This window comes from Schistocerca serialis, chromosome 2 (assembly GCF_023864345.2).
Source record: "Schistocerca serialis cubense isolate TAMUIC-IGC-003099 chromosome 2, iqSchSeri2.2, whole genome shotgun sequence".
NCBI classification, from domain to species: Eukaryota; Metazoa; Arthropoda; class Insecta; order Orthoptera; family Acrididae; genus Schistocerca; species Schistocerca serialis.
Genome location: NC_064639.1, coordinates 502,433,518 through 502,505,606, shown reverse-complemented (window position 1 = coordinate 502,505,606; position 72,089 = coordinate 502,433,518). Strand labels below are relative to the sequence as shown.

General features: G+C 43.2%; 1 protein-coding gene across 1 annotated transcript; it reads left to right on the top strand.

The window, feature by feature from the left end:
* The first annotated feature begins 39,459 nt into the window (after positions 1 to 39,459).
* On the top strand, positions 39,460 to 65,488 carry LOC126457456 (uncharacterized). The gene is made up of 3 exons (XM_050093746.1): positions 39,460 to 39,619; positions 55,580 to 55,738; positions 64,897 to 65,488. The coding sequence occupies exons 1-3, from the start codon at positions 39,572 to 39,574 to the stop codon at positions 65,098 to 65,100; spliced, it is 411 nt and encodes a 136-aa protein (XP_049949703.1). The 5' UTR covers positions 39,460 to 39,571; the 3' UTR covers positions 65,101 to 65,488.
* Positions 65,489 to 72,089: the final 6,601 nt, after the last annotated feature.

The window sequence follows — 72,089 nt, the reverse complement described above, 5'->3', positions numbered from 1 at the left end:
GCGGATAAGATGTCTGCCATCTCGAGTGCTAGTGATACCAGGCCGTTGGGATCCAGCATGGCGTTCCGTATTACCCTCCTGAACCCACCGATTTGATATTCTGCTAACAGTCATTGGATCTCGACCAACGCGGGCAGCAATGTCGCGATACGATTAACCGCAATCGCGATAGGCTACAATCCGACCTTTATCAAAGTCGGAAACGTGATGGTACGCATTTCTCCTTCTTACACGAGGCATCACAATAACGTTTCACCAGGCAACGCCGGTCAACTGCTGTTTGTGTATGAGAAATCGGTTGGAAACGTTACTCATGACACCGCGTTGTAGGTGTCGTCACCGGCGCCAACCTTGTGTGAATGCTCTGAAAAGCTAATGATTTGCGTATCACAGCGTCTTCTTCCTGTCGGTTAAATTTCGCGTCTGTAGCACTGATCTTCGTGGTGTAGCAATTTTAATGGCCAGTAGTAATATATATATATATATATATATATATATATATATATATATATATATATATATATATATATATCCGACGTCGAGGAAAGTACTCTACTGGTCCTATGTTAACTACTTTACGGAAACACGAACATTTTTTTTTTCATTTTATAAGTAAATGAGAGAACACACTTGCAAAATTTTTTAATTAGTTCAGAATGTCTGTGACATTTAGAGGAATTATGTGGTGTGCTGAGGGCTGTTGTAACAAAGGAAAGTACGCAAATGAGGAACAGTATATCTCCAGAGGAGAGTCTAAATTACTTTAAGGTAAATGAAATGCTTATTTTCTATATACATTTATTTTTAAGGTAAGTTTAAAGTAATTTGTTCCGGTGTATAATACTGAAATACAATGAACCAACTTTTTAATATTTACGCTACCCAGAGAATAAATCAGTGACCACTGATGAATCAGATAATGGAGGAGGAACTGTGGCATCACGATTTGACTTACTTGGATGGACTGCATACAATATATACAATTACTGGTATGTATGAAGTGATTTGAAAATCACAGTTTTCTAGTGAACTGTAAGACTTGCTGCACTTCCTCAAAACTGAAATTACTTCAAATTTAGCGCCCCTCTTGAAATGCTGTGGCACACATTTCGAATCATCTAATAATGATAGTAGAAAATGCTTATCACTGTCGTCTGCTTCAGTCTTTGATGAATTTATGTTCTTGATGTTTGCTGTAAGTACTGAAATAGTGTCTCCTCTTCTTTCATCCTTTGTCTCTTAGGAGGGTTGGAGGCAACTCCATCCTGTGCATCGGATCATTCGCTCCACCAGTATGAGCAACAACTTCTTCCGACTCTGCTGGTTTAATGGCAATTACAGCTGATAGGAAAGTCAGCATATCAAAACATACATTATTTTTGTTTGATTCTGCAGCAAAACCAGTTTTTGAGGCTTTCCTTTTGTTGAGTTCTGTTGTGTAACAGTAGCGAGTGTTCTTCCACTTGTTGTGAAACTGTGTGACTGCAATAAGACAAATGTCCAAATGTCTCGCACTTCAGGTCCCTAGCTATAGGCCGTAAATTTACAGAGCAGCATTATTCCATCAAATGTGGTACTTCCACTATATCCACGATCGTGTGAGGCACTTCTTAGGAAATGTGGAAAGACCTACAAACCATATGCATGCCACCTGCATAGCTAGAAGACTGGATTAACATAGCAGGAAAGTTTAAAATGCACGTTGATTTTCTGAACTGCCTTTGTGCAATTAACGGGAAGCATTTAAGAGGAGTCAAAACTGAACACAGTGGCTTTTCATAACACAGGTACAAACACTATTTTTCAGTGGTGTTACTAGTAGCTTGTGACGCTATTACTTTCCATTCACAGAATATGGAAAAAGGGAAGATTCATAAATTTATAAAAATAGTGACTTTCATAAAAGAACGAAAAATAATTTAAATCTGCCAAAGCCTCGACCTTTGTCTAATTCAGGTAAGCCATTTTGCTTTGTCGGCGATGAAGCATTTGCTCGTTTAGCCAACATGCAACGTCCGTACAGTGAAAAATATTTGACAGAGAATGGGAAAGTTGATAATTACACGTTATCGAGGGCGCCGCGCTACATAGAGTGCACGTTTGGGATCCTATCCAACAAATGGCCGATACTTCAGCCCCTTTATATGCGAAGGAGATTTTGCATACAGTAATAATTCGAGCACCTTGCCTTCTGAACAGCTATGTTCGCAAATGAGATGGATTGAAGCTGGATGAAACTTTAGAAATAACTGGTTTAGAAGACGTAAAGGGCGCCACGCCTGTAAGAACCCATGCGCTATGCCGCGAATGTGCGAGACAAGATCGCAGATTGTTCTTTTAACACTGAACATCCTGTTCTTTGGCAAATGAACAAGATTTAAAACGTATTTTAATAAGTAACAAACAAAACAACACATGTTACATTCGTTTTTCTCCAATACAGTTTTATTTTCGAAGCCCGGAACAAACCTTTTACATATTTCTTTCCAAGCGTTGCGTTTTTCCATCTTAGCTGTGATACTTCTTCCCTAAATCCCAAATTACAAGATGACATTGTAATTCGGTGATAAAAAGTTCCAGGTCTGAAGTCATTTTTGCAGCAAAAAAGAAAATCCTTGAAGAGGGCACAGCCAACGAACGACAAATACAGCACAACGAGGCGAGGCAGCAAGTGTTTACTCCCGCCCTCTGCAGCCGCGCGGCCAGATCGCCACGTGTGAAAGGCTCAAACGTCGCGGGTTGCGCCGTCAAATCGCCAGTGTGTAAGGCCTATCCCTTTTTACCATTTTCACTCCCAGTCTTGAAGGGATTGGGCGGACCGCTGAGAGATTTGGGCTGTGTTGGGCCAGTGTTTACATTTTCTTTCATTTATTTCCTTAATTTGATCAGCTTCTTATTCCAATTTACTTCTAGCTCACTTCTAATTACACTCAATTACAATCTGTCTTGTCTTTTTTATTTTGTTTACAGTTTTCTTATTCTTGTTAACTACAGCTAATTAGAATTTGTTTTGTTTCTTGACCTATATGTTTATAGAACTAACTTACATCTAATATTATGTCTATTTCACATTTCTCTGATTTTTACGTTGTTGCGTTGTTATGTCTACGATAAACAATACATTTTTGTTGATTCTACTTTATTGTGTTGTTGTGGCTATGATATATAAAATGGTTCAAATGGCTCTGAGCACTATGGGACTTCACATCTATGGTCATCAGTCCCCTAGAACTGAGAACTACTTTGTCCGCAGCTCGTGGTCGTGCGGTAGCGTTCTCGCTTCCCACGCCCGGGTTCCCGGGTTCGATTCCCGGCGGGGTCAGGGATTTTCTCTGCCTCGTGACGACTGGGTGTTGTGTGCTGTCCTTAGGTTAGTTAGGTTTAAGTAGTTCTAAGTTCTAGGGGACTGATGACCATAGATGTTAAGTCCCATAATGTTCAGAGCCATTTGAACCATTTTTTTTGAGAACTACTTAAACCTAACTAACCTAAGGACAGCACACAACACCCAGTCGTCACGAGGCAGTGTGATATATAATATATTGTCTTGTAGTATGGTGGAGTGGCGGTACTTCTTTTTCTCTTTTTGTTTGTTTAGGTTTTATTGTTTGTGTCTTTGTTCTTGGCAGGTATTTGGTTAAGCTTTTTATCGACAGGATTTAGGACTTGGAGGGGTGGGTGTTGTATGTATCATTGTGAGTACATCTTTGTTGTTTTCTTCGTTGGTAAGTTCTTCGTATTCTGTTGGGATGTTGTGTCCTGTAGTTATCGGGGGGGGGGGGGGGGGGTGTATTTGAATTTGGGCTTTGCGGTTTGTATCGGGGTTGTGTTGATAATAGGTGTGTCATGTCTGCTCTGTCTGTTAGTATTTGTCTGCCATATTTCGCTCTTAGTTTGGGAAGCCTAGTCTGTAGTGGCGTTATGTTGGCTGCCAGAGTAGTATAGTTTTAGTATACTTCTGATTGTCCGCCCGGTTAGCCGTGCCGTCCAACGCACGGCTTTCCAGGTGGGAAGGAGCGCCTGGTCCCCGGCACAAATCCTCCCGGCGGATTTGTGTGGAGGTCCGGTGAACCGGCGAGTCTGTGAATGGTTTTTAGGCGGTTCTCCATCTGCCTCGGCGAATGCGGGCTGGTTCCCTTATTCCGCCTCAGTTACACTATGTCGGCGATTGCTGCGCAAACAAGTTCTCCACGCACGCGTACACCATCATTACTCTACCACGCAAACATAGGGGCTACACTCGTCTGGTGTGAGACGTTCCCTGGGGGGTCCACCGGGGGCCGAACCGCACAATAACCCTGAAAGAGTGATTCGGTGTGGGGCGGCGGAGGAGTGAAGTGGACTGCGGTAGTCGTCGTGGGGTTGTGGACCACTGCGGCTGCGGCGGGGACGGAGCCTCTCCGTCGGCGGGGACGGGGCCTCTCCGTCGTTTCTCGGTCCCAGGTTAACATACAAAACATGCACACAATACTTCTGATTAGTCGTCGTTCAGTCCTATATAGACTTCCTATGTTCGGCTTGTGCATACCTGCGAGGAGGGCAGGGGCGTATTCCATTATCGGGTGGATGAATATTCTCTTTGTGTGTACTTGCTGTGTTATTATTGCATCGATGGAACTTTTCCTGGACTCTCCTGATAAGATTGTCTTTTTCTGGTTTTGTCTATTAATTAGGTTACATGGGAGTTGAAATTTAGGTACTTATCAATATGAACACCAAGGTATTTAATTTCTTCTGATAGGAAGAGTTGTTTATCCTATAGGCAGAATCTGATGTTTTGTTTTTGTTTTTACGTTTTGTATCTGTGTGTTTTGTCAGTATTTGGTTTGATTCTCCACTTCTCCATGCATTCTGTGTCTCGATTTGGTAGTAGTAGTTACTCCCGAGCACCAGTAGGCAGTATCGTATGTGTATAGTTGTACGTTTTCATTGCATAGGGTTGCTTTGGGGACAACTGTGCTGCATAGTGAATACAGAAGTGGAGAGATTATTCCTCCCTGCGCAACACCTGCTTGGGCGGGGGGGGGGGGGGGGGGGGAGGGGGAGAGAGAGAGAAGGGGATGGATAGTGCCCCGTTAACGAGGACCGCACATAGTCTGTTGGCTAATGGTTTTTTGATTAGTCGAACTGTCTTATGACAACTGCGTGTTAAATGAAGAACGCGTCTCTGCCACGCGGGCAAGTCGCGCGATCAAACCGTCAGTGTGTGAGCGGCCTTATACTTGGCAATGGTAAGTAAAGTAATTTAGTAGGTTCTGAAGTCCATCCCATTTTCATCGGTGCGGACATGAACAGCACAGATGTGAAATTGGGTGCTAACACGCAGTGACGAACAGAGGTTAAGACACTGCACTCATGTTCGCGCGGGGCGATGTACAAATCGCAGTCCGGTGACTCAGAATAAGGTTTTGCGTGGTTTCTCTACATCATTATACGCGAATATGAACTGTCTGTCCCCCTGTTCCTAGTCAAAATGATATAATGATCAGTCTTAAGTATTTTCTTATGGGGAGCCGCTAAACATTAAACTTCCTTTCTTTACCGTACACAAACAAGAGTAGGACACGATACTTACGAGCTTTGCCGTAATCAAACAAATGATAGCTTTATCCAGTTCGGAGGACGAGCTTGAATATCAACATCAGTCACTACAAAATCAACGCCACCAAAAAAAAAAAAAAAAAAAAAAAAAAAAAAAAAAAAAAAAAAAAAAAACCGGGCCATGCAGAACATCTATAATCTTTGAAGTATCGGCATTCATATTACAATCAGTCTCCAAATCAATAACAGTCTTGTAAACAGTTGGACGCCAACGAGACACGATGCATACGACGGCGAGACATGTCGGTGAACGAGTAACAGCGTCTGAGCGCAAAAGTCACAGATAACGGACTTAGAATAATTTCAAATGTTCTGATGACGTTATCGCGTTCGCGAGCCAGCCAATGTCCGTAAGGCAGAATCGACGCGACGAATAGCAACTGTAACTCACTCTTGAGCAGCTTGATAAACATCAATCAATCGGTCATTGTGCGCTCTGTCGCTCACGTAGGACACGGCCATACTCAGCATGTATCATGTTGTTCCCCACTCTAGAGCTAACGACCTCATCCAGTGGCCAGTATTTATTCAACTGGTTTCCAACATATAAATTAAATGGAATGGTGACCAGGCGCCACATAAGGAGAGGAATGGTCAGTCGTATACAGGGCCGGTTTAACTCGTGTGGAGGCCCGAGAACGGAAAAATTGTGTGGGCCCTGCTGACTTCATGTAGGCCCAATACATATGTGTGAAATTGCAGTAGGAAATTTATGGAAGGACAAATATTTCTACGACATCAACCATGCCATGCATTAGATGATATTCATAATGGAACTTTCTAAATACACAGAAATACACACGAAGTAACCATATTATATAAATTCAATAAATAAGAAAAACTAGTACCTAACAAATTTCTTTTCCTACCTTTGGTCGTAGCAAAGTTGTCTATCACATCGGGGATGTCAAGAGAACTGGTCACTTCATGTTCAACTGCTAGCGAGAGGGTAAATCCGTTCTTCTCGCAGTGTATCCAGTGTATCACGTAATTCGTTCTCGATATGGGTTAGTTGGGAGAATCCATTCTCAGCTTTACAACTCGCGATTAGTGTCGAGCGGAAAATCTGGGAAGCAATCATCACATGTGGAAAAACATCACCAACGTCATTTTCAATTATTAATTCACATAATTCGACTGGTGAAATGTTGGCAACCTTTTCGTTGAGAGAAAACTTAAAATATTCACTAACATGAAGCACTTCAGAACGCAAACTTTCTGCATCGCTATCACCTTGGTATTTTTCACAATGTTTTTCACGTTTCCATGAAGATTTCTGTAGTTTCCCGCCTCATTTGTCTGCTAAAAGTCGGAAAAGATCGACTTCTCCGCAATACTTTTTTCTCGCTTTTTTGGTTGTGCTTGTAGTTCGTCAACAACCGTAATAAGTATCACACGAAATTTATCACGTTCACTCAGCTCTTCTAATTTTTTTCCATCCTTACGTCGCTCAATATTTGATACGCGTGTTCACTCAAAACTCCTAGCTGGGAATTCATATTCTTCAAAATTTTCGCCAACATTGATCAAAAACAGAGTCAACGATTCCAATGCTTGACACCCGCTAATTCAGTCCAGTCCAGGATTTTGCAAATATTTGTTGGTTCTGTCGATTCGACACAACACGTCGCTCTATAAAACAAGTAATATAGCTTTTTCAAGTTTTTTTAACATGTTCCGAAGCGATTTTGCCTCATTTCCTGTCTCTGCCTTTTTAGTTCTTTGTTGCTATTTCTTCGAATGACACGTAAACGCCATCGAAATTATCTCGAACAGCTGATACTGCTTCTCACATCTGGTATCGGACAATGTCTTAAGTAGTCCATTATTCTTCACAAGAACGTGCCATCGACGAGTAGAAGCTACAAAAAAGCCATTTAGCCCTTGCAAAACTTGAACAAGTCAATTGACTCTGAGGATTCTTATGCACTGTTTCGGGCCACGAGGTTAGTCTTTAATCTTTGCACTTAACTCCGTATATTTACCAGTCGTGTTAGTTCCACTGTCGTAGGACTGCGAATTTTTAGACAGCCAGTTGAGATTGTGATTAGAATGGAGTCCACCTGGAGCCCCCCCCTCCCCCCCCCCCCCCGTCCAACAGCGCGGATGGGGAAAACCTACTGGTTAAAACCGACGCCGATATATTAGTTCTGAATAACCGGAATTTTTCGGTATTAGTTTGATCTCGGTTACAACAGGTGTTTTTTTACTAATAACTGGGTAGAAAACCGAAATATCAATTAGCCACAGCAGCAGGGCTTTGAAGTACTGCGTGATGTAAGAAAATTGGAAAAGCGGTTAGCGCTCTTTTAATAGCAATGCCAACAGATACGAGCGACAAATACAAGGCAAAAGAATTGGTACAGCACAGCTGAGATAAAAATGTACTCGCTACTATGTGGTGTAGCCTACTGGACGATGGTACGCGTGTATACGGAGCGTGTAAGACTTGCCCTATCTGCTGTATTTGATAGTTTCACGCTGTCGTCATTGGTCATTAGTTGTATAGACAGAATGGCAACATCCCTAGGCTGGAAGTATTTTACGATGTGCGGTACCAATCAAATACTATGCTCCAGTTCCTTTAAGAGATTAAGAACGGGAGAACCACAAAGAACTTGCGACATCATATAAGGAGAAAACTTATAATTCAACAATTCATTCATATTTTACAATAAAAAGAGAAAATAGCTGATCTGTCGCCTGTGTTCATGCAATGTTTCTGCTTGTAAGCCATTAGGATGGACAAATTAACACGAAGCACTGGCTATTTCTTATGCCCAAATAGTGGTATAATCCTCAATTACAAAACTATTTTTGAGCAGAGTTACAAAAAATTAGAACCAATTAGAGAATACTGGTGAACTTTGGTAGTATTCAGCCACTTACCACTTGTCGAGAAAAGCAGCGACGGATTAAGTTTTCAATTTAGTTTAGTATTTTGATACTACGTATCTTCAAATTGAGGGAGACAAAATTTTTCCCCTAGCCTACAGCCCTCATAAGCCCCCCCCCCTCCCCCTCCTTCCACCCCTGGTGAGTGCCCTTAACACTGCATTCGCGGCAAGCCACATAAACAGCACATTACATGCAAAGTACTCGGGGGATAGGGCCTCACTGTACGTTGCCACAGACAACGAATATAAAGATCTTCTGACCTTCCTCAAAGATCGGAAGATCGAACATTACACGTACAGAACGCTGGACGAGAGAACCCAGCAGTACGTGATCAGAGGAGTGGATCCCAGTACCCCCAACGAGACAGTACATGCGGCCCTTTGTTATCTGGGATTCGACTGTAAAAGTGCCTCCCGGATGACAGGGTTCCGTACACACGCACCGTTACCACACTACATGGTTGAGTTAGCCGACTCGGCTGATTCCCGCGCCATCCTGCAGATAAAGAGCTTTCTGCAGATGGACGTACGTGTAGAACTTTACGAACCACCCAACGTCCCCCAACAATGCAACAACTGCCAGCGGTTCGGCCACTCGGCCCTCCGCTGCGACCTGGCAACTCGCTGCCGCGGATGCGCTGGCACCCACAGATCCAACACTTGCACACAAATACAACCAAACCAGCGACGCTGTGCCAACTGCGGTGGGCCCCATGCGGCAAACTTCAGACAGTGCAACTTATACAAACAGGCGCTGAAGCGAAAACAAGACAAAAATAGGGTACTGTACGACATACCACGTCCAAGGCCAGCGCCGAACCCAGTAAGGAATGGCGTAACGTTTGCCACGGTTGCACGCCCTGGCGGAACGGAACAGGCTGCGGAACCTCAGCGCCCTACACACACACGTGAAACAACCACTGCAAAAGCCACACAACAGCCACAGGCAACACCTGAAACCCAACAAGCATCGGTACCAACACCTATGCCCCCAAACAACACGACCCCACTCTCGGAAATCACGTGCTGCGAAGAAACGCACCATATACAGGAAAACACACCCACACAAGAACCCCCCGAACCCCAAGCCCAGAGGCGGAATAGACGTACACGCAAACACAGGGCGGGGAGCACGAAATCACCACAACAGGCCACACAGCAACGACAGAACAGCAACACACAGGAAAACAGTCAACAAGACACCGAGACTGTAACTCACACTACCATCCCCCTCACCAAAGAAGTAACACAGGCGCCACAACCTCTGTCACAAAGCACAAATGCCGCTCCTAACAACACACCAATACCCGCACAAGCGGCCGCTAACTCCACAACAGCACCTCCGGCTGCCACACCCAACACACCACCTGGGGGAATACTGGAAACACTATTCCCCCGACACACGACCGTTCAAATCCTTACCAAGGTGCTGACGGCCGTCACTACACTCATCACCCAGCTCATGAGCGCCGAACCCGGGCAATACTGGGCTGTCATACATACTGCCATCACAACACTCTTTCACACTCTTACATGAATAATATACCACACCCGGCCCATAACGCAGACCCGCATACACTATCACAGATCCTGTTCTGGAATGCAGACTCGATCCACAACAAAAGGGCAGAATTTGCCGCGTTCATGGAGCGCAAGGGAATCCTTGTCGCGCTACTGAGCGAGACTAAACTTAAACCGCACAAACAATTAAACTTTCCTGGCTATTGTGTCTATCGTACCGACCGACCGGGCGACGCCGTGGCAGGTAGAACTGCAATCGTCATACACAAAGACATTGAGCACACAAACATAGAGCTCCCTAAACTGGAAAAAATCGAGGCTACGGCCGTCAGAGTCAAGTTCAACGGAGCCTACATCACACTGATATCGGTATACAACAGCCCTGTAGGCATCTCAACACGCGATATCAGCACATTACTCAACATTTCACCGCGAGTAATAGTCGCTGGAGATCTGAACGCAAAACACCCAGAATGGAATTCACGCATACGAAATCCCAACGGCAAAAAACTGTATGAACATTCGCTAGGCAGAAACTACATTATACTAGCGCCGACTGAACCGACGCACATTCCCTATCAGAGGGGACACAGGCCAGACGTGATAGACATGGCCCTCATCAAGGGCATTACAGCGACACTCAACGTTGCCGTTGAAAACGATCTGTCCTCAAACCACCAACCTGTAATACTATACATTGAGGAAACACTGCAGCACACGGAACAACGCAAGATGTTGGACTACGGGCGTGCGAATTGGACATTGTTCAAGCAAACGCTTGATAGCCACATCCCACCTATACACGAAATTAACGAAACAGGACAAATTGACGAGGCAGTAGAAACCCTCACTAACGCCGTCCGGGACGCAATGGCAGGCACCATACCTGATCGCACCTCACAACAACGCAGTGCGGCCCTGCCCCAGGAAATCCTGGGCCTAATCTCAATGAGGAATCGCTTCAGGAGACAATGGCAGCGCACCAGGCGCCCGTACTTCAAACGGCACATTAACAGACTACAGGGCATCATACACGATAAAATACAAAGACATAGAACACAGCAGTGGAATCAAAAACTCGAAGGGCTGGACACCACATGACCTGGCGTGTGGCAGCTAGCCCGACACTTCACCAGGGAGAAAATATACACCCCAATGCTTCAAGGGCCTGACGGACCTGCATACTCAGCGGAAGAGAAAGCAGAACTAATGGCTCGAACACTCGCAGCGTCATTCACGCCGAACCTGGTACCAGATCCAGTGTTCACACTTGCTACTGACCAAGAGGTTACACGCATTCTAGCCCAACCATCGCGCGACGACATTCGACATGCTAGCACAGCCGAAGTCTCCTGGGCTATAATGCATTCCGCTGCTAGGAAAGCCCCTGGTCATGATGGCATTCAAAACCGTGTCCTCCAGGAGTTCACGGATAAAGCAACTGAGTACCTAACACACATAACGACTGCCATACTAAAACACCAACACTTCCCCGCCTTTTGGAAGACGGCCAAGGTCCTGATGTTCAGGAAGCCGGGGAAAGACAAAATTACCGACCCATCAGCCTTCTGAGCTCGCTCAGTAAGGTTGTTGAGAAGGTGATTCTCAAACGCATCACTAGGCACTGCATAACAAATGACATCCTGAGACCGGAGCAATTCGGCTTCAGGAATCACCACTCCACAACACAACAACTCCTACGGGTCGTTGAACATATAACACATGGCTTCAACATAAACAAAGCTACAGGGGCAGTGTTCCTGGACATCGAAAAGGCTTTCGACCGTCTATGGCACAACGGCCTCATCCGCAAACTCAGCGACGCGGGATTCCCTGACGGGCTGCTGCGTCTAATACACTCATACCTCACAGACAGGGGTTTCAACACTGACGTGCAGGGAAAACAATCAACACGACACGGTATACACGCGGGAGTACCCCAGGGAAGCATCCTAGGGCCCCTACTGTTTAACCTCTACATAAACGATCTCCCAACCACACACAACACAATGATGGCAATCTACGCGGATGACACAGCCATCCTTGCGCAAGATTGGAAACCATCAAACATTACGTCACGCCTACAGACTGCACTCAGAGTGGCCGAGCCTTGGTTGGAGAAATGGCGTGTTAGAGTAAACGTCAACAAGTGCGAAGCCGTTCTGTTCACTAGAAGACCGAAGCAACTGCGCAAACACCGCTACTGCAGACCAATAACTCTACATGCACGTTCAATACGTTACCGCGAGAAAGTCAAATACCTTGGTGTCTGGCTGGACCGGAAATTACTCTGGGGGGGCCACATACAACACATGACCAACCGAGCTAGCGCGAGGCTCAAACAGCTCTATCCTATGCTCAACAGGCGTAGTACACTGAACAGAAGGGTGTCGAGGTCCATGTACATGACACTTATCCGACCCCTGATGACGTACGCAGCTCCTGTCTGGGGACACGCTGCGCCTACACGCCTGCGCCGTCTGCAGCTCATACAAAACAAAGTACTCAAAATCATAAGCAATGCTCCACGATACACACGCATCGCGGAACTTCACCGGGAATACCGACTTGAGACTCTCACGGAGGTAATCCACAAACTCACCACAAGACTATACAGAAACTCCAGACATTCGCAGAACCCGTTTATTCTGAATCTGGGGAACTACGAACACAACCATAGATGGAAACATAAAAGACCAAAAGACATACTTGTAAGAACATAACATCTATGGCCAAGCATACGCAAACATAACGGCACAGGCGAGCCCCTGTTAATCAGACGCCATTACTGGATATCCAGCTGGAATACACTGCCGAACAACTGGCACCACACAGGGAAGCTGTACCGTACACTGCATACAAACAAGCTCCACACATCCCCCACACAGTGAGATGATCTATGGCCGATCTCCCACTACTGTATAACGATCTTGATTGTTCCAGGAATGCAGCAGCAGCAGCAGCAGCAGCAGCAGCAGCAACTGGGACACATCGCCATCGCTTGTCATGGTAATGATGCATGATACCTATACTAACAAATCCATCCTTGCATGAGCTATCGCAGCTAGTAAGCCACTACTGCTCTTACTACCCATCCCACTGTCGGAGAGGTTTTTTTTCCCACGGCACGAGCCATGGCACTTTTTTCCGTCTGCTCTTCAAATCGCTACCCTCACTCGCGTTTCGTCCACTATCTATCACCTGATGGACCGTGTTAATGCGTAGCCTTACCCAGACGCACGGACAACATCACAGCCCAGCATCCTGTGATCCATTTACTAGACAACTAACATGTTTACGGAGGTGACAGTAGAACTTTTGGTTTGGTCACCACGTTGGTGCGGGCGTGGAGGGGCCCCATCTCTTATACGGCCCTGGTGACTAGCACAGGCGACTTTTCTGTACAGCCGGAGAGCTGTCAGTTATTTTATACATGAGACCAGTCGGTGGATACCCAGCAGGAGGTTCCCCAAGAAGAGCCAACGACCGTTTTCGTCTGTTCGACGTCTTGTGCCCGGCCTGTCGATGAGTCACAACGGCCGGTTTGGCGAGGAGCGACCGTGTCTCGTGTCAGGCAAGTTGTTCGACCGGTTACTCGCGCAAGTCCGCTGGCAAAGTAATGAAGTAGGTGTTCCGGGCGTAGGTCAAGGTGATTACGCCAGTTACGTCCGAAGTTTCTAAAACAAGCCATTACTAACTTTTCCAGGATTTTTGCATGTACTACTACAAAAGGCTCTCCAAACACATTAGGGTACTACCACTCCCCGAATCCTGCTACAACAGCTTATTAGTTCACATACCTTGGAGTTCAAGCCACTGGTGTTACATGGCAGAGCCTCTTCATTCATATGAATGTACTGTCCTGGGACCTTTGCTCCAGTCTATGGATGTACAAGGCGTAAACATACACTGAGTTGACAAAAGTCATGGAAAGTGGTATGTACATACACAGATGGCGGTAGCATCACATAAACAAGGTATAAAAGGACAGTGCATGGGCGGAGCTGCCACTTGCACTCAGGTGATTCAAGTGAAAACGTTTCCGAAGTGGTTATGGCCGCACGACGGAATTAACAGTCTTCGAAAGCAGAATGGTAGTATGAGCTAGAGGCATGGGTCATTCCATCTACATCTACATGGAAACTCTGCAAATCGCATTTAAGTGCCCGGCAGAAGGTTCATCGAACCACCTTCACAATTCTCTATTATTACAATCTCGTACAGAGCACGGAAAGAATGTGTGTGAAATCTTGTGGGACTTAACTGCTAAGGTCATCAGTCCCTAACCTTACACTCTACTTAACCTAAATTATCCTAAGGACGAATACACACACCCATGCCCAAGGGAGGATGCGATCCTCCACCGGGACCAGTCGTACAGTCCGTGACTGCAGCGCCTCGGGCCGCTCGGCTAATCCCGCGCGGCCAGCACGAAAAGAACGAACACCTTTATCTTTCCATATGAGCTCTGATTTCCCTTATTTTATCGTGGTGATCGTTTCTCCCTACGTAGGTCAACAAAATATTTTCGCATTCGGAGGAGAAAGTTGGTGATTGGAATTTCGTGAGAAGATTCCTCCGCAACGAAAAACGCCTTTCTTTTAGTGATGTCCATATCAAACTTTGTATCATTTCTGTGACACTCTCTCCCATATTTCGCGCTAATACAAAACGTGCTGCCTTTCTTTGAACTTTTTCGATGTACTCAGTCAGTCCTATCTGGGAAGGATCCTACACCGCACAACAGTATTCTAAAAGAGGACGGACAAGCGTAGTGTAGGCAGTCTCTTTAGTAGGTCTGTTACATTTTCTAAGTGTCCTCCCAATAAAATGCAGTCTTTGGTTAGCCTTCCCCACAACATTTTCTGTGTGTTCCTTCCAATTTAAATTCCTTGTAACTGTAATACCGAGGTATTTAGTTGAATTTACGACTTTTACATTAGACTGATTTATCGTGTAACCGAAGTTTAACGCGTTCCTTTTAGCACGCATGTGGATGACCTCACACTTTTCGTTATTTAAGGTCAACTGCCACTTTTCGCACCATTCCGATATTTCTTCTAAATCGTTTTGCAGTTTGTTTTGATCTTATGATGACTTTATTAGTCGATAAACGACAGTTCATCTGCAAACAACCGAAGACGGTTGCTCAGATTGTCTCCCAAATCATTTATATAGGCAAGGAACAGCGAAGGGCCTATAACACTAGCTTGAGGAACGCCAGAAATCACTTCTGTTTTACTCGATGACTTTCCGTCAATTACTACGAACTGTGACCTCTTTGACAGGAAATCACAAATCCAGTCACATACTAAGACGATATTCCATAAGCACGCAATTTCGCTACAAGCCGCTTGTGTAGTTCAGTGTCAAAAGCCTTCCGGAAAACCAGAAATACGGAATCGATCTCAAATTCCTTGTCAATAGCACTCAACATTTCATGCGAATGAAGAACTGGTTGTGTTTCAAAGGAGCAATGTTTTCAAAACTCAATTGACTGTTTCGACTTAGGTCTCTCAGTGCTCAGTTAAATTCTTCTCCAATATCGTATCTCCCATCTCATAATCATTTACGTCCTCCGTGCTTTCTGTTATACTGTCGTCAAATTCATCTCGCTTGTATAGACCTCTGTATACTCCTTTCAGCTTTCCCTTCTTTACTTGTGACTGGTTTTCCGTCTGATCTCTTGATATTCATACATCTGATTCTCTTTTCTCCAAAGGCCTCTTTAATTTTCCTGTAGGCGATATGTAACTTTCCCCTAATGAAATAGGCTCCTAAATTCTTACATTTGTCCTCTAACCCTCACCTGACCATAAGGCTTGTTCCTGCTGCCCAAAATGGTTCAAATGGCTCTGGTGAGCACTATGGGACTCAACATCTGCGGTCATCAATCCCCTAGAACTTAGAACTACTTAAACCGAACTAATCTAAGGACATCACACACATCCATGCCCGAGGCAGGATTCGAACCTGCGACCGTAGCGGTCGCGCTGTTCCAGACTGAAGCGCCTAGAACCTCTCGGCCACTGCGGCCGGCCAAGTGGTGAGCGGAATGGCTTCTGCCTCAAGTCGCAGAAGCAGTTAAACGAGCCGTCCGGCGTTCCTGCTGCAACTGAACTTCACTAATTCCCACTGTATCTAACTTCAACTTATCCATTTACATTCCTAAAAATTTTCTGACCTTTCTGCGCGATTAAGCGATCTAACAACCCACGCACCGATCCTTAGAACGGCAGTTTTGTTTCTCATGATGACGACGTCCTCCTGAGTAGTCCGCGTGCGGAGATCTGAACATCAATATTTTGACCAAGAGGATGCCACCATCATTCAACTACACAGCACAGCTACATGTCGTCGGGAAAATTACAGCTGTAGTTTCCCCTTGTTATCAGCTGTTCTCAGTACCAGCACAGTAAGGACGTTTTCGTTGATGTCACAAGGCCAGATTAGTCAATAATCCAGACTGTTGCCTCTGCAACTTCTGAAAAGGCTGCAACCCCTCTTCAGGAAGCACACGTTTGTCTGGCCTCTCAACAGATACCGCACCGTTGTGGTTGCACTTGCGGTGCGGCTATCTGTACCGCCAGGGCACGCAAGCAATCCCACCAACGGCTAGGTTCACGGCTCATGGATGGTGTATGGTGATGTATAAATATCAAATAAGTGCTGCATGTACTCCTCAGTATTTCGTCAACACAAGCAAACAATATTGTATCCCAAGGAACTTCCACCACAAGAGGGAATATAGAACAGTAAACTGATTTAACAATAAAACAACTGTGTATCAAGACGCATACAGCGTATGAAAATGAACCTGTTCGTTCGTAACCGGTAACGGCGCTTTTTATAAATAAATAGAAACAGCAGTAGTGGCTGATTGCCATTTTCTTCTTCGCAAAAATCAAGCTGGAAATGAGGATGTACTGATTCGAATCGGGGAAAAGAAATTACACAACTTGAATATGAGAAGGGATCGGTCGATAGGACACATCTTGAGACATGAAAGCATTGTCAGTTTGATAATGCAAGGAAGTGTGTGTGTGTGTGTGTGTGTGTGTGTGTGTGTGTGCGTGTGCGGATAGGAAGTGAGCAACACTTGTAGAGGGACACCAATGTTTGAATACAGTAAGCAGGTTCAAATGGTTGTAGGTTGCAGTGAGCTTGCGCAGGATACAGTAGCATGGAGAGCTGTATTAAACAAGTCTTCGGACAGAAGCTCACCACCACACCGAAAAACAAGAACAGCGGCACAATAGTAGACATGACGGGCCACAGAGCAGAGAAATCGCTTGCCAATTTAATGTTGGACACTGATAATACATTCCATTGAAAACCATCACCTCATTGTGGAGTACAAAAAATCTACCGCCCCACAAGTGTGCCCCCCCTCCTCATCATACTTGAAAGCCCGTAGAACTTAACATGGGTGTAGGAACGTCGCCACTGGATGCCGGAAGCATGGAAAATGTCGCCTGACTGACGAGTAACAGCAAATGTTGGTACACGCAAATGACGTAGAATGAGTAATTTGTACCAGTTCCGGGTTATCTTCCACAGCAGTGTGTGTGTGTGTGTGTGTGTGTGTGTGTGTGTGTGTGTGTGTTTAATATACCAGAGATGGCATTAGAGAACAGCGAGTCGAAGGCAATCTGGCGGTCAAAGCAGGAACTCTTTCAAGGACAGATGAACACCACCAATACACTTGAAAATTTTCTTGAGTTGAAACTTCCGGGCTGAGAGGCCGTGGTCGATGTATAAAATTTCCACCTAACGTTTCGTCTCCATCTGCGGGAGACATCTTATAAGATCATCCGGCTACTGCCACTGAGGCTCCAGTAGCCGGACGACCTCAGAAGATGTCTCCCGCAGATGGAGACGAAACGTTAGGTGGAAATTTTATATATCGACCACGGTCTCTCAGCCCGGAAGTTTCAACTGAAGACAACACCGGCCGTGAAAGCCTACGTTGCGTGAATGGAAATTTTCGATGGCAAATTGCTTGTGGAGATTAGGCCAGCCGCGAGTGCCATTCGTTGTTAACATATGACGTATCTCTCCCTTCACGATCTTCGCGTACGTTAGGAAATAAACAGCCAAATATTTGTGACAAGGAAAATTATGAATTTCATTGCTGCTTCTTTCACAGGCAGCAATTCTTAGGTTCCCGCCTAACCACACACTCAGAAATCGCCACGTATCGGAAATATAAATCCAAATACGATGTGTGATCAAGAAGTAATGGAAATTGTTTTTCTTTAAGAACCTTTATTTATTACAAATGGCTCTGAGCACTATGCGACTTAACTTCTCAGGTCATCAGTCGAAAGAACTTAGAACTAATTAAACCTAACTAACCTAAGGACATCACACACATCCATGCCCGAGGCAGGATTCGAACCTGCGACCGTAGCGGTCGCTCGGCTCCAGACTGTAGCGCCAAGAGCCGCACGGCCACTTCGGCCGGCCTTTATTTATTCATCAACATCAACTTTGTCCCCTTCAAAGTAATACCGAGGTATAATACACTTACGCCAGCGCTTTTTTCCAATCATGGAACTCCTTCAGGAACTCACTTTTCGTTATGGTGTTCAGGTGCTTCAGCGATTCTCTTCTTATCTCATCGATGGTAGCGAAACGACGTACTTTCATCGTTCTCTTCGACCTCGGGAACAGGAAGAAGTCGTAGAGGACCACGTCCGGCGAATATGGTGGCCGAGGCAACGTAACGGTTTTATTTTTTGGCAAGAAATCACGAGCTTGAGGTGTGAGCGGGAGCATTACGCAATTTCCACGAGTCGTTTTGTCACAATTCTGGTCGTTTTCTTCGCATTGTTTCATGGCGCATAGTTTAGAGGTGGTGTTCCTTATTGACCGTACGGCCATTAGGCAGGAACTCGTTATGTACTATCACACTGTAATCGAAGAAAACAGTACGAAGAACCTTGAAAAGTGATCGAACTTGTCGAATTTTTACCGGTGCTGGCTCTTCAGGCAGTTTCCATTAGGACGGTTCGGCCTCGGTTTCGTCACAACAGTATATCCATGTTTCCTCACCTGTCGACTTCATTCAGAAATTCCTGAGCGAAAGCTACGTCACGTCATTTCCGGTCGAAATTCGGAACAAACTTTTCTGTTTCACATTTCATGCTCAAAAGATCCGAAAGAAATGGCTTAGCATGAGCCAAGGAATATCCCATCAGGGTGCCTAGGACGGTCGTCGTCTTCGACGTCTTCTCGACCCTCGTTGAAACGTTTATACCACGCGTACACTCTTGTGCATAGTTGTTTGTTGTTGTTGTGGTCTTCAGTCCTATGACTGGTTTGATGCAGCTATCCATGCTACTCTATCCTGTGCACGCTTCTTCATCTCCCAGTACCTACTGCAGCCTACATCCTTCTGAATCTGCTTAGTGTATTCACCTCTTGATCTCCCTCTACGATTGTTACACTCCACGCTAACCTCCAATACTAAATTGGTGATCCCTCGATGTCTCAGAACATGTCCTATCAACCGATCCCTTCTTCTAGTCAAGTTGTGGCACAAGCTCCTCTTCTCCCCAATTCTCTTCAATACCTCCTCATTAGTTATGTGATCTACCCATATAATCTTCAGCAATCTTCTGTAGCACCACATTTCGAAAGCTTCTATTCTCTTCTTGTCTAAGCTATTTATCGTCCACATTTCACATCCATACATGGCTACACTCCATACAAATACTTTCAGAAACGACATCCTGACATATAAATCTATACTCGATGTTAACAAATTTTTCTTCTCCAGAAACGCTTTCCTTGCCATTGCCAGTCTACATTTTATATCCTCTCTACTTCGACCATCATCAGTTATTTTGCTCCCCAAATAGCAAAACTCCTTTACTACTTTAAGTGTCTCATTTCGTAATCTAATACCCTCAGCATCACCCGACTTAATTCGACTACATTCCATTATCCTCGTTTTGCTTTTGTTGATGTTCATCCTATACCCTCCTTTCAAGACAATGTCCATTCCGTTCAACTGCTCTTCCAAGTCCTTTGCTGTCTCTGACAGAATTACAATGTCATCGGCGAACCTCAAAGTTTTTATTTCTTCTCCATGGATTTTAATACCTACTCCGAACTTTTCTTTTGTTTCCTTTATTTCTTACTCAATGTACAGATTGAATAACATCGGGGAGAGGCTACAACCCTGTCCCACTCCCTTCCCAACCACTGCATCCTTTCATACCCCTCGACTCTTATAACTGCCATCTGCTTTCTGTACAAATTGTAAATAGCCTTTCGCTCCCTGTATTTTAGGCCTGCCACCTTAGGAATTTGAAAGAGAGTATTCCAATCAACATTGTCAAAAGCTTTCTCTAAGTCTACAAATACTAGAAACGGAGGTTTGCCTTTCCTTAATCTATTTTCTAAGATAAGTCGTAGGGTCAGTATTGCCTCACGTGTTCCAACATTTCTACGCAATCCAAACTGATCTTCCCCGAGGTCGGCTTCTATCACCAGATGGTAGAGTTTTGTCAGGACTGGCTCTCCCAAGGCTGTCAGTAGTTCTAATGGAATGTTGTCTACTCCGGGAGCCTTGTTTCGACTCAGGACTTTCAGTGCTCTGCAACCTCTTCACGCAGTATCATTTCTCCCACTTCATCTTCATCTACATCCTCTTCCATTTCCATAGTATTGTCCTCAAGTACATCGCCCTTGTATGGACCCTCTATGTACTCCTTCCACCTTTCTGCTTTCCCTTCTTTGCTTACAACTGGGTTTCCATCTGAGCTCTTGATATTCATGCAAGTGGTTCTCCTTTCTCCCAGGGTTTACCTTTAATTTTCCTGTAGGCAGTCTCTATCTTACCCCTCGTGAGACAAGCCTCTACATCCTTACATTTGTCCTTTAGTCATCCCTGCTTAGATAATTTTGCACTTCCTGTCGATCTCATTTTTGAGACGTTTGTATTCCTTTTTGCCTGCTTCATTTACAGCATTTTTATATTTTCTCCTTTCATCAATTAATTTCAACATTTCATCTGTTACCCAGGGGTTTCTACTAGCCCTCGTCTTTTTACCTATTTGATCCTCTGCTGCCTTCACTATTTCATCTCTCAAAGCTACCCATTCTTCTTCTACTGCATTTCTTTCCCCCATTCCTGTCAATTGTTCCCTTATGCTCTCCCTGAAACTCTCTACAACTTCTGGTTCTTTCAGTTTATCCAGGTCCCATCTCCTTAATTTCCCACCTTTTTGCAGTTTCTTCAGTTTTAATCTACAGTTCATATACAATAGATTGTGGTCAGAGTCCACATCTGCTCCTGGAAATGTCTTACAATTTGAAACCTGGTTCCTAAACCTCTGTCTTACCATTATATAATCTATCTGATACCTTTCAGTATCTCCAGGGTTCTTCCATGTATACAACCTTCTTTCATTATTCTTGAACCAAGTGTTAGTTATGATTAAGTAATGCTCTGCGCAAAATTCTACCAGGCGGCTTCCTCTTTCATTTCTTAGCCCCAATCCATATTCACCTATTATGTTTCCTTCTCTCCCTTTTCCTACTCTTGAACTGACTATTAAATTTTCGTCTCCCTTCACTACCTGAATAATTTCTTTTATCTCATCATACATTTCATCAATTTCTTCGTCATCTGCAGAGCTGGTTGGCATATAAACTTGTAGTACTGTAGTAGGCGTGGGCCTTGTGTCTATCTTGGCCACAATAATGCGTTCACTATGCTGTTTGTAGTAGCTTACCCGTACTCCTCTTTTTTTATTCATTATTAAACGTACTCCTGCATTACTCCTATTGGATTTTTTATTTATAACCCTGTTTTCACCTGACCAAAAGTCTTGTTCCTCTTGCCGCCGAACTTCACTAATTCCCACTATATCTAACTTTAACCTATCCATTTCCCTTTTTAAATTTTCTAATCTACCTGCCCGATTAAGGGATCTGACATTCCACGCTCCGATCGGCAGAATGCCAGTTTCTTTCTCCTGATAACAACGTCCTCTTGAGTAGTCCCCGCCCGGAGATCCGAATGGGGGATTATTTTACCTCCGGAATATTGTACCCAAGAGGACGCCATCATCATTTAATCATACAGTAAAGCTGCATGCTCTCGGGAAAAAATTCGGCTGTAGTTTCCCCTTGCTTTCAGCCGTTCGCAATACCAGAACAGCAAGGCCATTTTGGTTATTGTTACAAGGCCAGATCAGTCAAACATCCAGACTGTTGCCCCTGCAACTACTGAAAAGGCTGCTGCCCCTCTTCAGGAACCACACATTTGTCTGGCTTGTCAACAGATACCCCTCCGTTGTGGTTGCACCTATCTGTATCGTTGAGGCACGCAGGCCTCCCCACCAACGGCAAGGTCGAAGGTTCATGGAAGGGGGGGGGGGGGTGCATAGTACATTCATCAAAAGCCACAGTCAACATTTCGAATGCTGTCCTGCACTTTATTCCATTTGTCAAGTAAAATTTAATGCAAATTCTGTGATTCGTCTTCTTCGAAAGTAAAAACTCGCTGAGCACGCGAAAACACATATAACCTTTTCGACTGTCAACAATAAACTATTCTAAACAGCTGAAAATGGAACATAGATCGGGAACATGTACACCAACAACATATAAAAATATTTGAAAATAGGATGAATAAAGCCCGCAAAATAAAAAAAAATTTCCCGTTACGTTTTGATCGCACTTCAAATTTATTTCATCCTTCGTTTTCTAATCACACGGAAATACAAAAAAGCATCAAACATAGCAGAACATACGTGTATTACATTCACAAGTAAGTCTCGGGATGTGTTAAAAACGGTAAGATGAAAAAAATTAGCATAGAAACGGCATTCTCCAAGTTATAATACAAAACATCAAAATATGCAGAAATGAATATGACGTCTGTCACATCAAGTGACACATGATTCTGACGTCACCTCCGATGGTATAACTCTGTAGTTTTGACATATACTGCTGTACCAGAGCTTGTCACTGTCTGCCCCTCTGCTCACCACGTCGTCCCTACTTTTTCGTAATCCTTGCCCCGCTATAGGCGAAAATTTTTAATCTCGTACGTGTTGTACATCTAGTGTTAAGATGCATTCGTAGTGGGCGTGACGTTATAGCGTGAGCCAAGTTTTCGTGGAGTATGAACCATGTGAACGAATGGTACTGATCTCCCACCCCATTTAGAATCGACTTCCCAATCCACCACAAAATTTTCTTCCGGTTTTCTTTGGGTTCCACCATATGAGTCATTCACTGCGCTAAAACAGCAGCAAAAAGTAAATTCACTGCAGTTATACTTTGAATGTGGTATCGTTCATGGTTGGCTTTTTGCGATCAACTGGGGTACGTCTTTGTAAGCACTTCAGCAAGGCCGTGCATCGCGCCACATTTAACCGCCCGAGCCCATCCGCGACGCGACCGACAGCTCCGTTCTGCATGTTGCTCGCACAGTGGGCACTGGAGCTAAACCTTACCTGGGGCAGAAAGCGCGAGCCACGATGTGCCGTGGAGGTCCCACGGGAGCCCGGCCAACCCGCGGCGTCAACAGGGCTCCGTAACAAGAGGGGAACAGACAGCGATGGGAAGACGGCAATTACTACCTGCACACTATCGGAATTGCTCTCTGAATCGCTTGCACTCCTTTGGGAAATGAGAATCGTGAAGGTTTGATATGCTAGAAATAGGGCGTTCTTGATCCTTTGTAAAGAAAAATAACTCGTAATGTAAAATAATGGATGTAACACAGTAATACGTAATAGAAGCAACTTTTTACTGTTTTAAACAATTCCTCGTTTCCTTTTTTTTCCGCTTCTTTCTAAAGCCTCCAAGTTTCTGAGCTCTCTTATGAAACTTGATCTCAAATTCTGTATCTAAGTTTTTATTGCACTTCGGTCCACAACTGGAATATCGTCTGAAAATGTTTCAACAGTCTCTTCGTACACAAATAAGGTCCCTCTCTCTCTTACTCATGTACACACACGGTATAAACATCACAAACAGAAGTTAGTCTTGAGCATATACTTCGTTAGTTTGGCAACAAATAGGTAAACATACCAAAGAAGATGAAACACGTAATGGAGTCGCAATATTTACGTTGTGAAAAAGAGTGTATGACGAAATAGTTGTATCGAGTAACAAAAGAACAATAGTCCACCACAAAAAAGAGTGAGAAACATGGTGAACAGTGTGCGGAAGGCGAGAACACAAAGATGTGATTATATGGCAGTAATAAAAGTGGTAGTGCGACCTCCAGACCAGATGTGAGGAAACGCAGATGTGAGGAAACGCAGATCAGCAAATCGTAAGTAATTACTTTTTTTTACAAAAAAAAAAAATTGTGAAGTGAACTGTTTAATAATCTAAAACTAACAAACCTGTATAGTTGTAGATCCCACTGATGATGCCTTAGAACAGGAGAAGGCGAAACGCGTATGGGGCAAATAAAGTAACTAGCAGCAGGAAAAGGCAGTTTTATTTACAAAACAAGTATTTACAAATAAGGTCTTTTGTGATATAGTTTCATAAGTTTTTCAATGTGGTCAGTGGTCCACTCCTTCGCCATACTGGAAGAAACTAGAACTTGCTGTCACGCGAAAGCCGCTGGAAAACTCATGGACTTTCTGAACGTGGCCTGTCCCGTTGCTGCAGAGACCCGCACGTGTGCGCTCAGCTAATGAGGCCCGATCGACTGTTCCGTGAACTGCATTCGACGGCGTCGAGGTCGTGTCTCGAGTAATGCACAGACGAAGACTGCAAGTGTTCCAGAATCGGTCGGAATTATCCGTGGCCCGTCTTTAATATCCCCTAGTGTGCGACCGGCTAAAGGAGCCCTATTCAGACAGTTCAGCGAAAGACACTATGACCAGCCCCTTTTCCGTTGTCCTATTATATTATTACGTCAGAAGTACATATCGAACAGCAAAGACCACTCCAACGTCCAAGCATCAGAAAATGTGCAGAAGAGAAAAAAAGAAGTGTTACGGCGCTAAGTCAAGCGCCGGCACGCCGGTAGAGAACGACTGAGCAGAGAGGGCGTGACAAGACGTCAGCCAATTGCACGCTGACCGACCCCTCTCCTGGACGACAATGCGATAGGAGCGCGGCCTCTGTGGGAAGAGGACATGCGCCGCGCACGATTGGTCGGACCGAGTCGAAGAGAAGCTTCAAGACTAGCGAAAAAAAATTAGAATTATATTAACACCGTCAGCTGCTCACGGGCGTTGATATATATCAACGGCGACAGGTGAAAATGTGTGCCTCGACCGGGATCTCCTGCTTACATGGCATGGCAGACGCTCTATCCATCTTTTTTTTATCTCATTTTGTCCGTTTTCGTTCGTTGTATGTGCTCGGGGCGGACGTCGCAAGACACCCGAATCAGTTCGTCGTTAATCCATTAACTCAGTTTTTATTACAGAGGGTAGCTAACCCTCTGACCGAACACGCTGAGTTACCGTGCCGGCTGATCCATCTGAGCCACCGACGGCACAGAGGATAGTGCGACTGCAAGGACTATCTGGCACACGCCTCCCGAGAGATCCACAGTCTCACCGTGTATGTCCACACACTACGTCCATAGTGTCCCACCCCAACACACTCATTACTTGTGGAAGACATTCTTACCAAGTCCCATATGAGTTCGGGGAATATATGTGCATCCGCACAGAAGAAGAAGGTCATGGCCGGTATTGCCAGAGCTATATACTTGGTCTGTTCCGAAAGAACAGACACCAAATCCATATAAGAGAAAAAAATGGTTCAAATGGCTCTAAGCACTATGGAACTTGACATCTGAGGTCATCAGTCCCCTAGACGTAGAACTACTTAAAACTGACTATCGTAAGGACATCACATCCATGCCCGAGGCACGATTCGAACTTGCGACCGTAGCAGCAGCGCGGTTCCGGACTGAAGCGCCTAGAACCAAGCGGCCACATCGGCCGGCTAAGACTAGTGAAGTGAATAGAAGTGTCAAATCTATTACTTCACTTGTATAGCAGAAACTTAGGAATTGTATACACTGAAGAAGCTTGTTTATTTCGTAGGTCGCTCTTTGTTTGCGACACATCTGTTTAAGTCAAAGTTAAGTATTGTAATCGTTTCCTTTTGTAATAAAATTCATTAATACGATTGTTTGAATGTTGTCTAGCGATCCGAGACAGCAGGTTTCTTATACACCCCATATTCGACGACTAGGCAGGATTTATAAAGGAGTTTCACTGTAACTGTAGGAGGGAAACTACACTAGCCTGAAGCATTCAGGAGATAACTTGGTATGGCATAACTTTACACAGATTGTAGATAATCTGTAGGTTTTGCAGAGTGTAGTGGGAGTCGAACGTTATCAGCTTTCCGTGATGACAGTACCAGTACCTTGTTTCGACACCAGATACCTGCAAGGCTTCTCCTAATAGTCATATCAATAGTAGTGGCTACCTTCCGGCGTCTGGAAAATCCACTGTCCTGGAGAAATGCGTAACAATGCGAGGAAGAGATCTGCGGCCGTTCAGCGAAGTTGCAGGAGAAGGCTTTCTACATCTTGCATAGACACTGCCAGAAATAGGTGTACAGTATCCACTGCAAGTGCAAGACACGCGCTTCCTCACCTGTCAACAATTTCTCACAATTAAAAAGAAATAGCAGACGAATACCGTGTGGTTATGACCCCCAACTATTACAGGATGTGGAGGATGGTGCGTGCGCTTGTGTAACTGACATGTGGACAGAAGCGTACTCTAAGCGCATTATTTGATTCCTATTACGCATTCAATCTCGCGAGATTTGCAACGCAAAAACCGTTTGTTGCAGAGTTCCCATCAGATGTGGAGAAAAGTGCTACAAATATACGAGACGAAATTGAAATTGACATGAACTGAGGGTTACGATCGTTAACGATCAGGGAGAAAATGTGGAAAAGGCACCAGAGAGCCATTGTCGCCTGCCGTACAACAACCACTCCTTCAGCACTGTTCTACGCCACACCCAAAATGCCGGGAGCTATTTAAAAAGGAGTGATCATGTGAAAAACTCAAGGTGTTTGTTTACCGTAAAGCAGCACGTCGAGATTCGGCGGAATACTTTGTGCGTCATGTTACCGAGATAGGTGGTGCAGTGGTTAGCACACTGGACTCGCATTCGGGAGGACGACGGTTCAGACCCACGTCTGGCCATCCAATTTAGGATTTCCGTAATTTCCCTAAATCGCTCCAGGCAAATGCCGGGATGGTTCCTTCGAAAGGGTACGGCCGATTTCCTTCCCTGTCCTTGACACAATTCGAACTTGTGCTCCGTCTCTAATGATCTTTACGTCGACGGGACGCTAAACGCCGACTTTTTCCCTACCTTTTGTGCGTCATGCTAAAATCTGAACAAATTGCAGCATGAACAAATTGAAGTAGTTTGACGTGTATTCGCAAAAAGTACACTTATTTGGCAACTGGTATTAAAAGGTAGTTGGCAAATTAATCCAGTTTCTCGAATCATTTCAAGAGGCCACGGACGCTATGGAAGTTGACGGCAGTCCGGCGCCGCAGTTATGCCACTGGCGTACCAGCTACAGGAACACCGTGTTGAGAATGTAGCGGGCGGTGTCGGTAAGCACTTCCATATATGTAAAACGGCGCTTTTATAAGCAAATAAAATTTATATTTTGGTTAAATATTTTAAACACCTAGAACTGAATAACAGATTGTACTTAAAGGAGACGGCGTGTCTCAATATTGTGAAGCATTTGAGGGAAACAGCACTGCTGGAAGTAAGCGCTCGAAATCTCTTAACAGAAAAAAGGAAATAAAGTCAGTGCATTTGCCTTCATTGGTCCTGAAGAGGCGGCAGTAGGATTGCCATCCGTCCCGATCTATCGCAACCGTCACCGTTATATGGATCTTCTTGTCCCGGCTTCCCGACAAGACCCAATTTTGTCACGATTTTGCAAAACACTGTTACGAGCTTGGTTCAAGTACTGAAGTAACACCCTCTGTTAACGCAACATGTAAACGTAGCCTCAGTTGTTTTTATTTATGTCAACAAGCTTACGTTGACAAGGTCGTCTCACAGTGGCGTTGCATGTTGCGTATCCTGTATCGATGTGCAAGCACCTTGTAGATCTAGTGCCGCCGGCCGCGGTGGTCTAGCGGTTCTAGGCGCTCAGTCCGGAACCGCGCGACTGCTACGATCGCAGGTTCGAATCCTGCCTCGGGCATGGATGTGTGTGACGTCTTTAGGTTAGTTAGGTTTAAGTAGTTCTAAGTTCTAGGGGACTGATGACCACAGATGTTAAGTCCCATAGTGCTCAGAGCCATTTGAACCATTTTTGATCTAGTGCCATCACTCGAGAAAAAACCAGACTTCTCCAGTAGTACGGGGCTGGAGCTATTTTAGCAACGTCACGTGGAAGAATCGGGCAGTTTCCATTTGAATAGCGATCTGGTAAGACGATTCCTTCTAAACGTAATACGAACAACGTGTGCTAGTTAGTAATGTTTAAAGTGTTTACTGCGGGTATATAGGGCGTGAAGTGTGTAGTGACCAGTACATCGTTGACTGAAGTGTTATTGTCAATCGTTGACCGCCTAATAAACTTATCACAGCTTACGAAAATTCCTAAGGATGCAAACAGGAAGTATGACTTTTCGGATGATTACACATAAGAGTGGTCTTCTGTCAAGAAACGACATACGCATGAGGAAGTGCTGAGTGAGATTTGTACCTGTTTTATCTCAGTAACTCACGGAAGTAAGGCAGACGTGAGGTATCACATTTTTGCGAAGAATCAAACAAACAGATTGGCAGTAGCATAGACATCAAAGTCTATTTCTACATTCGTGGTTAAAGAAGATACCCAGGAAGAATTACTCGTTTCTGTTGTAGAACTAACAACGACATATTAAGTTAATCCGATGGGACTGATGACCTAGTTGTTTGGTCCCCTGCCCCAAAACCAACCCACCAACTAACCAACCTCATTACGTTGTCCAGCATCGTCAGTCCTTCAGTCCTCTCGACTGTACCGTTAACTTGAATGCTGCAATATTTCCCGACTCCAAAGTCGTCGCAAAGCAATCTACAGCCAGCACCAAAGCTACAACGATAGTTAAAAATATTCTCGCACCACATTCCGTTTCCGAATACATAAAACAGTTGCAAGAAATTTCATTTTGCGGCATAGGCAACGACGCGTCGAACCACAAAGGCTGAAAAGATGTTTCCCTTAGTTCCAGAAGTTTCGTATCAGCGCACACTCCGCTGCAGAGTGAAAAATCTCATTCTGGAAACATCCCCCAGGCTGTGGCCAAGCCATGTCTCCGCAATATCCTTTCTTTCAGGGGTGCTAGTTCTGCAAGGTTCGCAGGAGAGCTTCTGTAAAGTTTGGAAGGTAGGAAACGAGGTACTGGCAGAAGTAAAGCTGTGAGGAAGGGACGTGAGTCATGCTTGGGTAGCTCAGATGGTAGAGCACTTGCCCGCGAAAGGCAAAGGTCCCGAGTTCGAGTCTCGGTCCGGCACACAGTTTTAATCTGCCAGGAAGTTTCGTTTCCTATAGTTGTTCAGTACTTTAATGAAAATGACGGAATCCAACAGAAGCTGTTGAAGTTTGCTTCGCTGAATAATGAAACATAGGAGACAACTACAAAGTTTTGTCTTGACACTTTAAGGCATCTGCAAATTCCATTAGATAAATTAATCGCGTTTTGTGGCGACAATACTAATACCAACTTCGGAGGCCTTCATCGACGCGGCCAACGGAATGTGTTTCACCAAATCAAAGAAGAACTAGGAAAAAATGTAGAAGGAATTGGATGCCCTACCCATATTCTCCATAATAGTATATCAAGCGCTGCTGGAGTCATACCTGTCGGCAATGAAATATTCGTCATGAAAAAAATTTAATTATTTTCCAATACAGGGTAAGGACAGAGAAGCTGAAAGAGTTCTGCTAAAACGTTGACATCAATCGCCACACTCTTCTACCTCACTCAAAAACAAGATGGCTGTCATTAATTCCCGCTGTTAGGACGCTGCTTAAGCTTTGGATTCCATTAAAACATTTTTTTGACGCCGAAGACAGGTCACCTAAAGTAATGTAAGATTTGTTTCAATACTCCAATCACTGAAGTTTACTTCATGTTTCTGTAGTCAAACTCTGTTAGTAAAAAATATACAAAGCGTGGAGAAGAATAAAGTTTCGATAATTGAAATAAGAAATATAGTAATCGATACTCAAAAACGTGTGAATGAAAGGAAGACGGCCAATGTTATTGGCATGCAATCCAAGATGAATTTAAACAAATTAAAGACTGAGAACCATAAACCAGAAATAATTAATTTGATTTCGAAACCTGAGGAAGAGAGAACGGTTTTCTATACCATAGTATTTGATTACTTAGAGAAATCGGCTATTTCTTTTAATAAATATCGAGTATTTGATTGGATGACGCTATCTGAAAACACAGATTGGGTGATGATTGAAAACATCATTATATACACGACTAAAAATTGTGTGAAGGTTTCAGTCGACAATTGTTTTCAGGAATGTATGTATCTGAAGAGCTTTTAAGAAAATAAGCGTGACTCGGAAGAATGGAAGTCTAAACAGCCCGTGGAAGAAAGGTGGATTTACTTCCGTAAGGAAACCGAAAATCCTGAATGCAAAAGCGAATTGCTAAAATTATGCGAGTATTTATTTTTTATTCCCGCACACAATGCCACTGTGAAAACAGTATTTTCGCTGACATCGGCACAGTGGTTTGATGAAAGAAATCGATTGCTGCCAGGAACTGTGGAATCAATGTTACAGTGCCAGTTTAATTATCAGCTGATTGCAAGGAATTTCATAAATACGTAAAAAGCAAAAAAATACTTGCTGAAAAAGGTGAAATCATACGAAAAATATGGTGTACGTACTACCTCTGCCGCAACAGATTGCATGTAATTGTGTTCTAAATAAAAAGTAATTATATTAAATAAAATTTGTATGTCATTTCTACACTCTCATCTCAGAGTGTCCCGACAACCATTGCAATACCATTGTAAGTTTCAAATACGTTTGCACAACATCCCATTTTCGTTATCATAAATCTCTAACACCTCGAGTGCTTGTTCCAGGTATGAACTGATGCAAGAGGTCGTTACAGCGTTACGAGACGCCGAATATTTCTTTGTTTAATTGAAGCAAGAAAGTTTTCAATAAGCTTCTTGTCGGCAGTTTGTGTTCCTTCATTATTTTGCTTTTAGTTTTAACAAATATATTTGTACCTAATAGACAATTTTGTTGGCGTGTTGTACGAGTTTGGTGTCATGTAGATATTTTTGCATACATCAAAGAGTAGTGCTTTCTGAACTTTTTCGACATGTGACCTCCTTTTATAAAAATCTGATATGTGCGAACCCTCGCCTTACAAAAGAAAAAGGTACTTACTCATTACGAGTAGACTGGGACAGATTGAGAAATCAGCTGTAGCGGAACACGTTTTCAAAGACAGTGATCACGAAATAAAATTTAGTGAGACAAACGTGATAGCTAGGACCTCACATAATTATACTCGCATGTTTAGAGAAGCTATAGAGATCTACAAGCACGGAAATAATTTTAATAGAAAAGAAGGAGTAAAACTAGACAAGATATGGCGTCCGACTTTGTACCAACGAAGTGACAATCGATTACCTGTAATTGAGAGATATGGCACTAGCGAGAGATAGTTTTAAAGTCGAAAGCACGTGACGAGTGGTGGCGCCATCTAAGAGCTCTGTATAAGTGGGACCACCAGCGCCTAGAAGCCAGTCGCCGACTCATCTCGAAGATGTTGCCCGCAGTAGGCAACGAAACGTCAGGAAGGAGAAGTATTTATATATATGGACCACGGCAATTCAGCCCGAAAGTTTTAATTAATGAAGACGCCGGCCGTGAAAGCTTACATGCTATGAAAAGGTACTTACTGTACCAGAAGTAACTGAATTCCGAGTAAATGGTTTAACAGCCGTAACGCTTTTGTAATGCTTTGCATTTTAGACGTACCACATTAAAAGGGCTGATGAATGGCTTTTGCACACTGGACAGTTCTGGTACGCAATACTGAATTATTTTACACTTTCCTGTTAACCTACAGGTTGTGATTGTGGAATTAACTGACCCAAACCTTCTTTGGAATCCAGTGAAGTGGACCCGCTTGCTTAGCATGACACATAACTTACCGCTTTATTTGACAACACCGGAAACTCTGTCTTTAAGCATAACCAGAAAGTTACCGGTGACAAAGATTTATTTTCTGCAACTTACAGTCACTGGAAGTTTCGAGTAGCTGCTCGTTAAATTTACACTTCATGTGGATTCCAAAATTATTGTCTCTTCCAAGCGATTGCGAACCCAGTTGTTATTACCAGACAGAACAGTGAAACAGTCTTTGAAAGCTTTTCCAATCCCGTCAAACGCTCCTTAATTATGTTCTTGACATTTTCGTCCGTAGTGAGATGAATTTCTACTAGGAAATCGTGAAGGGTATTGAAGCACAATTTGACTGGAATCCAAACAGATATGGCAGACTCTACGGTTCTTAATAAACGGTTCGATACTGTTGTGTTTGGTCCCTGAAGTAGAAAATTTAACCTGTTGATTTTTAACAAAATGTCTGCCATACAGGCTACAGTTTGAACCCAGACTTTGCCTTCGCAAAGGAGAACCTGGTAAAAAAAAGATAAACTTCATACAACATCAGCACAATTCTGCCTTGCTATAGCCACCTAACTTCTACGTGTGTGAATCAAAAGTTTTAAATAATTTTTCCTCACATACAAAAATTCGTTAATTTGTAAGGCGACCTTTATTAAAATTAACTATTTTCACTCATCGTAAGATACAGAGTTTTTTTCATATGCACGTTACAGTAAGATGATTTAACAATTACAAGCAACGGTGGAGGTTTAAGTAACCATCTTGTTCCCGATGTTGCAACCATCAGTTTTGTACTGTAACGCCGAAGATAAACTACTGTGTCGGTAAGGAATACGAAGGTAAGAAAGTGCTTGAAAACGGTCCACGGAGTGAGACGCCGGCGGGCGCGGCTTGGACGAGCCGCACGGGCACCCGGCCGGACTCGAGCTCTGGCGGGGAAGAGGTCGCCCCGGCCCGGCCGGCCTCGGTGCGTCTCCACCGGCTGACGGGCAGCAGCCTGGGCTCACCCACCAGTCGTGGCTACGATCCCGGCCGGTCGCGCACGCTCGGTGCACGCTTCGGCACTTGAGGCCGTCTGGCGCACCCACGATTGGTGCGGTCACGCCCACAAATACAAGGAAACGAGTACCAAAGTGTGGCATGTAGCATTATCCACACAACACGCTCTAGGACAGCGTTTCCCAACCTTTCTTAGGGCATGTGTGATAGAATGAATGACGAAAGACTTCGTTGTGTATCGCAAGTGCTACCCGAAACTCCTTTTCAGGAAAGAGAGCTGATTATCCACAGTGATGGTACACATTCGTTACAAAACATTCTTCCCCTACATGACTCCTCTCCATTGCAGCACCTGCTTGACCTGCACTCCGCAAACCTATTTACGTGAATCACTTGACTTCTGCACTCCTTACTGCCGAGCTGGCAGAAACTGGAAGGCTTCAGGCTGTTTATGGTTTGTGTCTGACTACAACCACTAACAGTAATAATAATAATAATAATAATAATAATAATAATAAACACCAGATATTACAGCAAGCATGTTATTAAAGATCCCAATACCACGACAGATAAATGCAGACTTTGCAAACAACAAATAGAAACAGCAGATCACATCACAAGCGGATGTATAATACTAGCAAATACAGAATACCCCAGAAGACACGATAATGTAGCAAAAACAATACATCAACAACTTGCCATACAACATAAACCAATAAAACAACACGTTCCCACATACAAGTATGCACCAAAAAATGTACTTGAGAATGATGAATACAAATTGTACTGGAACAGAGTCGTTATAACAGATAAAACAACACCACATAACAAACCTGACATCATACTCACCAATAAAAAGAAGAAATTAACACAACTAATCGAAATATCCATACCCAATACAACAAATATACAGAAGATAACAGGAGAAAAAATTGAAAAATACATCCAACTGGCTGAGGAAGTCAAAGACATGTGGCATCTTGATAAAGTTGACATTGTACCAATTATACTATCAACTACAGGAGTCATACCACACAATATCCACCAGTACATCAACGCAATACAGCTACATCCAATATACATATATATACACAGAAAGCTGTAATTATTGATACATGTTCAATTACCCGAAAGTTCCTAAATGCAATGTAACATATACCGCACAGTTAAAAGGAAGTCACGCTTGATCAAGGTCCGCGTCGCTTTCCATTTTTAACCAGACCGTCTGAGGAAGGAAAGATGAGAATAATAATAATAATAATTGAGCCGTGGTAAAAATTGCTGTTTTGAAGAGCGCGCCGTAGCAGTCACCCTCCGTTTCTGGTGGTGGCGCCGCTGTGGCAATCGCAGGTTTGGTGTCTCCCTCTGGTGGGAAAACGGAAAGGTTGCCTGTTCACGTGCATTTAAGGGGCGCTATGAGCTCGCCAAGGGGTCAGTCGGAGTCAGTCTGGGAGTCGGTGCAGTGAGCCGACAGAGTCAGTCGGAAGGCAGAAACTCGCATGTTAGTCAGTCGGCTGTAAGTCTCAGTCGCTGTTGGGCTGTGGACTGAGTCGGGTTCGTCGTTACTTCGCTGTTGGACGAGTGGGCAGTCAGCAGCAGGCACGTCCGCAGGGTGCAAGTACGCGCCGGGACCGTGGTCGACGCAGACGGAAGGCCGTTGGTCGATCGGCGGCTGGTCGTCGGATGGCGACATATGGTCTGCTGAGCACTGACACCAGTATCAGTCGCGAAGAGTTGGCGGCCAGCAACAGTCGGGTCCGTATGGTGGAAGTATTCGCCGGGACCGCTGTCGGCGAAAGCGCGCTCCCGTTGGTCGTTTGCTTGGCCGGTCGTCTTAGTTGACGACATCTTGGCTCCTCAGGATGAACAGCATTTTCCGAGTCGGGATGTCGTTGGACCTTGTTGGTTCACTGGAACTGAGCAGCGACGTGGTCTCCACAGCGCGAAGCCAGGCCGGGGCTTTTGGCGGCGGGCACGCGCTGTTGCATTTGGAGGCCCTAGCTGCGAGAGCGACTTTTCGCTTTCCTCCGAAGCAGGATCCTCAAGTTGAGTAATTAGTTACTTCCTTTTAAATCTCGACTGTTACGATTTGTTCGTTATTTGTGGATTGTTATTTCCTCAGCCGTTCACGTGTGGAATAACAAGTGGTGTGTGTTCAAAAATTGGTTCAAATGGCTGAGCACTATGGGACTTACCATCTGAGGTCATCAGTCCCTTTGAACTTAGAACTACTTAAACCTAACTAACCTAAGAACATCACACACATCCATGCCCGAGGCAGTTTTTCGAACCTGCGACCTTAGCGGTCGCGCGGTTGCAGACTGAAGCGCCTAGAACCGCTCGGCCACATCGGCCGGCCAGTGGTGTGTGTTGTTGTCTAGAACCCGCAGCTTTCTTCCGTAGTGATTTGACACTCGTAACTTCTGTTTTATGTATTCTTTTAAACTTGTTTGATGCCTTGATCTTGGCGAGGTCGAGTTAGAAGGTGTAGGTATCTTGGTTTACTCGACACCGGCCGATATTCTCTGTTGTTTGTGCAGTTGGATCTGACGGTTGGAAATCTGTCAGATTGTCGGTCGGAGTGCTAGTATGTCTGTCGTTCGGAGCTGCCTGTGTCATGTTTGTCGGATTTGATGTCTTAACGAATTTATTGCTTGGAGTGTAACGGCCTAATTCCTGAAATATGTTTTGATCTTACCTATCATCGTGAGAGGCGGTATCTGTGTACTGTAGAGCATGTTAACTTGTTTGGCCAACCTTGTATAATTTTATATAAGATTCCATTTCATGGGCTTTTAAGTGGTCATTTTAGGGTAATTTTAGTGTTTTGTACCATTTCCATCCCTCCTACGGGGTGCATAGTTTGTGTGCTTGTGTGAATTGTTAAAACTTTAAAAGTAATCTGGTGTGCCGCAGATTCGCACCAGTGTAGTCTTTCAGAGGTTGTTGTGAGCGGTCGTGACTACGGCCGTGTCAAAAGGGAGCGGCAAGGTTCTCAGCCCGAAAGCTCGTACACTCAAAAAATTTGTTTATTTATGCCTCTGAATAAATTTTAACTTGATATTCAGAGGATATTTTCTGCTTATAATTCTAAGCGTTTCTTTAAAAAAAAAAACGCTTTTAGGAAAAACATTTCCATTTGTTAAAAGCAATTTGATTTCATCAGTTGCTCCCTGGCAACTACTTCCACGCTCACATAGTGTGATTAAATGTGTTAATGTTCTTGATGAATCACTATGAAATAAAATAAAATTTTAAGAATATTCTTTGAAGATAAGACACGGTTCAATAATAATGTGTACAGCACTATAGTAGCCCTTATGGAGTTATTGCTGGGTCGCGCTCTCAATTAATTCATTTATCTGTTTCGAAGACAGTAATGAAGAAATTTATGGACTACAGCATGTGCTATATCTACAGCTTGCAGAAGACATTTTCTTGAGATATTTAGCATTTGTTACATATATTTCCCACTTTTAACCCCAGCGATGTACAGGACAAAGCACAGCATACGTGCGCAGTGGGCGGACTATGTGGGGAATCTGTAATCTCCATCGCATTAATGCTACTAACTCAGAAAAATAACTTATATGATCGGTATTAGTCTTACAAAATTGTAATAAGAGTAATGTTATTTCGAAAATAATTTAATTTCATGACTGAAACAGAATCGGATGGTTTAGTTTTTACCTCTTAGAAAATTTCGTTTTACCCCTCAGGTTCAGAACAACTTCTCTAGAAGAACGATCCGAGGAACCGGTCAATACATATTTCCCCTCAGTGACTCCATCACTGTAAAAGATGTTTGACGTGCTGTTCACTTTTATTTGCAATAGTGCTTGTGCGCGTAAATGTTTCGCTGTCTAATAAAATTCCATTTACATTCCTGCTAACATCCTGTTGCGGGATTCTATGCAGACGGTAGCGTCTTGTAATAGGCTAATAATAACTTGCCTGGCGCTCAGGTAATTGAATTAAGTGAACCCTTTAAGCATGAACTAATTCTATAGGAATTTATTATCCTGGAAATTCAAGCCTCAATGCGTATTTTATCAACTGTGAATGTATATGCCTGTATGAAAAGACCGATCAAAAAGTCTGAACCTTGCAGCAGCAACTGCAGACATAAGTAGATTGGAAACAATATGAAGTGATGCATTTCTCTTGCCAACGGAGTATAGAGTTCAGGCAGGTAACGAAGGTGTTCTCGTGCATTTACGTAATGTGAAATACGGCCCAATATAAGGTCGAACGGTACAGGAACAATGCGTTTGCTCTGACAGCATCCCCTGGCGACATGTACCTCCAACATGGCAATGCCCCACCAGACACCTTTCGAACTGAGTCTGAAAGGCCAGACTACGTCTCCTTGGACTCCAGTGTCCTTCTGTTGTCCTCCAGCCACCTGAGTGAAGTCATCTGAATATAAACAAGTTGAGAAAATTTGGGGCACCACTGACGTAAGTTACATATAGTACAAAGCTCTGACAAATGTCCGTGAGTTGAGGCTGGCGTTTTAACTCTCATCGATAACGATGGCTCTGCAACGGTTTCGTTGTCTGACGAAGTCGATACAACTACGAGTTGCTATAAGCAACAGGGCTGAAAGGGGAAGCTACACGCTATTAGATAAGCGTATGTGATTCAATTTCTAATTAAGGTAAAACACACTCAAAAAAATGGCTCTGAGCACAATGGGACTTAACTTCTGAGGTCATCAGTCACCTAGACGTAGAACTACTTAAACCTAACTAACCTAAGGACATCACACACATCCATGCCCGAGGCAGGATTCGAACCTGCGACCGTAGCTGTCGCGCGGTTCCAGACTGTAGCGCCTGAACCGCTCGGCCACTAAACCACACGCACTCACTGTGTGACACAATGATGTTAGCGTTCCACATATACCGCAAGAAGACTGTTTCTGTTATCTGAGATTTTAAAGAATGCAGTTTGCACTTCGTCACTTATGACGAGATGGATGGAGCAGGGGTTTTCTTTTTTATATATAGTGGAGTTCTGAGGAATACGACGCCACGGTGTGATGTGGAGGATGGGGGAACCAGAAGGAAAAAATAACTCTCTCCCTAATACGTTCATGACTTCATCATCCATTTGAGTCGTTTTGTTAATATGTATAGATAATTTAGCTGGTTGCGTCCGAAAGAGTATGCTCTCAGCTACGATGAAGGCCTCCGCCGAAATTGCGAACGGTGGAGTAATTAAGGCATCTCGTAGTGCGCAAACGGGACAAAAAGTAATTCCCCCTAGGGACGCCGCGCTAACATTTGGTAACTATGCCTCTAGCCTCAGCTGGATGAGGAAAAGACTCAACAGATTTGTGCAGATATACCATATCCAGCTGAAGCAACTGAATGACCGCAGTGAAAATTATTGCCTGACCGGGACTCGAACCCGTATTTCTCGCTTTACGGCGAGTGGTCGCGTTATGCGCTATGGCTATCCGTACAAGACTCATAGCCAGACCCAAACTTTCTATGTCCTCGTTCATGCGCCACAACCTGCCTTCGTACACATTTTGTGATTCCGTACAGGCGGAAGGCATTTTAATTGAAAGTCTCTGCCTGGTACTGTCGGATAAATACAATACTGCAGCGCCCGAGTTGTTAAGAAGTGCGATGTCCTTTCGACATGAGGGGAACTTTGATCGTACTTCTTAACACTGACTCTGCAATATCGCATGAACTGAATGATTTAGTGGGCCAGTGACGTATGATAGGATGCGAGAGCGTTCGTCAAACAGGCTATTAAGCAGGCGGTCATTATGTTCTGGTTTATCAATGCAAATAAAAGTGCGGCACTTCTGGCAACCGTAGCAAGCGAAACTTCCAACGACGTAACGGAAGCTCCGAAGCACGGCCAAAAGGAATCCGAAGAAGGCACAATCGTACAGCAGAAGCAGCTTTCCCAGCAGCACAGTCAAGATAAGAGCCAGCTACGTGGATCGGCAAGCTTCGCTACCGGAGGGCATACTTGGAAGAGGAAAAATAAGGAAGAGGTAGGTGAATGGGATATGGGATAAGGATTTGCGGAAACCACGAGAAATCTAAATTTGGATGGCCGAGCGTGCTTTTGAATAGATGTCCTCCCGAATACGAGTCCAGTGTTTCGAGAGTGCGCGACTTCCTCAGGTGGTACCTGGAGCTGGGCAGGAATCGCGATTGGACAACGGCGCCGTGCCGGCTACGCCGCTTCCTGGTTGACGCTGGGCTGGCGACATGACGGAAGCGGCCCGGCTATCGCCGCCTGCAGACGTGCGGCGACCAGTCTCCAGTCAGTCTCAGCTACAGCTTGGGTACGGGCGCTGCCACGCGCACACTCGCACAGCTGCCGTACGCAACTCATACACAACTCACACCTCGCCATGGGTCTGGTCTCCAAGCTGAGGATTGGCCTCAAGCTCTTCGAGCTAGTAAGTACACGTCGCTGGCTGCCCGATCTGGCGTGCCCACTTGACACAGTGGTTACTTTTGTTGTTGTTGCTGTTTTTGTCGCTGTTTTAGCTACTTGTTGCGCGAATCAGATGCTATTGGGTAGTATGCAGAACGTGTCAGTAAGTTACTTTAGATACGGCTACATGCTGGTCATTTACACTGTAGTCCTTACGTGAATATGGCTATGGAAAGTATGGAAGATAGGATATCATGTACTGGTTGAAGAAAAACTGAGGGCGAGCTGCCATCTTGCTTGGAGAGCTCAGACGGCAGAGCATACGCTTGTGAAAGGCAAAGGTCCAAGGATCGACTCCCAGTCCGACACTAGGGATGGCGTTTGTCGCTTAAACAACAAATTTTTAGAATGAGATTTTCACTCTGCAGCGGGGTGTGCGGTTATATGAAACTTCCTGGCAGATTAAAACTGTGACCGGACCGAGACTCGAACTCGGGACCTTTGCCTTTCGCGGGCAAGTGCTCAGCCAACTGAGCTACCCAAGCACGACTCACGCCCCGTCCTCACAGCTTTACTTCTGCCAGTACCTCGTCTCCTACCTTCCAAACTTAACAGAAGCTCTCCTGCGAACCTTGCAGAACTAGCACTCCTGAAAGAAAGGATATTGCGGAAACTTTCTTTCAGGAGTGATAGTTCTGCAAGGTTCGCAGGAGAGCTTCTGTTAAGTTTGGAAGGTAGGAGACCAGGTACTGGCAGAAGTAAAGCTGTGAGGACGGGGCGTGACTCGTGCTTGGGTATCTCGGTTGGCTGAGCACTTGCCCACGAAAGGCAAAGGTCCCGAGTTCGAGTCTCGGTCCGGCAGACAGTTTTAATCTGCCAGGAAGTTTAAACAAATTTTTACTTATATTGCATTTTTTTCAACGTCAGTCTGACAAGAGAGAGTATTAAAACAGCCCAAAACAACCGGTTTCTGAAAACGATTTTCGATTTTTTTATACATGTTATTTCCTGTAATAAACGCGGAAATCGAGCTCCCAGTTTCAGGATACACATAGTCAAAATACTAAACTAAATAGGGAAATAAAAATAAAACTTATTCCGTCGATCGTTCGCTACTTGTCTCGAAAAGTGGCTGAATACTACAAAAAAAATCATCAGTATTTTCCTATTGATCGTAATTTTTTGAAACTCTGCTCAAAAATCATGTCATAATAGAGGATCATATCACAATTTGGGCACTTGGAGCAGTCGGTGCTGAAGGGTGAAAACTGAGGTTGAAGAACTATTTTTTTTAATTTGTGCGTTTTCGCGGTGTACAAGCTGATAAAGGCATATTACGTAGACAGAAGCAACAGGTCAGCTACTTTCAGCCGGCTGGTGTGGCCGAGCGGTTCTAGGCGCTACAGTCTGGAAACGCGCGACCGCTACGGTCGCAGGTTCGAATCCTGCCTCGGGCATGGATGTGTGTGATGTCCTTAGGTTAGTTAGCTTTAAGTAGTTCTAAGTTCTAGGGGACTGATGACCTCAGAAGTTAAGTCCCATAGTGCTCAGAGCCATTTGAACCATTTTCAGCTACTTTCAGTTTTTATTGTAAACACTTTCTGAAAAAACCTATTTTCGGTTTTTTATTTCGGTTATTTCCTATACTAAACGCACAACTCGACTCTTTCAGTTTCAGGATAGTAGAAGTTGTAAGTTTTCTTCTTATATGACTGACGCCCCAAGTCTGTTGTGGCTCCTCCTGCTCTTAATCACTTAGAGGTGTGTGTGTGTGTGTGTGTGTGTGTGTGTGTGTGTGTGTGTGTGTGTTTTCCTCAAAGGAAATCGAGCATTGTACTTCCTCACACTTCCACACTATACTCTGTTCACCACAATTATAAACCTGACGTAAACAAAAACAAACGCGATGGTTGGTCAGGAGCCGTAGAACACGCATACTGGTGTTGTTACGATCTTGGAAGTAGGTCCTACCTACGTAGTAGATATCTTAGAACTTAGTTGCGTTAAATGCAACTTCAAGATGTTCTCATGTATTAACAGCCATCAACGTTTCTCTTAATCGCGCTTTAGTTACTTAGTTGCTTTTTAAAAATCGTGTACAGTCACTGTCTCTGTAACGTTGTGCTCTGATTATCGCGCTGATAATACGCAGTATGAAAACTGCTAAGGCTGCTTCCTGCTCCGTAGTGAAACACGCGTGTGGGACACGGTTAAAAAGATGCTGAGAAATGGTTTGTTCTTAATGGTTTTCATAAATTTACAGAAAAAACGGCTCTGAAGTTTTTCGAGGAACTGTATTTAGTACAGTTGAGATACAAATGCACGTTGGATATATAGCGTAGTAGATTCATAATCGGATGCAGTTCATAAATCGCTGGATCAAGTCTCATCTTGTTCTTTTTTTCTTTCCATTTGTAATACCTACTTCTCGTAATTCTAAGATTCATCATCATTTTTTATAATTAATGAACGCTCTCTAGTTTCTAATTACATATTGCACGCGAAATCCGTTTTCATTTCAAATGTAAATTCTTAATTATTAATGATTTATGGAAGATTGTTAATAAAGACTGCTTAAATTAAGAAAACATAACAATTCAATATTTTAGGACAAAAATGAAAAATCAAATACTCTATTTGGACTATGTCCATTTTTTTTGTACTACAGATGTAGTGTCACACGAACCAGTGTGATAAGCGTTGTACTAGAAACATGAAAAACATTCTTTTTCACAGCACACAGCAAACGATACAAATGCTGCATTTTTACATTTGCTACTGTACCATTATAATATGAACTCAATAGAACTAATTCGGAGCCAAGTTAAGGGATCCCGTCCGAGAAATAACAAGACTGTTAAGCTTCCAGACGTACCACAACTAACGTATGCAGATTTTTCACATGTCACCGCCGAACGCTGGCGGGGTATGGAACGGCTCGTCATAACAAAAGAGGAGAAAATGCGGTGCCTGGGTGGCTTCGTGAATTCTGTTCTTGATCGACTCGTTATCAACAGTTCCAGAACTGAAATGTATTCCTCGGACTCGGATAAGCAAGGAGCTAAGAGATTTGCAGACGACTTACTGTAATTAATATCTTCAGTGGCTGCAGTATTCAACAATACAGTGAAATGCCTGCAGTGTGCTTTCTGCATCGCACATAGCTCGCTCAGAACAATATCACCCTGTGAGTAAGTCAGTAATTTTCATTACTCTAGTTTCTAATTAGAATACTATTTAGGTGAGAAGGAGAGCATTTTACGCTTTCCATCTGGTCACCTAAGAAGCGTGCGGTAGTGCTGGATTTTTGCCGATTATTATTTCATTCTCTTTAAAAATTAAATGAAGTTCGAAGTTATATTGTTTCTCTGCTCGTCTCTTTTTACGTCTGAACTGCAACTGCACAACATGGCAGGTTAGTTGGACATGCTGGCTGGTCAGTATTGTCCAAGTTTAATTCGCGGTAAAGCTTTTTGTCCTGCATTATCGCTCGGTGAATGTGCGTATAACACAGCATAAAACGTATCGTTATGATCGTACTTGACTGTACTGGACACGGCTTGGCTTCCGCCCCACGTGAAACGAAATCCAATGAGATTCCAGCAAACGCGGAAGAATACATAGTGTAATGTTTACTTGAAGTTTATTCTTATGATGAATGGAGTATAGAGCAGGTGCTGTTTTATGTTACAACTAATACCCGACGACGATAGCGTTGAAGTGCCACACAGACCAGATAGGGCAAGTCCCGCACACTGCTGGTATACGCGTACCATCCAGTAGTAGGCCACGCCACGTGATAACAGGTACATTACCGTCTCAGCAATGCTGTACCAAGCCGGCCGAAGTGGCTGTGCGGTTCTAGGCGCTGCAGTCTGGAACCGCGAGACCGCTACGGTCGCAGGTTCGAATCCTGCCTCGGGCATGGAGGTGTGTGATGTCCTTAGGTTAGTTACGTTTAACTAGTTCTAAGTTCTAGGGGACTAATGACCTCAGAAGTTGAGTCCCACAGTGCTCAGAGCCATTTGAACCAATGCTGTACCAATTCTTATGCCATGTGTCTGTTGCACGTCCCTGTAGGCATTGCTATTAAAATAACACTGATCGCTTTTCCTATTTTCTATAAAAACACAATATTTTAAAGCAATGGAAATTTTACGATTAAAAATAACTCTTACTCTTTAAAGAAGGTTTACTCAAAACCAAAAATTACAGCACTTCTGCTATGGCTGATTGATATTTCGGTTTTTTACCCGGTTATTCGAAAAAATTAAAGCACCTGTTATAAACGAGACCAAATATGGAAAAATACCGCCTATTTAAAACTAAAACACTGGTATCGGTTTTAACCGGTCGGTTCTTCCCTCCCTATCCGGCGTACAGTTTTAGTCGGCCACGAAGTTTCGAATCAGCGCACGCTTGACTGTAGAGTGAAAATTCATTCTGGATCTGCTGGCAAAACAAACACGAGTCAGTAACGAGCAGTACTGAATGCGATCTTGACGGGAAAGAGTAGAGTGCGTCTTATTGCTATCACCAGTAAGTACCGTGAGTGAAAGGAACCAGATAGTATCCCAACAAGACACACGACGCATACTATCGGCACGCATACTATCGGCATTTACTCTGTTCTGCAGATATTTACGATCCAATTGAAAAAAATTGTTCAAATGGCTCTGAGCACTAAGGGACTTAACAGCTGAGGTCATCAGTCCCCTAGAACTTAGAACTGCTTAAACCTAACTAACCTAAGGGCATCACACACGATTCGAATCTGCGACGTAGCGGTCGCGCGGTTCCAGACTGAAGCGCCTAGAATCACTCGGCCACTCCGGCCGGCGATCCAATTCAGATACAACGAAAAATGTGGGTAAAAAAATCAAACTAAATGCAATTGTTCTGAAACGTGCCACAGGCGATTACTGGACCTTATAACAAAATACTGTGAAACTGCCCTCAACAATATGTGGAAGTAGATACATCAAAACAAGTTTTTCATCACCTCGGTTCAGAGAGTTCCGGAACCTGTACAGAAAATTGGAATAGAGATCAACATAAACATCATTTCCGGCCTTTTTATTGCTCATGAAAACCACACATCGCATGTTGTACCACCATACGGCGAGACCTTCAGAAGTGGTGGTTCAGATTCCTGTACACACGGGTACCTCTAATACCCAGTAGCACGTCCTCTTGTATTGGTGCATGCCTATAGTCGTCGTGGCATACTATCCACAATTTCATGAAGACACTGTTGGTCCTCAATGGCGATTCGACGTAGATCCCTCATAGTGGCTGGAGGGTCACGTCGTCATGTCTGGAGAACATGCTGACCACTCTAGTCGAGCGATGTCGGTATCCTGAAGGAAGTCATTCACAAAACGTTCACGATGGGGGCGCGAATTGTCGTCCATGAAGACGAATGCCTCGCCAGGATGCTGCCGATATGATTGCACTATGGCATTCACGTATCGTACAGCCGTTATGGCGCCTTCCATGACCACCAGCAGCGTACGTCGGCCCCACATAATGCCACTCCAAAACAGCAGGGAGCCTCCACCTTGCTGCACTCGCTGGACAGTGTGCCTAAAGCGTTCAGTCTGATCGGGTTGCCTCCAAACACGTCACCGACGATTGTTTGGTTGAAGGCATATGCGACACTCATCGGTGAAGAGAACGCGATGCCAATCCTGAGCGATCCATTCGTCATGTTGTTGGGCCCATCCGTACCGCGCTGCATGGTGTCGTGGTTGCAAGGATGGACCTGGCCATGGACGTAGGGAGTGAAGCCTATTGCGCACAGTTTGAGTAGTAATACGACGTCCTGTGGCTGCACGAAAAGCATTATTCAACATGGTGGCGTTGCTGTTAGGCTTCCTCCGAGCCATAATCTTAAGGCAGGGGTCATCCACTGTAGTAGAGACCCTTGGATGGCGTGAGCGACAGTTGCTGTCTCTATGTATCTCCTCCATGTCCGAACAACATCGCTTTGGCTCACTTCGAGATGCCTTGACACTTCCCTTGTTGAGGGCCCTTCCTGGCACAAAGTAACAATGCGGACGCGATCGAACCGCGGTATTGACCGTCTAGGCATGGCTGAATTACAGACAACAAGAGCCGTGTACCTTCTTCGTGGTGGAATGACTGGAGCTGATCGGCTGTCGGACCCCCTCTGCCTAATAGGAGCTGCTCGTGCATGGTTGTTTACATCTTTGGGCGGGTTTAGTGACATCTCTGAACAGTCAAAGGGACTGTGTCCATGATACAGTATCCATAGTCAACGTCTGTTTTCAGGAGTTATGGGATCCGGGGTGACGCAAAACTTTTTTAATATGTGTGTGTGTGTGTGTGTGTGTGTGTGTGTGTGTGTGTGTGTGTGTGTGTGTGTGTGTGTGTGTGTGTGTGTGTGTAGGCTGCTACTACTTCCTCCTCTACTTAGCGTTAGTCCCTTCTAGTACGAGGTCCGCCGTACTCAAGATTTCGACGTTCAGATGTATCTACCTTATGCGGCCGGTTGCTGTCCCTGTCGCTGTAGCCGTCAGTTACCTACAGGAAGGAAGTCGTGTGCATTGTGTAAACTTTGTTCTGTGCGTGATGGATTGGTCTTATTTTAACTATCTGTGTATCGTATTTTGTGAGGTGGATATTGAGGAACGGCCCAGGATTTGCTTAAACGAGCGTGGGAAACCGCCTGAAAACCAGATTTAGCCTCGTCAGTGCATTAGCAGCGGTGATTAGTAAACCGCCAGGATTCGATCTTGGTTCTCCGCATCTGCATGTCATGAGGAAGGGCGCTGCGCGTTACGCTGTAAGAGCACGATAGTATCAGTCTGTCCACAATTAAATTAGTCATCAGATGCATACTAGTTTAATTTGTTGTTGAAAATTATTTTTATTAACTTGTTAAAACCATTCCGATTACTGGTTAAATGAGCAAAGATTTTTATTGCTTCGAACATCAGCCTGCGTCACTGTGTGGTGTAGATCACTTTTCTGCCAATAATAAAGTGTATAAATATTTCCGTTGTCTGTAGTATGCAACTGACGGTTGGCAACAAACTTCGTTTTGGAAGAATGCTACTGTAAGACAGTAGCTAGCATGACACGCGGCTTAACTTCTGGAAAGATGCTGAACCAAGTTCGTAATTTTAATGACACTGATAACCTTCGGGCAGAAAAATAACTGTGAGGATGAGAAGAGGGGAGTCGACCAAATAAGGAGAGAGCAGCTTCACTTTAACTGTCACGTAAAAATTGCGAAATGGCCGAAAACCGCGCTGAGCGGGCCGCTTTGATTTTATAATTCACCACACTTCTCGCCTACGTTTCACTGCAGGCACTGAGGCAGATAATTTTATGTGTGGCACACCTTAATATGCACACACAGCAGGGTGCTGCTTGTTTCTTCTATGCATCGAGCAGTTTTCCCTCAAACACGTCACAAGCTTTACGACCTGATGTTCTCTGCACGGTCGTAACTGCACCACTAAGTGGACTACGCCTGTCCGTATAGACTAACAGCTTCGCGTCCACCCATCCACACTGCAACACCTTACCTTACCTGGAGCCCAAGGGAGAAGCATTAGCCACTTGCTCTTGCGACATGTGCTTGGACGTACTACCCAACCAAAATGTAAAGGACTTTTAATAGCTGTAGTTGTCATGTTGTTCAGCACACTGTCCTCGGTCACTAACAGAAATATGTGCACTTATACCCGTTACACCCTGTATAAATAATTTTAGCGTCCTTCCCAGGGGTACTAAATGCACTTTATTATGGTCTTCATATCTCAGTAGGTGAAAACTGGAGAGCATTAAATTTACAGTGATATATTCACCACTTGAGATGCTGTGAGTTGGCTGAAACATTGTTTCGCTTTTATGAAACATAGGGTATAATCAAAGTGGCTAGTATCGACATTACGTGGAACGGCTTGCACTTTAACTAAGGAGCTGACTGCATACTCCACATCAATAAAGGCGAGATTAGTTCAGGATTATACGATGTACTGAAGAACAGCAATGGATGTGTGTGTGTGTGTGTGTGTGTTTAAGAGAAGGAGAGGACGTAGCTTACTCTGGACAAGTACCGTGCAGGTGGTGAGATGACGGATGATGGCTAATTTATGGAAACCTGATGGGGATGGTTCCTTTGACAGTACACGGCCGACTTCCTTGCCTAATCTGATAGGACCGATGACACAGCTGTTTGGTCCCTTCCCCCAAAACAACCAACCAACCTGACGGTATAATTTCATATTAAACAGAAAAAGCTTATACTTTCTAAGATCTATTTTCCAATCGCAGCAATCAGCCTATTATTAAAATGCTTTAGAACTCCTACTGTGCAATAAACAATTAATTACTATAAGTATATCAGCAGCATTTAAGCCTTTGAAAGGAAATAGATTGTTAATCAACTACATGAAAGGAATACCTGAAAAAGGATTATTTCCATTTCATTATGTCACATCATACTTTGAGCTGGAATGTAATTATGTATGGCCTTAATTTTCTGTATACAGTGGAATATCTCGTAATGAAATATAGACTGTTTCGAGAGATTCACGCGGACATTTATATCTGGGTGCTTAACGCGTATTGTGACTGGGAACAATTCTTCTTCGAACAGTTTACATGTCACGCTGATAGTACTTGTACGTCATGAGATTTACTAATTCTCACAGTGTCTTCGGAAAAGGAACTATGGTCTTCCCGTTTCCACGCACTACGTGGTTCTGTATGACGCGCACGGTATAATGCTTTGTAATGAATCACTGCGGTTCCCGTTCTAGAGCGCGTTCTTTTCTGCGGAGACAGTGACAGCAAAAGGAAGAGACGTTTTGACATCACATTTGATTTGGCGCAACACCGCAGCCACGCGAGGTGACAACAGGAAACCAACATCCGGGCCATCCTACCAACGACAACTGCTGCCGTCAGGAGCAACCGAAAAAAAAGCAAATATCCTTCCTCTGGCGTAGTCTGAAACCGTTAAATCTGAATGTGGATGGTACTCGATAGGAACAGGTTGTCACCTAAAACAATTCTAGGCAGGAACGAAAGCAACGTAGAGCGCGACATCCCGGTGACGTCATTACGCAGGGCTACGAGGTCAGTCGGGTAGGTTTGGGGGAAGGAATTCACCGTAGCAACGTTCAAGGAACCATGCCAGAATTTTCCTGAAGAAATTTAGCGCAATAACTGAATCTGAATGGGAATTTATTACTTGCTGTTACAAATTAAACCTGCAATCTTGTTAACTAATGCAAATTGTGTAACACTATCGCTGATAGTCGCAAACATTGAAAACGACGCGTTCATAAAATAACAACACAGTGTTGAATGTACAGGCTACAGCGAGAATAATCTGTCTTAAACCCGTCGGCACACGGGATGGGGCAGCTACAACGTTAACCTGTGCGTAGACGGGACGTCTAACGTCCCGAGACGCAGCGCCGTCGGCACACGGCACTAGCTGGGTCACGTGATTTTCAGCTCTCTGCAGCGGAGTTGTCGGACTTATTTGGCTCACTAACAATACAATCCGCTCAAGAAAATGGGCGCGCGTAAAATTCCGACGTTGGCTCTATTAAAACGCACATTTCCTCCCTTGTGTCCGCATCAGTGAGGACATCAGCTTGTAAAAGCTCAACAAATCTAACAAACTCACTCCTGACAGAACGCACATATATTTATATAACATGAAAAATTACAGATGCTATTCCTATTAATTTCTTAAGAAAGTTCCACAACATTTTGGAAAACATGAATATAAAGAAAAAAATTACATACAACAGGACTCCAACCCTATACCGAGCTAATCTCTGAAATGTAAGATGGTGTGTCTAAACACTATCCAAGGTTGTAGCTTCATTACAAGACGCTTTGGGTTTTATCATATAGTCTCCTACAAGCTTTAATCGCCGATATGTTATTAATTTACATTTAATTATAACAAATCCTAACAAGAACGACACATTTTTTCATGAATCTTTAACGTGCCGTCGCCTTAAAACGGCTTAGTCTGATAATACGCGACTTACTGCGCAACATTTACTAAATACTTTTATTACAACAAATCGTACCAATAACGACTCTTTTTTTTCAGACATTCAGTATGCTGGTGCTTAGAAATAGCGTACATTCAAGGGGTGTTCAAATGTTACAAATGGCTCTAAGCACTATGGGACTTAACATCTGAGGTCATCAGCCCCCTAGAACTTAGAACTACTTAAACCTAACTAACCTAAGGACATCACACACATACATGCTCAAGGCAGGATTCGAACCTGCGACTGTAGTAGCAGCGCGGCTCCGGACTGAAGCACCTAGAACCTCTCGGCCACAGCGGCCGCCTTCATGGGGTGTAATGTACCACATAAAACGTACCAAAGATGGCCTTTTATTGAACGAGACAAGGACAATATGGCGTCTCGCTTTCTGCGCATCGCAAGCTTTCTGCTTGTGACTCAGGGAGCGTTCTTGCTTCCTGTTGGTTATACATTACGCGACACGCCGCTGAAATAACGTAGAACTTCTTTTACGCTTCACGTGACGAGATGGCCCCTCAACGTGAAATGGCAGGAAGTGACGTCATAAAAATCGTAGAGCGCTACGTCGACGTCAGTTAACTCGTCCCGTGTGCCAACGGTTTAAGAACGCACAGCCCTACTCCTCTACGAGCCATATTATGTAGCAATTACAATCTGTAATTCCCGAAGTAACTCGTCATCTGGTCCTCAATGCCTATACTTAATTAACTAAAAACAACCAAATTCTAACAACTTCCTTACACTTACCCACTGCATTGCTATAATGAGACTACTATTCACGTACTCCATTCCGTGTTAACATATCCCGTCCATTGGAAGCCTCGCACATGAAATTGTTTACTATCTGTGACAACGGTAATAGGCCAATCGATTCGGCTCATATTCACTAAGTGCACAACCTAACATTACAGACTACGTTATTTTGGCTCAACACCTCCCCCTTTCTGAGAAAACTACCCCTGAAGTTTAGGATGCACAGTCGACTGAGAGTTGATAGTATAGGTAGATTATTGAAAACCGCATTTCTCATCGACATATATGGGTCTGCAAACGCATATTTTCCAAGAAGTTGATGAAAAATTTTTTTTTGAACCTGTGTCTGATTACCAGTTGCATTCTGCAGTTTTTTTCCTTGTATTTTTTTCCGCTTCGAAACTGGTAGGAAAAGAGGGTTAACGTAAGTAAACCCACAAGCAATAATAACAACGCAGGCAAGCAAATTTCTCAAATGACTAGGATTAGCAACGAATTAAAATATTAAGCCTCGTCGTATGAAGCATTTGTCTAACGGCTGGAACTCATGATATCCAGTGTTTTATGGCGCCATATGATAGGTTCGTTTGTTTTGATAAAAGCGTTTGGGGCCTGAAGATGGCAAAATGAATGGCCACAACTGGTTGCTTTCAGAATAAAATAAAATATCTTAAAATATACGGCTGTTGGTGAAGTTTATTGACATTGAAAAAAAAAATCATTCATGTCATCAGTTAACCTAATGAACGGGAATCGCGTATGCGATATGTCTTTGAATCATGTAAAAAATTTTTTCTGTGTGTCATTGTATTTTAAAAGAGGTGGGGACCGAAAACTAGCCCAGCATTTTCTTCGAAGGACGTGGAAAACCGCCTAAAAACACTGTGAGGCTGAAACCTGTGCGCAGGACCAACGGTCGTTAAACCGCCGCGCTGATTCGAACCGGGACCGGCTCACCTCGCTGTCTCACATGCAAACATATTGCGCGTTCAGCACTACAAGTGCAAGTATTTGTGGTGATTTTTGCTATACAGCAGACGCGATTATAATGAAAAGTGCGGTATTTCTTGTTCAAACAGCAGAAGTTGTAGGGTGAGGACCGAAGACTGTAACTGATAATGGAACGTAACTGTACGTTAGAAATGCCTGGCTCGTGTCTGCAACAAGAAAGCATACATGATAGTGAAGCCTAACTCATCGTAGGGGAAAATTACGAACTTGGTACTTTAACAGTATTTGCTGTAATAATTTTAGTACTGTTATAGTAGAAAAAATGGAAAATTTACACGGGTGCTGAAAAGTAATGTTCCAGAATTTTTATGTGAAAACTCTTATAGCTTTTTAAATGTAAACAAACAATATTAACATTCCACATCTTTATTTTTCATGGCTACATGTTTAGAGCCCTCTGTCGCTAGAGGGCTGTGAGTTGTAGCGTGTAACATGGCGGTGTGTAATGTAACTATGTAGGTGCGCGAGAAACAGCGTGCTGTAATCAAGTTTCGAATTCAAAGAGTTCGTCCACACATGGAGTACCCACTCCTTCAGCAAAACAGTGTCAGACGACACCCAAGCGCTGCGACATCTGCAACAATACTACACCTTGGGTTCAGTCATCCATCCTCCTCCTTACAGTCTCGACTTGGCCCTATCCGATTTTCATCTACAAGGGCTTCACTTCGATAGTGAAAAAGAAGTGCAAGCAGAGGTGGGGTTGTGGCCGCGTCAACAACGTCAAACTTCCTACAGTGACGGTATCAACAACCTGCTGTTTCGTTGGAAGAAATGTGTTCATACCCAGAATGACTATGTTAAGAAATAAATATGTAGACATCAAGAATAAAGATGTAGAATAAAAATAAGGTATTATTTTATTCATAGCTGTAATCTTAAGCAACTGATAACAACATTCATACCATTATTAAAGAGGCCTTTGATTCCACTAATTCTCTCAACCCTCCCAAAGACCCTGCTAGATTACTAAGCATAAGTCCTAAAACACCACCCTTATGGTCACAAGTTAAGATTCATAAAAAATTGGCCTGTTTGTCTAGCCGTTAATGGAACTGTTAGCCCTGGATACTTCGTGTCCAAGAAATTACTGGTTCTTTTCGAGAAATACTATACATACACATCATTCTCTGTGAAGAAAAGGGATTATTAACCTAAAAAATTTCCCTTTTGCTACTAGCCATATATTCGCACCTTTTGATATTAAAATCTCTGCACTAACATCCGTATAGATAAAACTATATTATTACTGAAGACAATTTCACTAAGTAAAAGAAACTAAATTCAAATGAAATTAAAGAATGTAATGATTTTTGAGAATCGTTCAAAGCACAACTACTTCAGTTTCGATGGGCAGCTATATCAACAAGGGGACAGCCTTTCTATGGGGAACTGCCCCGCTGGATTTCAAGCTGACACCTCCATTAACGTCTCTGAAAAGCATTTTTTAAATTCCAACAACACTTTAGCAAATAACATTTATTTCTACAGATGATATGTCGATAATACCATTATTGTATTAACGAGAGGTGTGGAGTACGTGAAATTTACATATGAAACAGAAAATCAACATAATGAACTTCTGGACCTGAGACTACGTTTAGTACATGATAAAATTAACCTTGACTTTTACAGGAAACCGAACACAATAGAGAATTTCATACATGGCTAATATTGTTACCCCTTTAAGCACAAATTGGCGTTTTTTCACGCTATAATCGACCGTTTTATTGAGGTGCCCCTTATTCGTTCCAACATTGCTGCAGAAGTTAGTAATTTTATGCGTGTAGCGATCAAAAACGGAAATCAAGCAAGACTCATGTAAATATTTTATAAAAATAAAACCAGAAAATTAAGATGTCCTTACTGTTAAAAAATATGCTACAATACCATTTCTAGGTTACATTTCATGTAGTATAGCTAATTTGTTCACAAAAATATGACATCACCGTGTTCTTTAGCGACAATAATGGCAACAAGTTGCTCTCTATAAATAATGAGAAATCTCCAACTGTCAAATTTCTCAAACCTGGGGTATATAAAATACATATGTCCGAGTATTTATGTATGTTTCATTATTAGTTATTCATACTACAATTTCAATTATCTGAACAATAGAAAATAATCTTTCACATTATCACTACTTCTGCTGCACAGCAAAAATCACCATAAATAATTCTGATTGTGATGTGATCTGGCGTGTTGGACAAGAGGACTACATATTCCTTTGCCGAGCTAGAAATGTCCAGTCCAGTGGTGCAAAATAATGAACTTGCTTCTATTCATGAGAGGAAGCAGGAGAAAGGGGAGGGGGGCATATGGCAGGAAACCGCGCCTTCCTTCCTGTTTCAGCTCTGCCTTTTTCTTGGCGCACGTCTTTCGAAACGTCGTCCCGAAATGTCGGTTGTTGTTGGCAAACACATCACACACCTGTGAAACACAGAACCGTCATGGATGATCTAAATGTATTTGCTAGACCATTATCTGAGTGTGAAGGGCAACAATGCTCCCTGGAGTTGTTGGTTGTTAACCTTCGGGAAATGTCTTTACTATGTGGCAATACGGCATTGGTAACAATCACATCACTCAGGTTTATTAGAATGTGATGTACGCCTCCAATACCAAGCGGTCTGTTTTTAACATCCGGGTTACAATCCGCTACTATTAATAGTTTTCCCTAGGTGGGAAGACTGGAACGGAGTTCGCAAGTGTTTGACCTTGTAGCTCGTGGACGAAATTATCTTATTTTTTTGAATAGTTTACGATTTTTAAAAGTGGAGTAAATCACGTTGCTGGAGACACAAAACGTGTACTCGCATGGCTGTGAAGATTAATGGCCTAATCCCTCCTGTAGTAGTAATACTGTGATCCCATGCGCGCCGAACTCGACATTCGCGCCAAGGTGTGTCAGATTATCTTTACTAATTCCCTAGATGTTTGACTGTCTAATTTCTTGAAAATGTATGATTCTTTAAAAAAATATTACAATGAGCTTAGAGCATTCTGAGACACAGGAATGTTTGTACACAAATGATTGAAGACAGTCGCAGAAGGGATCGACGAATAATTAACTTACATTTTATAAATGACTGCATTCTGAGAGACGGTTTGCACGAAAGCTATCTCTGAATGTGCGTATTTTCCTGCAGCAGTAAGTACCGGGTGGTTGTAATTAAAGTGTAAGGAAGATACTGACGGAGGTCCAATGTGCTGTAATTATCATATGGCAGCGACACTTGACAGATATGCTGATGCATTAATGTAGAACCTATTTGCGCAAGAAAAAATTGTTCTAATTTGGGCCACCGGGTACAAATCTTGAGCTGTACAGCATCTCGTCGGCGTCTTCGGTGCTTATATTGAACAAAATGTGTAAGGGGGCGATTAATAATAAAATCAACATTATGCCTTTCTCACTTGCCTGATCTTTTCTGCCCAAGTCCAGTTCCTAAGCAATTACATATGGAAACTTTAAAAATGAACACTAACAGTCTCGGCCACAAAAAACCTGTATTTTTTGGTAACCAGTTTCGGTCAGTTTCTGATCATCTTCAGGTCTCACATATGATAATCTGAAGATGGTAAAAAACTGATCGAAACCGGTTACCGTGAAATAAAGTTTTTTGCGGTCGACACTGTTTGTGTTCATTACTGAAGTATTTTTTGCCAGACCTTTGTTCTCCAAGAGAAATTCTATCAAAAATTACATATGGAAACATTTCTGTACGCCTTTTTGCATTCACGCCGTCAGATATGCACCTGGTGGCCAAAAACTGGAACTCGTTTTCTTCCAGCGTAAATCGGTTCCACATTAATGCACTGGAATATCTACCAAAATTCGCTGCCATACGGCAGTTATGGCCCACAGTGGAGCTCTGGGAGTAGCTGCACTTTAATTATAACCGCCCAGTATACTGCCTTTCGCTTTATTACAAATCATTATAATCTGTCATTGTTTATAGTTCATGCTGACGTAACATGTGATTGAATAAGACGTAGTGTAGTTGCTATACTCAACTGCAAAGCTGAAAGATAGGCATCCCTCGCTGTTCTGAAGATGATACCCGCCTACTGTTTCACGAGGATTTTCTGACACTCTTGGAAGGTACCGCTATATTTGTTTTTAGTATCGATAAACAGGTTTCGTGTGTTGCATGTTGCAGGCGCTGGCGTGCGCGTGCATTGGCACATTCACCGAAACTCAGCTACACACGGTGCTGGACGTGTACATACTGGAGATCACCACATACAGCGGCTACGTCATCATCATGAGCGGCTTCCTCATCGGCTACATGACCGGCGAGCGCATACCTCCCAAGATGGTGAGTCCTCATGCGGGGAGGTCAACGCAACGGGGGCGCCTTGATATTTCAAAAATTGTTCAGTACACACGCGGCAAGGCTTACTGTAACTGATAAGTAAGCTAAGTTACTAGTATTTTACCGTACGTTCAGGACCCTTTCTGTCGGACAGCTTCAGTCACCTTAGTCTGCGGTCACAGTGGCACGTACATCGACAGACTCCTCCTCCGACCGACATCGGCCGAAGACGGCCAATCTTCTAAATTAGTACACCAGTACGTGACTTTATTTATATATACGTTACGAGTGGTACTGTAGCTCTGTTCCTGTCAAAGATACACTTTGGTTTTCTCGAAGGCATCGATAGATGTCTCTGCTGTCAAGGTATCGTCACAATCTATCGTCGTGACTCCGGCAGCCATTCTAGCAGACGAATTATAGTAGCAGCTCGTTATATATTCGGCTGATTCATTCACAGCAAATATGTTTTTTCTTTCTTTGGAAGTGACAACCTGTCCACTTCATACTCGTTATTTACACAGCGGTATGTGTTACGAAAAGTACTTAAGGAGAAGCTGTCCCGCTGTTAAAAATAAATGTGCTAGCTGTGTGACGTATGTTCAATTTGTGCGAAAAATTACAGTTCACTTCCATAAAAGTAAACTTCTTGCTTTGTTGTTTAAAGTAAGTGAAATAACGAGGGAAAACACCAGCAGAAATATGCCAGTGCCAACACCAGAATATATATTCGTCTGCTTACATGCTTTACTTGAAGATGTTCTTGTTTGACAATAAGTTTCCTAAAATAGTTAGCTTGGAAATTTTCTTTTATACTTATCGGCGGCTGATCGTGAGACTAAGTCACCTTTTAATTCTTTCTCCGTTGCGTCAGTCTTGTCTACGTTTTTTTATTTGAATGGTAGTTTGTTTTTACCGGATGATCAACATGTTTTGAATATTCACTCAAATTTCCGTCTCCCATGCTTAATTTGTAAATTATTGAGAGTGACAAGTCCCCAAAGCTCTAAGAAACGTGAATCTGATTAATAAAATCTTTACCGATGGCAGGGCGCAAATCTTAGCTTTCCTATTCCAATACCACCTCTTTCCCCCAAACCGGGGAGTTTACACATTACACCAGAGTGACGATATGCAACTTACTATTTTGTTCTGTGCCATCCGTCTCTTGAAAACTTCGAACGGCAATAAGTTATAATGTGGTTATAATATGAAACACTTAAAATACGAGCTTGACGAAATCCAGTATGGTCTCCCGCAGGTGCTTCAGCTAGACTACATCTTCGAAAGGAGTGCAGCCATAGTACATCTTTGAAAGGACCACAGCGACAGTGTCGTGTAATGTGTATGAAAATAAAGGCATGTGTACAGCAGTACGTGCCTGGTCACAAGGCAACCGATGTCATCGCCCGATCGTATAACTTCGAACGTCGATCAGTGAAATTCAAATCTGTTGTCTTCGATCAAATCGGCTGACGTTCCCACACGTAAAACATGGACTGTGAGAGATATTTTAAATTTGTTACATGAAATGAAGAGTTTGTGGGATCCTGAGGATGGGAGATGGAATTAACAGCGACTTATCTCGGAACCTATGCTCTGAAATCGCTGCTTTATTGGAAACCACAAGTTTCGGACAACTTAAAAATAATTCATTGAATGTTAGCTTATATTACATTGTGCATGTTCTGTGGCTGTTTAGCCATTTCAGCCACATGTCTGTATTTAAAACTAAGCATGCCATGCAGGCAAAGCTAGTATCGGAAATTTTAGGCCTAGATTTTAATCTCAAAAAATTGTGTGATCAAGTGAGAAAGGTGGTGTAAGTCAATTTCGATGCTTAAAATTACCACAGAGGGTCTTATTTCGGTTATGGCAAGTGGGCACTAACTGTCTACGAGTTATTATTACTGCTTAGTTGCGTTTTTAGGTCATTAGGTAGTGATTCTACTACAAGTGACGGTTTGCAAATTTGGTGCGCGTTTTTGTGTTTCCGCTTTTCAGTGCTTTGTGTGTTCAGAAAATCTTATTCCAAAATTTATATTTGTCTCTCGCACATGTCCTAAGTTACAGCCAATGAAAGTTAAATTACATATGTCTGTTTTGGTGAGTTTATCTGAAACTGCAGGAAGTTTGTAATCTTGCTTTCCCGTGTCACCACGAATCACCTCTTGTTTGTTTACCTGGTTATTCCAATAACTGAGGAATGAGTATACAGTACTCGCCACGTTCTTTTCGAGACAGATATAGGTTTCAGTAGATTCGTAACCTCTAACTCCCCTTAAAAACTGACGAAGATGATCGAACGCACTGCGACCAAGCTGTCGGCTGATGTTATGGGGCGACCTCTCTGATATTGGGACAACATAGAAAAGCGCCAAAAAAAATGTTCAAATGTGTGTTAAATCTTATGGGATTTAACTGCTAAGGTCATCAGTCCCTAAGCTTACACACTACATAGCCTAAATTATCCTAAGGACAAACACACACACCCATGCCCGAGGGAGGACTCGAACCTACGCCGGGACCAGCCGCACAGTCCATGACTGCAGCGCCTTTAGACCGCTCGGCTAATCCCGCGCGGCTGAAAAGCGTCGATGTGTAAGAATTGTAAGGATCTATTTCTGGTCCCACAGTGGTTTATCACTTGCAATCAAGCAACAGAAACTGCCACCAATTGTGGTAGCCAGTATCACAACGGAAATGGCCTTGTAACCGCAAAGTTTTTCATTTGTCGTTATCATGAACAGTCTGATAACGAGAAAGCTGTGATCACTTATCAGTATATCCTGCGGAATTGAATAATACTGCTTACTCATGGTTCCGGCGATTTTGCTTAAACGAAGAAGAAATACTGATTTAAGAACTAGATGCATTACTATTTCACTAACTTAAAAGCTACTGCGATAATACTGGGACAACGTGAAATTTTTTCAGCCTGATGCAGTTTTGATATTAATGGAATTTCATTTTTGTTATGTTGGTACATGCAGCACAATAACTTAAGGCACATTTCAACTTGATTTGCGGAATATTTTTCTTTGCGCGACTTTTAAATATATCGTTTTGTATATGTCACATGCAAATCGATGAACTACAATATCTTACCGCCATAAAAATTATTTTATCTGGCCAGTTTAGACCCAATGCAATGTTTCCCAGTGTTGAGATACACCTGCAGTGAGACTGCTCCTTTATTTTTAATAGTAAAGTGGTGGGCAGCAGAATAACGAAGACAACGTATGCGCACTTTTCCTGGGGTCGAACTGCTGTGTATGAATAGTGGATCTAACAAACGCTGAACGCAAGAAGCAAAATTGCAGTATGCTGAAACCGATATTCCCCACCATCAGTCGATTTCATCTTCCGGGATGCACAAAGGACACTTATAATAAACAGATCACGTGGCAAAGGGTACAACAGTAACTTACGAGTACTGCGCTAATTATTTGGAGCAACTAGATGAAAAAATAGTGATAAGAGGCGGGAATTGCAAAAGGAAAAGGCTCTTATTTCATCATGACAACACAGCTGCAAATCAAAAGCGAGTCAGCAGTTGGATCACAGTGTCATGTGAAATACGAGCCGCTGGAAAATTGGCAGCACTCGTCAGATTTGGCGCCAACTGACTTCCACCTCTTATCATACACTAAGAAAAATTGTAGCTTGAAAATATTTTGAGATCAATGGAGTTCGGTGTGGGGCGGCGATGGGGTGAGTGGATTGCTGTGGCCTGTTGTGGTATTGTGAACCACCGTGAGCTACGGCGGGGACGAAGCCCCTCCGTCGTTTCTAGGTGCCCGGTTCAACACACACACACACACACACACACACACACACTACTCGCGTTAAATTACATTTACGTTCTGCATTAGGAGAACTACGGCGTCTACGCACTTGTCCAAAAAAGAAAAAGTAGGGAAGCCACTCGTTCAGTGCCGAATGGGAATTGCCTTACTTTCGTGTTGTTTAGAGGCCAAGCAAAGGGCTTGATATGCCATCGCACTGTTATAAGCTAGAAAAACATCTACTGGAACGTCATTACACACCACCCATAAAGACGATACAATGGTGTTTTTTTCCTGACGAAGATAGTTGCACGTTAGCTGAACTGAAGGGAATAAAACTGAATTAAGCGTAAGGAGAGTGGTGTCAAAATCTATTATTTCTGACATTACAAATTATTTGAATTCGTTAAGTGTCTCAATGCAAAGGGAGAATCATTTGATAACAGATGTGGCGGACAAGACTGATGCCACAAACAAAAATTAATCCTGTGGAAAATTCGTCTTCAAGTTTATAACATGAATCATTTTCCATAACTCAAGGCAGTCATTTGTGGACCAGATATGACTGAACAAGTTTCAGTAATTGCAACATCTCATCACAAGTTCTCAAAGAAACTGCATGACATTGCACGATCGAAGGTGGATTTCGATTTATTTGTCAGACCACTTTCGCTTTTCGCTGCTGATGTACCTCGTTATTTCAAATGGCTCTAAGCACTGTGGGACTTAACATCTGAGGTCATCAGTCCCCTAGACTTAGAACTACTTAAACCTAACTAGCCTAAGGACATCACACACATCCATGCCCGAGGCTCGATTCGAACCTGCGACCGCAGCAGCCGCGTGGTTTCGAACTGAGTCGCCTAGAACCGCTCGGCCACCGCGGCCGGCCTCCTCGTAATTTCTGACACGGTGTGATAGATGTACGGTGTAATGTTGGCCAGGCCTGATCTAATGGATAGTAGTTGAGTTAGTGTGAAGTCTAATTCTCTTCTTAGCTCATCAGCTGCCACTACACTTTCATTCCATCACACTACAATCCTTTTCACAGCAGTAATCCATACAGACAGTTGGTCAAGCTTTTCAATAGATTTTTCCTACCCGCAAAACATGATAATACGACTTCTTTCAAACGCTGATTCTACTCGTTTAACCATAACTGCTCCTGAATAACTAACCACTACCCATATTTCCTGCTACTGAAGCCCCATCCCCTTCATTACAAGTCTGTAATCACATGTTCAAAACATAATCTGTCACTCTGTTAATTCTTAGATATCAACAGTAGCCGTTTCCCTTTTATTGCTTTCAAAATAATGAACGGTAATTCCGAGAACACTTTTACGTTCTGTTGTGTCTGTCAAAATATCTGTCAAGAGTGTTAAATTGTCCACGTCCTGAATTTTATTTTAGAAATAGTTCCAAGTAACTTCAAACTTGTTTTCCAGCATCCTCTTGCAAGTATGTCTTGACGGCACTTTGCAGGAACGTACAATGACTTTCAGCAAACCTAAAAAGCCTTCATTTTCAACAATTTGAAAAGGTTGTTCATCGTAACAATTCATGTACGAAATTGCTTTACACAAGCGTACACCTTCCGTCCCAGCTTGTGATGCATATTCTGAGACATGCCAAAAACTTGAATTTCATATTGACTGAAGAGAATTTTTAGGCAATGCATCTGAAGTACTGAAAGGCATCAGTCAATCCGTCTCCCATATAATTTTGGTGATTTTGCCTTATCAATTTCGGCAGAGTATCTTTTCGTCCGCCTGCTTTTGCTAGTATTTTTCATCCTCATATTTTCCATGCCAGGGACGAAAATAGCACTGGCAACCTGAATTTCTGTGTCTTTATTCTCACCTTAACATTGAATTACTAAATCCTAGTAAAATTTACGATATTAGTTGGTATCTGTACACACGAGCGCCACGTGCTCTTGAGTATCTTCATGGCAAACATTGTTGTTAACAATGACTGAACTATTTATTGCCAGGCTACAGTTGTTTGCTGGCACCTGTGCTCTCGTCATAAATACTGCGAATGTCTACTAATGGTGTGCCTGTTTTCTAATAGTCGGCATGTTCCTTTTATCCCTTAGAATTTATCTTCGTGTGACATCTTTGGTGTAATATCAAGCAGTCACATAGAAGCGAGTTAGTTTGTATCACATCGGCCCTCTGCAGTGTTAATCTCGTGTTTTGCTACTGAAATCAGTACAATACGGATGGTGCTGACCTTGATTTAGACAGTAACATAATGCACGATTTGCTTGAAGAAGCTGATAAAAATACAGGCAATGGATAATTTAGTGAAGAAGAAGATAATGTTGAGTGTACAGATGACAGTGACGCAGAGCCAGACCCTGAAGCAGCAATGACGAAAACGAGGAATCTGAAAAAGCAAATTTGGGTGACCGGGATGACCGAGCTAGGTCGCGATCAGATTGATGTAATAGTGTCTAAAGCAGAAAAGACTCTGTCACTTTGTGTGGAAAATACTTTCGGAGTTATAATAATTTGTAAATAGTGCAAACACAAATTAGACTTCTTTTCCGATAACATTCTAAGCAATGAAATTAACACAGGATATTTTGTACTTATTTTGTATCTAACATACCACTGGAGATGATAATAATAATAATAATAATTACATGACTTATAAATTGTGAGTTCCAAATTCAAATGGCTCTGAGCACTATGCGACTTAACATCTGAGGTCATCAGTCCCCTAAAACTTCGAACTACTTAAACATAAATAACCTGAGGACATCACATACATCCATGCCCGAGACAGGAGTCGAACCTGCGACCGCAGCAGTCGCGCGGTTCCGGCCTGAGGGGGTCTAGAACCGCTCGGCCACCGCGGCCGGCTTGTGAGTTCCTTCGTGCAAAAGTTGGAATAGTCAGATTTACGGTGCTTTAGTGGCAGTGTAACATTTTCCCTCCTTGAAGCTCTAGGGCTAGTTCCAACTGACAGCAAGAACAACATGTGCGTTTTACCACCTGTCCCAAACATGGATGCTTGCTCACTCGGAATGAATGTGGTCGTAATAATAAATGTATGCAACTCGGCAAACTCAGGTTGAAGCCCTTGGTTTAGTTTTGCGGTAGCATCCTGGGAACATATTTTCGAAGCCTTTTCCGGTGGCGTCAAGTCGGCGCGACTCTGTGCCGCCAGAAGCGGCCACGCGTCTCCCGGCGTGGCGCCACGCGCTTGGTCGTTCCGTATCCTAGTGCTGCGACGCCAAGCAGTCTGTGGTTGGTTAACATGCCCTCGTCAAGTTTCGTCGCTCTGTCTATGCAGAGGTGAGGGAGCTGAAGTTTTAAAGAGAATTTGTTGGGGTGAGGAGAAGAGCAGTCGCAGCACGCAATCGCTGCTCCGTGATCTAGTTAGCAGTTATTTTTGAATGGGAATTAGACCGATTTCGAGTTACGTCTCTCCGTAACGATGCGTATTGTAGGCCCTCTGCTGTTCCTAATCTATGTACATGATTTACGAGATAATATGAGCAGCCGTCTAAGGTTGTTTGCAGCTGATGCTATCGTTTATCGTCTAGTAAAATTATCAGAAGATCAAAACCAACTGCAAAACGATTTAGATAAGATGGTGTAAAAGTTGGTAACTGACCGTAAGTAATGGAAAACTGTGAGGTCATCCACATGATGATACAAGGAATCCGTTAAACTTCGGTTATACGATAAATTAGTCAAATCTAAAGGCCGTAAATTCAACTAAATACCCAAGAATTACAATTACGAATATCTGAAACTGGAAAGCATCCACAGAAAATGTTGTGGGGAAGGCGAACCAAAGACTGCATTTTACTGGCAGAACACTTAGAAGATGCAACATAATTACTAAAGAGGTTGCCTAGACTATGCTTGTCCATCCTCTTTTGGAGTGTTGCTGCGAGGTGTTGGATCCTTACCAGATACGATAACCAGAGTACATCGAGAAAGTTCAAAGAAGAACAGCAGCTTTTGTACTACCGAGCACTTGGAGAGAGAGTATCACGAACATGATACAGGATTTGGGATTGAAATCGTTTAAGTAAAGGCGTTTCTCATTGCGGCGGGATCTTGTCATGAAATTTCTGTCGCCAACTTCCTCCTCCGAATGTGAAAATATTTAGTTGCCCAGCTACATAGAAAGAAACGATCATCACAACAAAATATGGGAAATCAAAGCTCGCACGGTGAGATATAGGTGTTCGTCGCTTCCGGGCGCTTTTCGAGAGTAGAATAAGAGAGAATTATTGTGAAGGTGGTTCGATGAATCCTCCGTCAGGCACTTAAGGGTGGTTTCCAAGTAGCCATGTAGACTTTTTCAAAACCGTTTTTACAGTTCAGATGAAACCGAATTCCGTGTTTGATACGTTACGAAGCATTTCAGGCAAACTATGCGCAGTTGATTAACATGGATCTTTTCGCTGTGAGTCACGAACTGGCATTGGTGATTCAGTTACGAGGGGGGATCAAATATAAACTGGATTTTTGTTCCTGAACATCAACAGTCGGTAGGACTGGCCCCGCGCTTCTGCTATGCTTAGGCGGGACCGTTAGAAGTGAGGAGAGCGTGCTGTTGGGATGACTGTTCAGTATAATCTCAAAACTAACACATACTCGTTGCTGTCCAAACTTTTAACTGAACGTAACGAATACCAAGTCTCAATAGCAAGCTAGCCTACTCGGTAGGAGAAGCGATATTTCCAGGCCGTCTGCTCTTGATGAAAATGGGGCGAAATCGAGACGGCACTCCCTAAGCTCCACAGCGTCGGCCAGAGGGCGCTCTGGTCGGCGTAGTTAGTCTTCTCTCGTAGTGCCAACTTAACGAGAGCGTGCACCTACGTTGTGGCATTGTCACTATCGATGCCACACTGTATTGACGCCAAGATCCATGATAGACCTGGAAAGCCTGCAGTAGCTTATTTATTATCATCACTTTCAACAATCATATTGTATGCAGATGACGGCACGAACAGAAAATAATGCGGATTCGCTACTAAATGTCATGTTAATGGATAACGGGCGTGTTTCGATTGATGGAAGAGTAAACAACATGTGTACAAATATTATAACCTCACTGTACAAACGATGGATTTATGAAGTGCCACCTCTTGCGGATATGCGGAAAACTTTTTTTTTAAACGAAAATCCTTCTTTGTCGTTCTGTGGAATCCTCGTCGAGCTTCTGCTAATCTTTACGAATTAGTTTTTTTTTCACTTTTTTGTCCTTTTGAGATCCGCTGGCGCTTCACCTGTATTACCATTATTTGTCTGTGACTTGTTTGATAGTGCATTTTTTTGTCAGCACTGTGTCTTTGTTGACTACTGTGCTTGTGCGGTTGTAAGCGGCTGCTGTGTGCCTCAGGACCTGCTGCTAACGGCCGTGGGCGGCGTGCTGTTCGTGGTTTCGGGCAGTCTACGCATCCACGGCACCACCTTCAAGCCTGACTACTACAAGCCCGAGAGCCTGTCCAACACCTGCGGCGCCCTCGCCATCGTCAACGGCTTCTTCTTCGCCGCAGACGCGCTCGCTTGGTTCCGCGATGTCAACGAGTATAGCCCGCACTGAGCGAGCGAGAGAGCGCGCGCGCGCGCGAGATCTTCCTCCCCCCCCCCCCCTCCCCTCTCCTACCCACTCCTTCTTACTAGTGACTATGTTACAAACTTCCATCTATGTTGTTGCAAATATACAATAAAGAAATGACAATCTGTTGTAATGTACCGCAGAGTTACTGTCCCCTGATTTACTCTCCAATATTCCATACAAAATTTTACGACTAGTGCACAAGCTGATTCTCAAGAAACTATTCGATTTTGTACTCTTACATTCAAAACCCAGAAATAAAGAAGAACATGCTGTTATTTTATGCAAATTTTGTCAAATAAAACATGGTTGGAGACCGTGGTTGTTGTTGTATGAAATAAATTGTTCATGGTGTATAGCAACCAGCCACAAATTGGTTTTATGTTACTTTATTTAAAAAGTAAAGTTATCGGTTTCGAATTTTTCACATTTCAGCATCACACTGTTTTTTCATGCTTTCATCAAAAAAATTATACATTATTTTCCTGTGGGTTGCCGTGAAATGTCCATCTGTCGTTTTCTTGCAATGAAGAACATTCTCAAGGATGTTCGTATTTTCACCATCACAAACTTTGCACTGAATTGTAAACCACTTTCGTTCGGTTACAAAACGAATTTCCAATGTGCACCACACGTTTTGCTTTACAACATACGAAAACAAATACACAGTTTACAAATTATTCTGTTATTTACATTAACATTTACAAAGAATAAACTTAAAATTTTTGGACGTTCGCAACATTCAGACGGCATCAGCGCAGTAATAATATCAATCGGACCCTCAATACTTCAATTTTTAGTTGTCTAAGAAAGATAATATGCAGTCATTTCGTGGTCGAAGCTCTTTCCTCGGCTGCGTTTGCTTCCTAATACGTAATAAGGAAATATGGCTCTGCCTTCAGCAACAATAATTTTTCTTGTTTTACTTCCCATACATGTTTCGGACAAAAACCCACTGAAGATGAAGCAGCTTCTCCAAAATATGTGTGGGTAGTAAAACAAGAAAAATTGTGGTTGTTCAAGGCTCAAGCACACTTCCTTGTTACGTGTAATAGGCAATGATTTATTTTCATAAATTGGAAAGACAACTATTTTAAAAATCTGCCTGCTGAGTCTCTCACAGAAACTATACATATAAGCGTCGATGGATGTCTAGGTACGCGTAATGCACAGACTACATCAGAGAGTTTTGTCAGGACTGGCTCTCCCAAGGCCATCAGTAGTTCTAATGGAATGTTGTCTACTCCGGGGGCCTTGTTTCGACTCACCATCTGGTGAGCAAGATGTATGAGACAGGCGAAATACCCTCAGACTTCAAGAAGAATATAATAATTCCAATCCCAAAGAAAGCAGGTGTTGACAGATGTGAAAATTACCGAACTATCACTTTAATAAGTTACTGCTGCAAAATACTAACGCGAATTCTTTACAGACGAATGGAAAAACTGGTAGAAGCCGACCTCGGGGAAGATCAGTTTGGATTCCGTAGAAATATTGGAACACATGAGGCAATACTGACCTTACGACTTATCTTAGAAGAAAGATTAAGGAAAGGCAAACCTACGTTTCTAGCATTTGTAGACTTAGACAAAGCTTTTGACACGGTTGACTGGAATACTCTCTTTCAAACTCTAAAGGTGGCAGGGGTAAAATACAGGGAGCGAAAGGTTATTTACAATTTGTACAGAAACCAGATGGTAGTTATAAGAGTTGAGGGGCATGAAAGGGAAGCAGTGGTTGGGAAGGGAGTGAGACAGGGTTGTAGCCTCTCCCCGATGTTATTCGATCTGTATATTGAGCAAGCAGTAAAGGAAACAAAAGAAAAATTTGGAGTAGGTATTAAAATTCATGGAGAAGAAATAAAAACTTTGAGGTTCACCGATGACATTGTAATTCTATCAGAGACAGCTAAGGACTTGGAAGAGCAGTTGAACGGAATGGACAGTGTCTTGAAAGGAGGATATAAGATGAACATCAACAAAAGCAAAACGAGGATAATGGAATGTAGTCTAATTAAGTCGGGTGATGCTGAGGGAATTAGATTAGGAAATGAGACACTTAAAGTAGTAAAGGAGTTTTGCTACTTGGGGAGCAAAATAACTGATGATGGTCGAAGTAGAGAAGATATAAAATGTAGACTGGCAATGGCAAGGAAAGCGCTTCTGAAGAAGAGAAATTTGTTAACATCGAGTATGGATTTAAGTGTCAGGAAGTCGTTTCTGAAAGTATTTGTATGGAGTGTAGCCATGTATGGAAGTGAAACGTGGACGAGAAATAGTTTGTACAAGAAGAGAATAGAAGCTTTCAAAATGTGGTGCTACAGAAGAATGCTGAAGATTAGATGGGTAGATCACATAACTAATGATGAAGTATTAAATAGAATTGGGGAGGAGTATGTGGCACAACTTGACAAAAAGAAGGGACCGGTTAGTAGGAAATGTTCTGAGACATCAAGGGATCACAAATTTAGCACTGGAGGGCAGCGTGGAGGGTAAAAATCGTAGAGGGAGACCAAGAGATGAATGAATACACTAAGCAGATTCAGAAGGATGTGGGTTGCAGTAAGTACTGGGAGATGAAGAAGCTTGCACAGGATAGGGTAGCATGGAGAGCTGCATCAAACCAGTCTCAGGTCTGAAGCCCACAACAACAACTACAACAACAACAACATCAGAGAGAGAGGAAGGGAAAAAAAAACTTTAATTCTGTCTGATATAGGTATGGCACGTTGGATGGCCCATCAATGTTTCCCCCCGTTAACGCAGAGAGGAGTACTCCCATTTTGCAGAATATTATGCTGCCTTAACAATCGTTTAGCTGCGTCCCACAACCGAATTTTGAGTACCAACCAAATTCAGAGCTGTCTTAATCCTACAGTTGCACCGGAGAATGTTTCGATACACTATACTGTACGTAACACTCTTGTCGTTCTGCGCTGCAGTTCGTTATCATGGCGTAACAGATATCCATGTGATAAGCGACAATGTACGCAGCATAGTGAGAAACGTCTTAGGTTACATGTGAGGCTGCAAGATAGTGTGTCAGAGCCTGACTCCATTTCACATACTGTAAAAGTTGACAACTTTGTGACACTTTGAACCGTTTTTGTAACATACCCTTGTAAAACTGTACTGACGTTTAATTCCCACATGCATGTAATTTTAGCTATTATCCCTTAACTTTGATAGTAATAAGGTTTTCTGTGCAGAGAGTTACTCGGAAAATGGAATTTTAATATTAATTAACTTCTCCAACAGCTCAGGACAAAGCGTTCGGAAGAAGCCTAAGGCAGGTAAAGTAAAGTTAAATTAACCTGTCACACAGCTGAGCTGACCTAGTATTTCTTTACGACACACAGTGACAACTTGGTTACAAATTTGCTCAGTTTCCTAAGTTCTGTTTTACTCACATACAGAAAAACATTTGTCACAAAGTTTGTCAAATTGGTGAGATTTATTTTTCCAGTTTTTCTTACAATGCAAATGATTGTAGGCCCGCACTCATTGAAACAAGATGAGATTGAGCAAATAACTGACCTGAGTTAAGGAAGATAGTAAAACAAAACTGTTACACAGTGTTTACGCATCTGTTCAGAGCAAATGTTTGAGAAACAAGGGATGTCGCATCACTTATATTTAACACAACATCTTCTAAGAAAGATAATTAGAACATATTGTTAGACAGTTACTTTGAAGTTTAGCGGTGTGAGATATAACAAAACCATGATACATTTGATATAATATCTTGAGCAAATGTGTGCTTTATTTAGAAACAGAGCTGTAGTGGGAAATAAAAACATAGTCTTTTTCAGTAAACCATTCGTAAATGTCTCTAATTTCATTAATGAGACTTGTTTTTTCTACAGTTTCAAATGTTGCATTTGTTTCTGCAGGTATCCATCCTGTCACAAAGTTACGTTTACAATCTACAGATATAACTTTTTCACATTCAAACGGCTGAAGAAAATGTTACTGATATTTAACTCTTTTACAGAATGGTCAGCACATGTAACTCACTTATATCGATATACCTTAGGTTAGTCAGCTCTTGAATGTTATAGGCAGTAGAAAAAAGTTTTCAAGAAATCCACAATCACGTTTTTCGGCCTAAAAACAATACAGCTTTGTGACTAACTCACATACTTGTAATTTTCATCACTAACGGCAATACCATGCAACAGCACACTGCCACAGAGCTACCTGTTGCATGATAACAAGAGGTACAGTATCCGAAAATAAAAAGCTAGGATGTGCTGTTGTCGCAAAGTAATACCTAAGTAACAAAGTTGCCCCCTTTCACGGTATAGTAATTCGTAATTTGTCAGTCCTATTCTCTTGTCCTGCCATCAGTGCACCACTTTTTCCTTCAGTATCGATTAACACGAACTGTTAGTACGACCGGGCTTATCATTGTAGGTGGTATGTCAACTGAAGGTAATAAGCAACATCCCCAAAGTAGAAGTGAAGGGCTACTAGCACCTGGACACAATAAAAGACTGCTGTCAAATAATAACACTCGCTTGAGCTAAATCACTGTACTCTCAACTTTCTTCTTTAATACTACCGCTCCAGAAAAGCTGCAGACATGAAATCACGTGTGCCTTTGCCGGAAGGAAGGCGTACGGCTTCCAAACGCGGTAACTGCAGGTAACATTCCTTGAGCAGGTCCTGCCTGCCTACTCATAGAGTGTGTAACAAAAGCTTTGAATCACCCCTTTATTTCGAAATTCGTGGCACAGAAAAGACAAAATTGCCTCCGAGTGATGCGTGTACGAGAGTCGTTTGATGAGTCTGGTAAATTTCCAGGAAAGAATGGGACATTTTTGTTGAGCCTTCATGGTTGGTAATGCTTGATTGTTCCAAGGATCGTATAAAGAACTTCAACAATGTACAGTGTACACTTCATAGCTGACAGCCATCGAGATTGCTCACAGTCGACCATAAACACACCCGGCACACCACTTCAGCACAACGACTGGTGATGTTTAATCGCAATCCGCACGACTTTTTGCGAAGATTTGTGACTTTTGATGAAACCTGGATCCATCATTACACAACAGAGTCAAAACGGCAGTCAAAACAATGGACTAAGGCTGGTGAAAGTGCACCGAAGAAGGCAAAGACCATTTTATCAACTGGTAAGTTGATGGCCACTGTTTTTCCGAACTCCCAAGGAATAATTCTCATAGATTACTTGGAAAAACGCGCCATTGTAACTGGATCCTATTATGCTACATTTTTGGATAGTTTGAAACTTGCGTTTGCTGAAAAAAGACCAAGGTTGACACATAAAAAGTGTTCTTTAACCAGGACAATGCCTCATCCCACTCATCAGTGATAACAATGGCGAAAGTGCATAAACTGTGCTTTGAAATGGTTCCTCATCCACTCTGTTCACCAGATATAGCACCAAGTGATTTCTTCCTGTTCCCTAACTTAAAACTCTGGCTTGCTGGTAAGAAATTTTCAGCAAATGAGCAACTGATAGTTGCAGTCAATGAGTATTTCCCAGAGTCAGACAACCTATTTTTCCGATGGGATGAAAAAGCTGGACGATCTCTGGACCATTTGTATATCCCTCAAAGAACACTACGTTGATAAGAAAGGTAAGTTGTTTGCGAAACAAACAGTTTTATTGCTTTTTTACCAGACTTATCAAGCCACCCGCGTATATTCATTTGTTATGTGCCAAGGTTCACCAAAACAAACGAACAAAACATTTGTGTAACGATAAAATCGTCTGGTTCCCACGGGGGATTTCTCGCAGCGCTCCTGAGCAACGTCAATGCGTGGTGGAACATCCCCTTGCCCGGATACAGCCTCCAATCCGCCGTGACATAGCACCAATGAGATCATGATGCCCTCTGGTCCAAATTGTCCCACACTTAAAATGTAAGTCGCGTGGTGTACGTGGTCGTTGTAGACGTCCAAAAAGAGATCGTTTCAATCGATCCCACACATGTTCGATTGCGTTCGTGTCGGGCGAGAAGGCTGTTCTAATGACCCTAGCATGTTGAGGGAACGCAGCATGAAAACAGCAGGATGAGCACGCGAATTATCCAGATATCAAGATGAAATCATCCCCAAAATGTTAGTGGTACAGTCCCATTATTGGTTGTAGAATTTCGTTCCTGTACAGTAGATTCAGTGCGACTGCCCTCAACAACCACGAGAAGTGTACGGTGGCCCCATGTAATGTTACTGCACATGTACGACACACTGTTTGGGGCGTTCAGTATTGCCACGTTGTCTCCGTACAAGTTATCTGCGATTATCAGGGTACAAACAGATCCGAGTTCCGCCCGAAAACATCACCCCAGCCCTGGAGCGTCCATCCCACAAGGTATCTTGCTCATCGGTAACTGAGTGCATAGTATTGTGGTGCTCTCCATGGTCCTCAGAAATGCACATTTCGTCATGCAATCAACTGTTTGATGCGATACATGACTTCCCGTAGCCTCTTCGAACGCTGAATTCAGTTCTAAAAACTCGTAGATATCCTGTTCACATGTCTTATGCGTACAGCCTGCGCGTTGTAAGTCCTCAGCACTACCTATCATTTGGAGCTGATTCCATGTCCGCACCGCATCACGTTGACCGCGGTGCACACGCCGAGCGACTCTCCTTGTTGACAAGCCTTCTGTGCGCAAAGTGATGATGTGGACCCGATCACTCCGTGGCCTTACTGATGTTCACTTTACTGTTCCGCAGACATCTCTAATGCGTCACTACTGGTGCTTTACCTTAAAGTGAAATGCTGCAATCCATTCGAGTGTGGCATTCTGCACGTAGGCAGCGCTCATAGTGACTGTGTGTATTCTTGCAAACAATGTCACGGGTAGCCTTAAGATCGTACAGGTACAGCCACACTAACAACACACCTGCACGCCCTATCGAGATAATGCAAAACTTTTGCTGATGTGTGTATCTTCTTCATTACACAAAGGTCGAAGACCACATCACTGGGTTCGCGGG

Bases quoted from the DNA above. Each gene is read 5' to 3' on its own strand.
- LOC126457456 (XM_050093746.1), top strand. From the start codon at position 39,572: ATGGGTCTGGTCTCCAAGCTGAGGATTGGCCTCAAGCTCTTCGAGCTA. The intron at 39,620-55,579 runs GTAAGTACACGT...TGCATGTTGCAG, and splicing joins GCCTCAAGCTCTTCGAGCTA to GCGCTGGCGTGCGCGTGCAT. The intron at 55,739-64,896 runs GTGAGTCCTCAT...TGTGTGCCTCAG, and splicing joins AGCGCATACCTCCCAAGATG to GACCTGCTGCTAACGGCCGT.